The following is a 72,089-nucleotide window of genomic DNA, read 5'->3' as shown; positions in this document are numbered from 1 at the left end:
AAACAAGGATCATTTTGGTTCATCAGGCTATTTTGAATTTCACATATCTCTTTTTCTAAAACATATACAGTATATTTGAGCTTGTTTCTTATATGTGATAAAAATTGTTGACTAAAAAGTTTAATCTGAGCTTTCCCCACTTCCCACCACTGCAGGAGATTGTTAAAATCACTTTTTTGAGTTACCCAATAACTCCAAAATTGTTTAAAATTTTCGCAGAAGTCGTGATCTAAAAGAAGTTTGGTGTCAAACCTCCAAAAATAAAAACGAGGGGTTGTATGTGACAATAAAACATGTAAAGTGATCATATGGTGGTCTGAGATAACGTTTGGGATTATTTGTGTGTCCATTGCTCTATTATACATAGTTTTCTTCATATAAAATCTATCGAGACGAGCAGCACTAATTCTATATTGTTAGTAACTCTAATCCAGGTGTACTGTTTCACTCCTTCAATTCTTTCCTCTCCAAATATCAATGAGTTCTGATTGTTTTATAACATTTTTTAAGGATAGGGCAGATGATGGATGAGGTTCTTCACCATTCCTGTCAGTGATAAAATCTACAGTACAGTTCCAATCCTCACCCATAATTAAAAAATCATCTTGATCTAAATCATAAAGAACTTTCTTAAGTTTCTGAAATAGTTGAATTTGATCACTTCCTACTGTAGGAGCATAAATATTAATAAAAACAAAAACCTTACTGTTTATTTCTACTTTTAAAACAAGGAGCCTTCCTTTTTCTACTTCCTGTTTTGATAAAATATTGATCTTTGTTTTCACTGAGAAAAGTATTGCCACCCCTGCACTTACATTAGTGCCATGGCTTAAAACACACACTCACCATCCCACCTCAAACCCCAATCTGTTTCATTTGCTTCATCACTGTGTTTCTTGAAGAAACATCACATTAATCTCTTTAGGTCCAATACACTCTTTTAACAAAGCTAATTTATTTCCATCCCTGGCCCCATTTATGTTCAAAGATCCTACTCTCAGGATATCCATAGAAATAAAAGAGGGAAGGAGATCAAATAAAATCAGAAAAGTGAAGAGAAACCCGAAAGAGTTGTAGACACCCATGTGATCCTTATTTTAATTTACTTCTCTTATTTCAAACTTTCTTTGAACTTTGCCTAATTGCCGTTATGTGTTTCTTTAACCTAAATCTCTTTTGTTGGGACAGAACTTCATTGCTGCACTCACTACGAATTTTTATCACTGAATCAACAAACTTGTTTAAATCGGGGGAAAAACTCTGCAAGTTCAACACTTTTGCCTTTGGTTTCATCCAAGAAGTTGTTAATCTGTTCAACAGTATACAACTCTCCTTCATAAGCCTTATCCATATCCACATCAAAACAGGATTCATCATCTCTAATGCTTCCTTCAGTGACTTCAGACTGTCCATCCACCTCATCATCACTACTCTCCACACACCTCTTACTCAAAGCCTCTTCAGCATTAGCACCATCAGTACTCTGCTGAACACTTACAGCACTGACACTAGGCATTTGACTATCATTACCATTTCACCGCTTCACTTACCTCAGTGTTGATCACTTTGACCGTCTCTCTGCCTGTACACTGCCTTTCGTCGCTACAGTTTGTTGCTCATCTGTCCGCGGGCCCTGGTTCTCCTCGGCGCGTTGTTTATGTGGACAGACGAAGCGTTTGTGGCCGATATCCCCGCACTCAAAACAGCGTAAACTGTCTGTGCTCGCGTACAGCATGTATGAACTGTCTCCGTGAGACACACGGAAAGAGACATCGAGTGTTTTGTCCGGCGAAGTTTAAAAACATATACAGTTGTCTCCTAAAAGACAACACGTGTTTTAGCGATGCGTTCTTGCATCCGAGCTGAATCATTTTCACCCCTCCAGCAATTTTCCCGAATCTAGACAACTCCTTTACAATTGAATCACTGGAAATGAAAGGCGGTACATTTGAAACCGTGACTTTTGTAGCCGGGGCAGATAAGGGTGTGACGGGCACGTACGTTTTTCCTTAACCCAAATTCCGTTTTCAATCATCCTATTTACTAAGTGTTCGTTTTTTAGAAACACTACAACAGCTTTGTTCATCCTAGAGGCCGAGTTTATGTTTTCGTGGCCGATTTGGTCCGCGATGGCGAGGAGAACATCTTCTATGGTTGCGCCTGATTTCCGGCGCACACCTGAACGCATTCTTGAGAGAGAGAGGCGACGCTCCCCGCTCACTCAATCACACTGACTAACACTAATACAAAAGGAAAAAAGAAAAAGAAAAATAATGCCCAAAGAACTGGGGGAAAAAGAGGAAAAGAAAAAGACAAACAAAAAACAAAAAAAAAAACAAAAAACGGTTAAATCAGAAAAAATCTTGAAAAACCGTGCGCTCCCCCACATGCAACCCAAACGCCACACTCTCGCTACCCAGCATGCAACACACCGGAGAGAGAGAGAGAGCAGAGAGGAGCACAGGAGAGAGAGACAGAGGAGAGAAGAGAACAGGAGAGAGACAGAGGAGAGAAGAGCACAGGAGAGAGAGACAGAGGAGAGAAGAGCACAGGAGAGAGAGACAGAGGAGAGAAGAGCACAGGAGAGAGAGAGAGAGGAGAGAAAAGAAAAAGAGAGAGAGAGAAAAAAAAACAAAAGAGACAGAGAAAAAAAAAGCACAGGAGACATAGAGAGACAGAGGAGAGAAGAGAACAGGAGAGAGACAGAGGAGAGAAGAGCACAGGAGAGAGACAGAGGAGAGAAGAGCACAGGAGAGAGAGACAGAGGAGAGAAGAGCACAGGAGAGAGAGACAGAGGAGAGAAGAGCACAGGAGAGAGAAACAAAGGAGAGAAGAGCACAGAAGAGAGAGACAGAGGAGAGAAGAGCACAGGAGTGAGAGACAGAGGAGAGAAGAGCACAGGAGAGAGAGAGAGAGAAGAGCACAGAAGAGACTTTTTGACTTTTAACATCTCTTTAATCACCACAAAACATTAATCAGTGTTATTTCTTCCATAATCAAGACACACTGTACAAGTATAAAAAAAAAAATAGGTAAAGTCAAAAAATCTGAAAAACAGACAACCCACAGGAAACATTTTCGTATCAAAAAAACATTAAAAACATCATATAATCATTATCATACATAAATGTTCAGAGATCCATCACAGTCAACTTCACAAATACAGCTATTAATGCCCCATCTGTTTTTAAAGGTCTCTATATCCATTACATTAAATTGTAAAAAGCAAATTCAACCTTTAAACGTGATTTTATCAGTCTGCCCCATTCCAACAATCATGTTTTTATGTTACAGCCAAATAGCCAACTTTGCTTGGCCAAAAACAAAATTTACTAATATATGGATCTCCCTTGTGGAATGTTTGTATTTAGGACCATAGATAAAGAAAACTTTAGTAAAAACCTCCCCTAGTTTACGGCAGCATTCTTCCAAAAAACAAAACAGACGAACAAGCCTTTCACAATCAGAGAATAAATTAAAAACTGTTTCCGATTGTCCACAGAAAGGGCAACCCTATTCCCAACAGCCCTAAAATGTCCTGACTGGGGTGATGCAAAGGACAGGATGTTGCCTTTTACTTCTTGCCACTTGCCATTTTCCGCTGAAACCTCCAGGTCTGGGAAGGGTAATACTTCCTCCCCAACAGGTATAACCAGAGACACACTATAATTCTGTGGAAATCGTTCCTGCACTTTGGTCAGAAGTCTCTGAGCAAGTCGAACAGATCTTATGCCAAACTTAAGAGCCAATGTCTCTGCAGATAACCATCCATCCTTGGAGGCTAGATGTCCTACTTTAGTGATGTTTGTGGACAGAGCAGCATTTCTCAGAAAAGGGGATTTAAAAATATTCAACTCAAGTGCTGGGTTGAAAAACAAAGGTTCTTCCTTTAGCCACTGAAAATGAGTGTCACTTATCTCTCGAGAAATCCTGAAAAGTGTCCATGATTTTAACACTGACTTGTGAAAGGGTGTCAGACCACTTGAGTCCAGTTTATCACTATCAAATAAAATCAAGTGACGATCAAATCCCATCTTTCCTACTGCAACCCCGAACCAACTCACGTCCTTTCCATAAAGAAGACTTTGAGCTGTCTGGAGTCTGAAGGCCTTTATTTGTGACCTAGTGTCGATGAGCCCTTGACCCCCCCTCTTGCCTCGGCAGAAAGAGGACTGAGGCTTTCAGCCAGTGTTGTCCTGACCAGAAAAAGTCTATCAGTCGTCACTGAATGTCTCTTACCAAGTCTTCAGGGGGCTCCAGCACCATCATTCTGTGCCAAATTGTTACAGACCAGGACTCTTCCCCTGTAGGACAGCTGGGGTAGCAGCCAATGCCAGTGAGACAACCGAGCACACACTTTCTCCACTAGTCCCTCCCAGTTTTGCTTCATATATTCATCAGTTCCCAAAAACACACCTAAATATTTAAAACCTGCCCTTCCCCATTTCAACCCCCCTGGAATTAAGGGACCTTCACTATCTTTTCCACACCACAAAGCATCACTCTTGGCCCAGTTAACTTTCGCAGAGGAGGTTTTACCGTAACATTCTAAGCTTTCTTCTAGATGATGAATATCTCCAGTGCCTCCAATTAAAACCGTGACATCATCTGCATAAGCAGAAAGTTTAAGCGGCAGCTGGTGAGTCAGTGTATTAATTTGTAGACCCCTTAACTCTCTTCTTAGTTTACATAGTAAAGGTTCAATGACAATACTATACAGCTGCCCGGAAAGAGAATCTTATACTCAGAGCATAGAAGTGCCACCGGCCTCCAATTCTTTAATAAAGTTAAGTCTCCTTTTTTTGGAAGCAAAGTTAAAACCGCACGCTGCCAACTCTTAGGAAGACTTTCTTCAATAGTTGATTCCTGAAGAACTTTAAAAAGTCATTCCCGATGACAGTCCACAAGCTCCTGTAGAACTCAGTAGGAAGACCATCTATTCCGGGTGTGCGGCCTAAAGAGAGTTCCATCACCGAGGCAGTCAACGCATCAAAAGTAAGTCTCTTTTCCATAAATTCCTTCTGCTCTGATGTTAAAACAGGGAGATCCTGCAGAAGTTATTTTCTAGCATGTCCATCTGAGTTATCAGCAGCAAAAAGAGTAGAGTAAAAGTCTACAACCAGTCTGCGCATCTCCAATGGGTCAGAAGTGATACGCCCAGTACTGTCCTTTAGACTGTACATCTGTTTATCTTAAGCAGCTTTGCGTTCCAAATCTCTCACTGTTAAAAACCTGCTCCTTATAAAGTGCACCCTTTACTTTTTCATTTAAAATCAAACTTAAGCAAAGTTTCTTTTCAGTCCACTTTTCTTGTAAACCAACAACATTGTTAACAGTCATATTTCTCTCAATAGCAATAATTTCTTTTTCCAGCTGCTCCAAAGTCTTCTTTAAACACAAAGTGGAATAAGAAGCATAACGCTCTTGCGTTCCTACCCCCACTCCACAGACACCTCCTGATTGTTGACTCTGTCTGGGACCTGATCAAGGCTGTCTCCATGGCAACTTGCTGTGTATTGCTATCACAATCCTGCGGACTGAGGCACCTAGATTTGATGCCAGGAGTAGCAACTCTCCAGGCCTACATACAAGAACTTTTACATACATACACTCACACATACGCACATATATACAGATATGCATTCACCCCCCCACCCCCCATCCCTCGCCTTCGCCGCTTTGTACCGCCAGTCTGACAAGCGGGTCTGCGACCAGCGCCATAGGGCGGCAGGACCGGATGGCTGCTTGCCTGTGCTGGATTACCTTGACCCCCCTTTTCCCCTCCCCTGTTGCAAAGTTGTGTGTTATGCTGTATTGATTATGTGCTTTTGTTGCTGAGGTGTTTTTCCTGTTCTCACACTGTACTCCCAATGGAGAATAGTCTGGGTGTTGTTTTTTTTCTCCTCCCTTCCCTAATGTTATGCTGTATTTCTTTCCCTGTACTGCATTTCGTTGCCTTGTACCCACATGTGCAATGACAATAAAGTTGAATCTAATCTAAAAAAAAAAAAAATTGCTGACGAAACAATTTTATGTGTGCTTTCCCTACTTCCCACCACTGAATTATGCTATCAAAATGGGCCTTTTCAACTTTCTAACTTTCCCAAAATAACTTAAATTTCTCAATAAAAAGTTTATCTTCTAAAAGTTTTATATTGAAATGCCAATAATAGCTTTTGTGAGGCCTTATGTCCAAGACACAATCGACTGTGATAAGTTTGTGATCAGAGAAAGACATGGGGACAATAGTTGTATTTCTAACCCTATTTCTCATGTTTCCAGAAACATAAAAACGGTCCAACCGTGCAGCAGAAATCAGACCAGCGCTGACTTTCACCCAAGTGTACTGTCGTGTTGAAAGATTGTGCTCTCTCCGAACATCTAAAAAATTCAGGTTCTCAATCACACTGGCTAAACTGAGTGCTGACTGTGAATGCGGCTCCTCCCCATTTCTATCAAGTGTAAAGTCCACTGCGCAATCCCAACCCCCCCCAAAACAATAAAATCGCCATTCTGGTTTTGCCTTAAAAATAGTTTCAGCTTAATGAAAAGCTTAATTCTATCGGGGCCAGTATTAGGGGCGTAAATGTTCACAAACAAAAAGCAGAAACTATGTATTTCTGCCCTTACGATTAGCAGCCTTCCTGGTTCTAACTCATGTTTCAATAAAATTTTAGCTTTAACAGCAGGGGAAAAAAGCACAGCCACCCCTGCACTTAAATTAGTCCCATGACTAAGAACATGTTCTCCCTCCCACCATAACCTCCACTCAAATTCATTGCTTTGATTACTATGAGTCTCTTGAAGGAAAATAACATTCAACTCTTTCAAGTTAATTATTTCTGTTAAAAAAAATGATCCTTTCTTACATCCCTCATCCCATTCACATTAAGGGATCTCCACAATGACAAAAGGGGGAAAGAGAAGACAGTATAGAAAAGAAATACAGATACAAGTCAGCATGTTCATTTTGTTTTCCCTCTTGTTAGCCTCTCTTTTTATGTTGATTGCCTGATTGTCTAATTGCAGTTATATGTTTCTTCAGGCGAAACCGCTTTTGCTGTGAAATGTCTTTGTAACTACTCACTTTTCGTGCCTACATCACAGAAGATACAAACTTATTGAGGTCGGGGAAAAAATTACGGACTTCTACACTGCTTTACCTTTTATTTTATCAAGAAAGGAATTAATTTCCTCAACAGAGTACAAATCCTTCTCATATTCTCCTGCCATATCTGTGAAATCTGACCATTGTTCATCATCTTTAATGCTATCATCAGTTTTCTGAGATAAACTATCTAGTTCTTCAGCCAGACCATCCTCAGACCCTCCAGCTGTTGCTGCACCAGAGGATACACACATCTCTTCATCACCGCTAGTAACATCAACAACAGCATTAGTCCTATTCTCAATTCCTCCAGTAACAGAACTACAAGCAAGCTGCTCATTGCTCAAAGGTTTTCTAAAAACAGCTGCACTGAGAGTAACCTGCGGCTCCATCATGAAGCAACGTCAGGCAGCTCTGCACCTGTGGACTCAGTGAAGGAGCGCGCTCACACACCACCACCGTCACACAGGACACCAGCGACTCAGACCTCAGTGCTTCTTCTGACTCCCCTGGAAAGAACATTGAACCCAAGAAACTCTTCCCCAGACAGAGAGTCCTAGCGCTCCACTGCAGAAACACAGAACATGTTCATGAACTGCTCACTAATGATGATCTCGGCAGCCCCCAGTGTGTTATCATTCACACAGGTACAAATGACCTCCATAAGTTAAATGAAGGTACAGCTAAGGCAATACATGAGATGGCAGAGAAAGCCTCACAGACATTCCCCACTTCACGTGTACTGGTCTCCACCTTGCTCCCGCGGCTCGACGTCCCACCCTCTGTGATCGATCAGATCAACGAGGAGGTCCGTCACTCCTGTTCCAGTCTGCCCAACGTGCACTTAGTCCATCATAGCTCTGTAAGACCATGGCACCTGTATGACGGGCTCCACCTCAATCAGGATGGAGTCAGGATCTTCGCCAAAGCTATCAAAGATGTTGCTCTTGGATGCTTTCAAACAACCGACTATAGAGGAGCTAAAAGAAACATGAGAATGCAGCCGTTTGAGGCATCTGGACCTTCATCTCACTCAAGACCACCACGAGACTTTCACAGACAACCCAGGACTTCAGGATGGTCTCACAGACAGCAGGAGAGTCAGCTCTACACTGAAGGCCGATCCCAGCGCTGGACACCCAGCTATGCCCAGGTACTGTCCCATCATCCGCTCAGGAGCTACTCCCCATTAGTGATGTGGGAGAAATTAAACGACTGCTAAGCCTTCTCTGCAACAAAATGCAACACAATGATTATTATTATTTTTTATTATCAATTGTTGTTATTGTTATTACTATACTATTATTGTTATTATTTTTTAGTCATTATTCACAATGATTTATTTTAATCAGTTTGACTACCTTTTCTACTTGCTCTACTATTACTATTACTCAGTTATTTTATTTTATTTTCATATTTATTTTATTTTTATTTATAAAAGGTTTTGTTTTTGATTTTGCCTCCAGATAAACAGCAGTATTGCTTAATCGCTGATCATATCATAATGTTAAATTTTAGCTTTTGGAATATTTAGGGTTTGTGCTCTAAAACATTTGGATTAAAAAGCACAAACACAGAATTTTTAAATAGCATCACAAATGTTGACATCCTAATTCTAACAGAAACATGGTGTAGATCAGATGTGTCCACTCAGTGTCCTTCAAGTTACTCTGAAATCATAGTGCCCTCACTAAAACTCAACTCAGTACATTGTGGTAGAGATTCTGGAGGTTTAGTCATATGGATAAAAAATGACCTTTCCCCTTTTACATCACCAGTACAGCAAGGCAAAATTCACATTTGGTTAAAATTGGATAAAAGCTTTGGAATTCTAGATGACCTTTTTATCTGTGGAATTTATATTCCTCCATCAGATTCCCCATACTACGACGATGAAGTATTCCACGCTTTACAAAAAGAAATTAATCAATATCAAACTCTCTGGAAAATTTTATTATGTGGAAATTTAAATGCTCAAACTGGTTCAGAATTATACTATATTGATAATTCAGGAGATAAACATCTGTTCTTACATATACCCCAAGATCTCTTCAGTACTCTACCTAGAAGAAATAGCCAAGATACGGGAGTCAATAGGCACGGGAAAGAGGTATCCCACCTTTGTCAAACTTTAGGTCTTTATATCCTCAATGGTAGAATCAAAGGAGATTCCTGTGGACAATTTACATATAGCTCAGATCTCGGGAACAGTGTTGTAGATTATGCTATATCAAATATAAGCCCTTCCCATTTCAGTGCATTTACCGTCAAAGCTCAGTCACCCCTGTCTGATCACAGCCAGATCAATCTTTTCATTAAAGGGGAAAACAGCAAATCAAAGCAAATTCATAAAAAGCCAATTCATCTACATAAACTCAAAACAACATATAGATGGACTCGTAGTGCTGCTGAAACATATATTAAATAACTGAAGTCAAATTAAATTGTCAGTTCCATAACACTATTTAACAATTCAACATATGATAATAATTGGAAAGGAATAAATTTAGCAATTAAACATATTAATGACATTTTTGAAAATATAGCAAAAAAGGCTCATTTAAATGAAACTACCACATATAAACACAAAAATAGAGCTAAACAAATACCTTCTGAAAAGTGGTTTGACCATGAATGTAAAACAATAAGACAAGAGCTATGATTCATTTAAAATCAAAAACACAAAGATCCGGTCAACTTAGAATTACGCTTAAAACACTCAGTGAGTGTACAATACAAAAACACAGTGAGACAGAAGAAACTGGATTATTATAACAACACACTTCAGAAGATGGAAAACTCAATTGATCAGGGTCAGTTCTGGAGCATGTGGAACAGTCTGAACAAGACAAAGCCACAAGAGTTAGCCATACAAGATGGTCAGATTTGGAAAGATTATTTTGAGAAGCTCTATACACATCAAACTGACCCTCTAAATAATCCCAACCAGTTAAAAGTCCTAGAAAAACTGAATGCTCTTGAATCATGCATCAAAAACAACCAAAATCCACTAGATTATCCAATAACCCAACAAGAACTTGAAATCCCTCAAACGTAAGAAATCCTGTGGCCCTGACAACATAAAGAACGAGATGCTTAAAAACAGCTCTCCTGAATTGCAAACTGCATAACTCAAACTTTTTAATTTGATTTTGAGTTCAGGTGTTTTTCCTGAGGTCTGGAACACAGGACTCATCTCTCCTATCTTTAAAAGTGGAGACAAAACCAATCCTAATAACCTACAGAGGGATCTGTGTAACCAGTAATTTGGGAAAAGTATTTTGCTCTATAATCAACTCTCGGATTTCATCTTTCTTAAAGCAGCACAATGTCATCAGCAAATCTCAGATTGGCTTCCTCCCTAAACATCAAACCACTGACCATATTCACACACTACACACGCTAATAAATCAACATGTACACCAAAAGAAAGATGGAAAAATATTTGCATGCTTTATAGATTTTAAGAAGGTTTTTGACTCCATTTGGCATAATGGACTGTTTTATAAAATTATTCAAAGTGGCATAGGGGGTCAAATATATGACTTAATTAAAAACATGTATAACCAGAATAAATGTGCAGTAAAAATTGGACAGCAAAGGACAGACTATTTTCCTCAACAGCGAGGAGTGAGACAGGGCTGCTGCCTCAGCCCGACTTTATTTAACATGTATATCAATGAACTGGCAGATCTACTGGACCAATCAAACAGTCCAGGGCTACAATTATTCGACACAGAAGTCAAATATTTACTGTATGCAGACGACTTGCTAATTCTATCTAAAACACCAGAAGGTTCTCCAGAACAACCTTGACATTTTAACTAAATACTGCCAGGATTGGGCCTTAGACATCAACATCCCAAAAACTAAGATTATGATATTTCAGAAAGAAAAACAGAAATCTAGAACATAAACATTTATTTACTTTAAACAACACCGCACTTCAACATACTTTACAATATAATTATCTTGGTCTGGTTTTAACTCCCACTGGAAATTTCAAATTGGCAATTAAAACATTACTTATAAAAGCCCACAGGGCACTGCACGCTATACGAATTAAATTATTAAAAATAAACATCCCCATCAGAATTTGGACAAAGATCTTCGATAGTGTCATTCTGCCCATTGCCCTGTATGGAAGCGAGATCTGGGGCCCAGCGAGTAACTCCAGCCATAAAGACTGGCACAAACACCCTTTAGAAGCTCTGCATGTCGAGTTCTGCAGAAACATCGTGCATGTGCACAGAAACACTCCTAATAATGCCTGCAGAGCAGAGTTAAGCTGTCTCCCCCTAAATCTAATCATTAAAAAAAGAGTTTTAAAGTTTTGGATCCACTTAAACTCTAGTTCGGAAGATTCTCTTCATTTTAAATCACTAAAAACACAAAAAAAGTGTGCTCAAAAAAGTCATCTTTGTGTAATGGTGTCCGACCTGACTAACAAAGCACTCGATATCACCAATCCTGAAAAACATGGAAGAATCAAAGAAATTTTGAATGAAGAAAAGGAGACATACATACAGTATTGGAAAGAACAAACCAAAGACCAAAGTCGTCTCCAGTGTTATCTGAAACTTAACAGAGATATGTACAGTATGGCTGACTATCTGCTCTCAGTCAGAAATATAACACAGACATTTAGTGATGAAGTACAGACTGAGTGACCACCAGCTGGCCATAGAGAGAGGACGACATAGAACGACCTGGTTACCTAGAGAAGAGCGAGTCTGTAATGAATGTAGATCAGGATCAGTTGAGACGGAGGAGCACTTCCTCCTCCACTGTCACAAATACACACCGTTAAGAGACTCACTGTACAGTCAAATACAGCAGAACATTCCTGAGTTCCAGTCACTCCGTGAACATGACAAATTAAACATTTTACTTGGTGAAGGACCTGCTTCCTCCATGGTAGCACATTATATTTACAAATGCCACAAACTAAGAGTTAAAGAGTGAACACATCTGAATTAGTAGTACCATTAATGTTTTTATAAATATATATATATGGATGTATTTTACATGTATTTTTGTTTTATTTGTTTTATGGATATATATTATATGTGTTTTTGTTTTGTTTGTTTGACAAAGGAGAGAAGAGCACAGGAGAGAATGTTTTTGTATTTTAACCAAACATTTATTTCACAACTTTTACACTTTCAAAACAATTCTAATACAATAATGACTTAAACAAATTGACACTGGGATCAATCATTGTAACAAACAAGAAAAATATAAAAGTTCATCAACCACAGAGCAAATAGCATCATTGTAACACCAGTGAACCAAAAAGAACATTGTCTTTCATCATCTTATAAAATTTAAAATCAACCCACACTCTTGCTTTTATCCGATTTTTACAAATAGATACAACTTCACATCCTTCTGACCCTTCAATTTTATTCCTCCTGTTATATATACTTCCATTTTTGCTTCTCCCACAATAAAAGTTGACATTTTATCTTATTTTTTGCTGCATATTGATATCCAAGGATAAAACTCTGAACAGTAAAAATTTCATCTAACTTACCAAACAACTATTTAAGAAAATCAAATAAATAGCACAATATGGAACACTCTATAAAACAATTAAAAATTGTCTCTTTTTTTTCCACAGAAAGGACATAGATTACAAACATTACGATTTATAACATGCACAAAAGAATTAACAGCAACTGCACCGTGTAAAATTCTCCATTGGAGATCCCCCACCCTTTTTTCCAAAGGAGGTTTATAAAACACTCTCCAAACAGGTATATTCTGATTTAAATCTAATTTGTCTCTCCAGACAGTATCAACTCTTCCATTTAAAACTTTCAAGTTTAAAATTTTAACACAGCTTCTGTACATTTTTTTGCTGTTAGCCTCATTAATAGTTAGATCCTCTAAATTCTTTAACAATTCACCATCTGCACCTTTAAAATCAGGAATAATATATACTTCTGGAAAAGGATCCTTGTTATTTGGAACCACCTTTCCTTCACCACAATTTTTAAGGAGAGACTTTTCTTCTGCCGTAAACTTCTGTTTTAAAAGATCCAGTAATTTCCCTGCTAATCTTGTTGATCTAACTCCAATGCAAGAAGCAACCTTTTGTGAGTTATTTAACTCAGGACCCCCAGCAGCTATTATCTGACACAATTTAACTTTTTTTGCTCTACACATTGCATTTTCAAAATCCCATGCAGCTTCACTTGAAACATCATATCTAGCTCCAAACACAGTTGGTTCTTCTAATAACCAAAATAAAGACAAACCAAAAGCCCCTTTTCTTTTCTTGAATAAGCTCCATATTCTAAAGACCAGAGTCAGTCCATTCAGCTGAATTTTGCTAGAGTCCATTAAAAACAAAGCAGAGTCCAGTCCCAGGCCTCCAGCTTGACTCAAAACAAAGTTAGCAACATTCCTCCAAACAAGATCTTCAGGTCCGGTTAAAAAATTCTGAATAAATTGTAAACGAAAAGTTGCTCCTCTGCTGGCCAGATGTACTAGTCCTTGTCCCCCTTCCTCCTTAGGGAGATGTACTACACTCTGCGGCACCCAGTGAAGCTTAGTCCAAAAAAAGTCCACAATGACAGCTTGTAGTTTTGCAAGAAGTCCACTTGGTGGCTCAGTAAAAGCCAAGCGATCCCAGAATGTTGAAGCCACCAAATTATTGATGACTATTACACATCCTCTAAATGACATTTTGGGCCACAGCCATTTCAATTTTTCCAGTCATCCTTTTGTTTTTTTCTAAAACACCCTCCCAGTTTTTTTTTAACCCTCTGGAGTCGATTAACGCGTATACGCGTTTTGGGGTATTTTCTCCTGATAACCCCGAAAAGAACTTAAATTACACTTTCAGTTTTGATCGTACAGATAAGTGCAATACATCAATCGAATCTGTAAAGGGTCTACTTTTTTTTGTATACAGACATAATAACAACAAAACTTTGTGCACTTATAAAATAAAGATAACAAAACAAGGAGTGCTGTCTGCAGCCTTTGTCTGCGCTGATCTTCAGATACAAATGCGTCATTAAAATGAACTGTAACTCAGTGAATACTCAACGAAGAGACATGAGAGAGATATCTATAGAAAGCCTGACATGTCTACTTTTAAACTAAACAAGTGCTGCTGAAAACAAATATTCTGTGATAAAGTAATCCATATGAAAACAACGCGATGTCCGTTTTTCACGTCTCACTTCATTATCTTCTAATGCGACCACGCCCCCGCGCCGAGCGCGCTTTTGAGATTCAAATGTTACACTGAAGCGCGCGGCTTTTGAATACGCCCACACAACAGAAGACAACGCAGCGAGACTGTTCTTCAAGTTTTTATTATTTTACTGTTTGCTTCGCGATGAGAGGAATAAGACATAATTCACCCCCAAAAAGATGTGATGTGGTTGAGGATTTGAGATTTGGATTTCCTCAGAAAAAAGAACGAAGCACTTTTATTCAGCAGAGTTCATAAACATGAGTAAGTCTCTTTTTATTTATTTATATACTTGTACTAGTTTTCACATAACGTGTAAACATTTTACTAGTTAGACTTTTCCAAACTATAATTCCTGACTAAATGTATAATCAAGTGAAATATTATGAAGTTTCAATAACAATATACACTACTATACCATTCAAAAGCTTGATGTAAATAATATAAATGTAACAAAAAATGTAACTGTAACAAAATGTAACAATCATTGCTGTTCTTTCAATTTATCCCCCCTAAAAAACCTAAAAAAAAATATTCTCAGCTCTTTTCAACATTAATAATAATAATAATAATAATAATAATAATAATAATAATGATGATGATGATGATGATAATAATAACAATAAATGTTTTTTTGTAAAAAAATAAGATTGTTAAAAGGATTTCTGAAGGATTGTGTGACTGAAGTAATGATGCAAAAAAATTCAGTTTGAAAGTCAGCTTTGATTTTTCCTAATAAACTGTTTAACTGCACTCACAAGTGAATATTAAATTATGTTGTGGGATAATTAAATATATTCTAAATAAACTACAAACATAAAATTATATAGATTTATTTTGTCCTCACATTCTTTCTTGTAACTCATCCCTCTCAGTGACACAGCTGACTGAATGGCTCATTATGCAGCTCATTATGCAGGCCTTTGTCTTCTCAGGTGTGAATTCATGATAGTTGACGCCTACTCGCATATGACTTTTACCAACAAAAAGTGTCTTAGAAAATTTAAATCAATATATTGTTTTCTGTAAGTGAGTAAACAAGATGATTTTCACATCATTTAGAAAAAAAAAATTCTAGGCTACAAGCTCCAGTTCTCAAAATTCCTGGGAGCCAATTTTATATATGTGTTTTATTACCTTTTTCAAGTGATTTAACATTTTTAGTTTTTCACTAACCACGCATAACATTTTTTTTTCTCAAAAACACAATCATGTACATACATGCTGCTCACATATTATTATAGCCTAGTTTGTGCTGATTACAGTGAGATTAGACTTTAGCCATTTAGATATTTATAAGAAACTGAAAAAAGCACAAATGTCAGGGCATGACAAAACTTCTCCAGGCCCCAAAAATACCCTTAGACTCCAGAGGGTTAATACTGAATCATCTTCAAGATATACACCTAAATATTTAAAGCCATTTTTCTTCCATTCAAGTCCATCATCTAAATTAGGAAGGCATTTACCTTCCCACTTTCCACATACAATAGCTTCACTCTTAGTCCAGTTTACCTTAGCTGAAGACAGTTTCCCAAAATCATCAATTATTATTCTTAGACTATCTACCTCTTCTTGATTATTCACAAAAACAATAACATCATCAGCATAAGCCGACAACTTAATTTTAAAATCACATTGTGGTATACTCCAACCATCAATCTTTGCTCTTATTCTTACTAACAATGGTTCAATTGCTAAAGCATACAACATGCCTGACAAAGTGCATCCTCGCCTTATGCCCCTCGTGATCTTAAAAGGAGCACTCGGGCCACCATTTATTTTAAGTTCCTTCTCAATGTTCCTATACAACACCCCAATCATTTGAATAAAACTCGGACTGAAACCACACTCTCTTAGCGTCTGCCAGAGGTAGTTATGTTCAACCCGGTCAAAAGCTTTTTCTTGGTCCAAGAAAATGAGACCAACGTTTAAATCCAATCATCTAGAGATATCTATAATGTCTCTAATTAAATAAATATTATCAAAAATAGATCTATTAGGTACACAGTATGTCTGGTCCACATGGATGGGCCAACCAATTGCCTATTTTAATCTAATTGCCAAGGCTTTGGATAAATCTTAAAATCAGAACATAGGAGTGACACAGGTCGCCAGTTCTTTATGTTTTTGAGGTCACCTTTGTTTGGTAAAAGGGTGATCATTGCTCTTCTGCAGCTCATAGGCAGCAACCCTCTGGTCAAGCTGTCCTTGAGCATCTCTAGCAGATCATCCCCTAACACAGCCCAGAAAGACTTATAAAACTCATCAGGGATTCCATCAATCCCCGGAGCTTTCCCACACTCCATACTCTTTAGGGCCTCATACAATTCACATTTCATAAAAGGTTTTTCCAGTTCAGCATTTGCTCCTTCTGGAACTTTAGGTAGACCCTCATAAAAGCAACTGGCTATCTCTTCCACCTCTGTGTATTCACTCCTGTACAGCACTGAATAAAATGACACTGCTCTTTTCCTAATTTCTAGTTTTTGAAACCTTGATCATACCAGAGCACCCTGTGCCCTAATACCTAGCAAATCATCTAGAACTTTCTTTTTATATTTGAGAACCTTAACACGTTCTTGGTCTCCCACAGATGCCAAAGAAGTTTGTAATTCTAATATTTCTCTCTCTAGATCTTCCAACAATTGGGAAATGTTTCTAGAAGCATTGAGAGTATACATACGGCACAGTTACTGTATCTGTATTTTTCCATTATCCCACCATTTCTGCAGAGAATCAAAAGACGACTTCCTATTATTAAAATTTTCCCCTAAAAAATTAAAGACATCACAAAAAGAATTATCTTGCAATAGACCAGTATTAAAATGCCAATAAGTACTTTTTGGCTTAACATTATTAATAAAAACATTACAACTGACCAAACAATGATCTGAAAAGCCTACAGGTGAAACTGCACAAAATTTTATAGAATTAAAATGATGTTTAAAACAATACCACCTGTCTAGTCTAGCCATTGTTACATGATATTCTCTCACTTGTGTCCATGTATACTGCCTCTGTGTTCTATTCAACACTCTCCAAATATCATACAAATCATGTTCTTTTGTAATTTGTCTCAAAACATGTTGTGATTCCATATGAGGTTCTGTCACAAACCAGGATGCAAGCAGAGGGTTTAGTAAAACCTGATTTTAAAAAGTTTATTAACAGGTTGCAGTGTGACAATGAAATGGTAAGTAGATGAATGGATAAATCCCTCTTTACTTGGTACACGGATGGTTGGTCGAGGATCTCCGGAGGAGGGGGTTCCTGAGGTACCAGGGCATCTGGAGTGGCAGGAGAGAAGGGTTTCAGTAGGGACATGTGGAAAGAGGGGTGAATGCGGTACCTGGGGGGTAGGTGTAGCCTGTAGGTGACCTCGTTGATCTGCCTCTCAAGGTGGATGTGAGCTGAGTCCCACACTCTCTCGCAGCTGGAACGTCCGAAGGTTCACCTGTCCAGGGAAACAATGGAGGTTGACAGCCGAGCATGCACTGGAAGGGGGTGAGGCCGGTGGTACTCTGTCGAAGGGAGTTCTGTGCATACTCGGCCCAGGGTAAGGAAACGGTTCCAGCTATGCTGATCTCCTTGGCAGTATGCCCGGAGGTATCGTCCGAGTTCTTGGATCTTCCACTCAGTTTGGCCATTAGTCTGGGGATGGTACCCAGAAGACAAGTTCACTGTGACCCCTAGTAGGTGAAAGAAAGCCTTCCATACCCGTGAAATGAAGTGGGGACCCCGGTCTGACATGATATCCTCAGGTAGTCCAAAGTTTCGGAAGACATAGGTAAATAGGTGTTCAGCCGTTTCCAGGGCAGTTGGTAATCCTGGCAGGGGCGATAAATTTACAGGCTTTAGAGAATCAATCCACAACCACCAAGATACATGTGTTACCTTCTGAATCGGGCAGGTCAGTCATGAAGTCAATCACCAGATGGGACCAGGGCCTCTGTGGAACAGGTAAGGGTACGAGTTTGCCTGCCAGGAGCTGACATGGAGTGGAGTGTCAGGGGAGTGCAGACGAGAGAGAGCATCAGCCTTGCAGTTCCGGTTCCGGTTCCGGCCCAACGGGCCTGCCGGGGATTCAGTCATCGGGCTTCACGTAGGAATTGGACATTTTTATGATCTGTAATGACAGTAAATGGGTGGTTAGCTTCCTCCAGCCAATGTCTCCATTCATCAAGAGCGAGCTTGATAGCCAACAACTCCCTGTTACCAATGTCGTAATTTTGCTCCGCTGGGGTCAGTTTCCTGGAGAAGTAAGCGCAAGGCTTGAGGCATGGAGGCTCTCCAAACTGCTGGGAGAGCACGGCTCCGACGCCGGAGGCGTCCACTTAGACCACAAATGGAGACTTTGGATTCGGGTGGCGAAGGATGGGAGCCGTGCTGAAGGCTTCTTTAAGAGCTTGAAAGGCTTCATGGCAGTGGCAGTCCAGGACAGGGACTTGGGCCTACCTTGAAGGAGGGAGGTCAGTGGAGCAGTAAGTAGACTGAAATCTTGAATAAAGCATTGATAGAAGTTCGCAAATCCCAAGAACCTCTGAAGTACCTTCACAGACTGCGGAACTGGCCACTCCGTGATGGCGGTTACCTTCCCCTGGTCCATCTGGATACCTTCTGGGCTGATGTTATAGCCGAGGAACTGTACCGTGGAGCGGTGGAACTCACATTTATCTAGCCTCAGGAATAGATGGGGTTGTCGTAACTTCTGTAGGACCTGCATCGCGTGATAGCAATGTTCGGCCAGGTTCCAGGAATATATTAGGATATCGTCAATATACACAATGACTGACTTGTGGAGGAATTCCCAGAACACCTCGTTCATGAACCCTTGAAAGACAGAGGGGGCGTTGGCGAGTCCATACGGCATAACACAGTACTCGTAGTGTCCAGAAAGGGTAATAAAGGCTGTCTTCCATTCATCACCTTTGCGTATGCAAATGAGGTTATAGGCGCTCGCAGGTCCAGCTTGGAGAAGATGTGGGCTCCACGGAGTTGCTCGAGGGCGGCAAGGACCAGGGGAAGTGGATAAGTGAGTTTCACCGTCTGAGAGTTCAGGGCTCTGTAATCGATACATGGCCCCATCCTTCTTGCCCACAAGGAAGAAGGTGGAGGCAGCCGGTAAGCTAGATGGTCAAATTAATTCCTGCTTGAGAGCCTCCTGGATGTATTCCTCCATAGCCTTGTGCTCCGGGATGGACAATGGATATACTGGACCCTTGGGGAGTTTAGCATCAGGCAGCAGGTCGATGGCACAGTCCCATGGCCTGTGAGGTGGTAAGTGGGTGGCTGCCTGCTTACCTGGAACGCCACAATCAGCCACAAAAACAGAAGCGACAGCAGGATCAACGCTATCCACAAGGCTCTAAACCACTTTGGACACCACTTAGCACTCTGGGGAATGAATTACGGGACGTGGAAGAGCAGTGAGACAATGTTGATGGCAGAACTGGCTCCAACGAACTACCTCACTGGAGTCCCATCTGATTTCCGGTGAATGTAATGCGAGCCAGGGGCATCCCAGGATGATTACAAGGTTCTGTTGAATTGTACTCACCAAAGGACGTGGCGGCTTGACGGGGCAGGCACAGATGACATGATCCGGTGCGGCACAATAAAGGCAGAGTCCTTCCGCAAGCCTTTGTTTATGTTCCTCTGAGGATAGTCGAGTCGACTCAATTTGCATGGGCTCTGGTACTGGAGGGCTATTTGCGGGAGAGCCAGACTGGTGGGCGGCTTCGACGTTTTGGGCAGCCAGCCAGGTGTTGTGAGATGTGATTGGCTTTTAACATGAAGTTCTCCATCTCAGATGGAATCCTCGTAGATCGCCATTTGAGCACGGATCCGGGGATTAAGACCTTGGTGATAAGTACTCAAGAGAGCTGCTTCGTTCCATCCACAAGCCGCCGCCAAAGTTTGAAACTGAATGGTATATTCACTTGTCGTTGTCTCACCCTGACACAACCGCAGTAGTTGATCGGCGGTGGATATTTCATCCGTAGAGGAGCCGAATATTTCCTTGAAGTGAGTGGTAAAAGCTTCATAAGAGTTATTCATGACACTATTAGCATCCCATATGGCCTTTGCCCATTGCAGGGTGTGCCCAGACAGTAGAGAAATTAAGAATGCTACCTTAGAACCATCGGTGGAGAATTTCTGCAGTTGTGCCTCAATGTATAACGAGACTTGTAATAGAAAGCCGTCACATCCAGCTGGTTCCCCCGCATATGACGCAGGCAGCGCCATGGGACTGGTGGAGGCAGATTGGGGAATGGATGTAGCTGTGAGTGCTGCCCGGAGAAGGTTGCCCAGCTCCTGGTCTGCAGGAGTGGGTGACTGGGGATCCATATAGTTGTTTTGTATGGTCCGGTCTTCTGTCACAAACCATAATGCAAGCAGATGTTTCATGTTCTTCATTCTCTGGACAACCACAAACAAGATGACCTTCCTGATGGCACTTAAAACATTTCATTGTTTTTGATGTAGCATAAATAACATAGTCAAAATCATCAATCTTAAACTTCAGTGCAAGATTCAACTCCTGTCCATTATGTAAATGCATGTACACTTGTCTACGGAAAGTAACAACGTGCTTAAATTGTGCAGATTTACAGTTTAATGTAATCTTTCTAATCTGCGATACAACTTTCCCATGCCTTGCCAATTCTCTTTCAATAACTTCATCTTTGATATATGGTGGCACATTTGACAATAGTATCTTTTTCGCAGGTTGCATTAAAGGCATTACCACTGTATAAGCCTCATTTAGGACGACTGCACTCACAACGATCTCATTAACTTTATTCACATCATCTAAGGACAAAACAATTGCGCTGTTCATTCTTGATGCTGACAGAATGCTTCTGTGGCCAACAACCTGTGCGACTGCTAAAATACACTCTTCCACAGAACAGCGTTCCGCAGGGACAACTTTAATGCCATGCTGCCGCATTAGCTGATCAAGCGTCACACTTCCAGACGCTGCCATTTCAGTCAGCACACGCTGATCAACACCACCTTACTTTCCTTAACTGTACCAAAACTCTGAAACAATCACCAAGTACGCTACCCAAATATAATGAAAGAACAGAAAGAATGGAAAACCTCATTCAACTTGCAGGCAAACGCTCTCACTCCACACACATCCAGCTCCACCCACTCACTCCCAGCATGCACTCAGATAGAGAGAGACAGAGGAGAGAAGAGAACAGCCGAGCAAGTGTCCTGGGACAGGTAAGGGAGTGAGTGGAAGCTGGTGTAGCTACTCAGAGAGGACATAAAACTCCAGAGAGAGAGAGGAGAGAAGAGCACAGGAGAGAGAGACAGAGGAGAGAAGAGAACAGGAGAGCAAGTGTCCTGGGACAGGTGAGGGAGTGAGTGGAAGCTGGTGGAGCTGCTCAGAGAGGACATGAAACTCCAAAGAGAGACAGAGGAGAGAAGAGCACAGGAGAGAATGGAGAGACTGTTTTCTCTTCTTGAGAGAATGCTTAACAAATACATTATTTAATAGCCATTCTCTATTAGCCAAGAGACCGCAGTGGAAAAAATGGGTAACGTTACATTACAATTTTTAAATATCTTTTTTTAAATGTCACTTTGTCAATGAAACAACCTAATTTCTGTAGTTTATTTTTGTGATGTAAGTTAAGAATGAAATGAATAATTTGTATGCATTATTAATTTTTGTAGTGTAATTTATTTGTAAATGAGCCTGAGTACTTTCTGTACATTTTGTATTTTTGTTTTGCATATTCATGTGTAAATAAAAGAAAAGTAATGATGTACATTATTTTTTAATGCAGCTTATAATTTTTTCACAAAAAATTATTCTATATGTTTATTTTTTTGTCCTTTACATTTTTTTTTACACATTAAAACAAATTGTTCTATACATTGCTGTAAGTACTTTTTTTTTTTTTTTTACAACTATTTACAACATAGCTTCGGTTTAACATCAGAAAAACATCAGTTTGAGCCCGGCCCTGCCTCCATGTGTTCTGGGGTCTTCAGGAGGTGAATCTCTTGGTGAATGGCCAGCACCTCCTCAGCGACTTGGAGGACGGTGCGGTGACAGTGGAACGAGGCACATGCCAAACACTCTGAAGACCATCTGTATGATGTACCACTGGCAGACAGAAGAGAAACACCAGGGTCTGTAGCACTTCTCAGAAGATCCAGCAGCACTGTCAGGGCCTCACTGCTCAGCCAAAAACCATTAAAACCTGTCCAGCGCTGCCACATTCAGCTTTATCCTGCAGTACAGGGGTCTGGTCTGATTTAGGAAAAGAAGGAAGAGAGAAATTGTTTAGAGCTATGACAACGTAATTAGCAGAAGAAATATTGAAATACTTTAGTAAACTACTTTTAGTAACTACTAATACCACATTGGGGAAAAACTACTAGTCATATTTAAAAACTTACCTAAAGGGATAGTTCACCCAAAAATAAAAATTCCAAGTCTGAAACAACTTGAGGGTGAGTAAATGATTACAATATCATTTTTGGCTGAACTATCATTTAAGTAAAAGTGTTATCTTGCATACTCTAATATAGGTATTGAGAGTAAAAGAAAAGGTATACAGTATTGTTCTGTATTTAATATTACTGCTGCACTACTGTGTATGTTGCATTTTACTTCTGAATATGTGCTATTACATTTAAAGCTGCCTACTAAATATACTGTTGGGTAGTTTAATCTGCAACAATGCATCATGTTGTAAAAGAACATATTTTTGTAGTGTTGCTTTCTGTGAGGAAAAAAAAGAAAAGAAAACTTAGTACTTCATATTTGTAAGAGTATAATGTACTTCCTTACAATCCACTTCTGATTATTTTGAAAATGAAAGTAACAACATTTATTGTCAGAATATTAACAAATTCTTGCTAACTATATCAACGGCTGCATTTGAAGGACTCGGACCGGTCACACAGAGCACTGTTCAGCTGTGACAGCTGCTGCTGAACATGAGCAGTGCTACACTCTTTTTTTTAATTCAGTGTTATTTTTATGCTTAACCCTCTGGAGCCTGAGGGTGTTTTGGGGGCCTAGAGAAGTTTTGACATGCCCTGATATTTGTGTTTTTTTTTTCAGTTGCTTATAAACATAAAAATAGCTAAAGTCTAATTACACTGTAATCAGCACAGACTGGGCTTCAATAATATGTGAGCAGAATGTATGTACAGGTGCTGGTCATATAATTAGAATATCATCAAAAAATTGATTTCACTAATTCCATTCAAAAAGTGAAATTTGTATATTATATTCATTCATTACACACAGATTGAGATATTTCAAATGTTTGTTTCTTTTAATTTTGATGATTATAACTGACAACTAAGGAAAATCCCAAATTCAGTATCTCAGAAAATTAGAATATTGTGAAAAGGTTCAATATTGAAGACACCTGGTGCCACACACTAATCAGCTCATTAACTCAAAACACCTGCAAAGGCCTTTAAATTGTCTCTCAGTACTTTGCTTTACATTTATTGAGATTAAAATATTTGTCCTCCCTTACTTTAGCATAGATCTTAAAGATGAACAGTAAAGCAGATATTAAAAAATAAATTTATTTGAAATAAAAATCTAACTTTTATTTCACAGGACATCGGCACACATACTGACACAACATCAGAAGACAGTAAAAGAGGTCATAACCATTTTAGTGGTGTTGTCCTTAATTGGCAGGACAATTGAATCATTGACAATGAAAATCATTGTTATATTGCCAAGCATTTGTGGTGTTCTTGCATAGAACAAATGGTTTTTAAATACTTTAGATTGTTTACTTGACTCATTCAAAATCTGTGAGAAAAGTTGAAAATTAATGTCTGGAAATGTACATACTGTACTTACCTGAACCTTTTTTTTCTTGCAATTCCCCCCAAAACTACCGACTGTCAATGCATGTATTTGGCCTGTTGACATCTGCAGCTACATCGGTTGAAATGGAAGACATTCTATTTATCATGGCAGTTGTCTTCTCAAGCCCCCAGTGCGGTGAGAATGTGGAGAAACATTTTCTCAATCTTCAGACCAAGATGCTAAACATAGGCATTTATGGTGACCTGTAAGAAGGTACAGAGGAGGACTTGGAGGTATTTATGTCATACGTTAGTTAATAAATCATTATTGTCTTCTTAAATGTGAATTTTGTCATTTCTGTGGAAGTATCAGCACAAAGGGAGACATTGTTTAATACTTAATGAATAAACAGAAATATTTAGATTTTTTTTTAACATTACATATTTCAAAAACATACCCAACACCATGCATGGGAGTGTATGTTAAGATTTATTTTGTAAAGCTTTGTATGAATATTTGACTTGCATAGTGCATAATACACATAATACAGTAATACTGAAAAATGGCACACATCCAATTTTTATAAAAGAATAATGTGATAAATTGTCAGCTCGACATGGGACCTACACCTTTTCAGAGGCACTTCGAGTACATCATTGCCAAGGTACTTGTGCAGGATGAGGGGTAGCCAAATGAATGACCCCAAAACCCCAAAGAACTAGTTAGTTATAGACTGATCTCAAATTTCCCTTTTCTGGCCAAGATACTAGAAAAGGTAGTATCCTCACAATTATATTCCTTCTTAGAGAAAAATTGTATCTGTGAGGATTTCCAGTCAGGATTTAGACCGTATCATAGTAGAGACTGCTCTCCTTAGAGTTACAAATGACCTGCTCTTATCATCTGATCATGGTTGTATCTCTCTATCAGTGCTATTGGATCTTAGTGCTGCGTTCGACACTATTGACCACAACATTCTTTTGTATAGACTAGAACACTTTGTTGGCATTAATGGAAGTGCATTAGCATTGTTTAAATCGTACTTACATGACCGCCATCAATTTGTAGCAGTGAATGAAGAGGTATCATATCGATCACAAATGCACTATGGAGTACCTCAAGGCTCAGTACTAGGGCCGTTACTCTTCACGCTTTACATGTTACCCTTGGGAGATATCATCAGGAAACACGGTGTTAGCTTTCACAGTTATGCTGATGATACTCAGCTCTATATTTCTTCACAGCCCGGCGAAACATACCAATTTGAAAAACCAACGGAATGCATAGTCGATATAAAAAACTGGATGACGAGTAATTTCTTACTGCTAAATTCTGAAAAAACAGAGGTGTTAATTATAGCACCTAAAAGCTCTGCATGTAATAACCTAGAACACTGTCTAAGACTTGATGGCTGCTCTGTCAGTTCTTCGTCATCAGTTAGGAACCTAGGTGTGCTATTTAATAGCAATTTTTCCTTTGAAAGCCACATTTCTAGCATTTGTAAAACTGCATTTTTCCATCTCAAAAATATAGCTAAATTATGGCCTATGCTCCCAATGTCAAATGTTGAAATGTTAATCCATGCGTTTATGACCTCAAGGTTAGATTATTGTAATGCTTTATTGGGTGGTTGTTCTGCATGCTTAATAAACAAACTCCAGCTAGTCCAAAATGCAGCAGCTAGAGTTCTTACTAGAACCAGGAAGTATGACCATATTAGCCCGGTTCTGTCAACACTGCATTGGCTCCCTATTAAACATCGTATAGATTTTAAAATCTCATTAGAAGAATGGCATCTACGCTAATATTAGTCTGTTTCTCTCTTATTCCGAGGTCACCGTAGCCACCAGATCCAGTCTGTATCCAAGTCAGAGGGTCACTGCAGTCACCCGCATCCAGTACGTATCCAGCCCAGATCGTGGATCAGCACCTAGAAAGGACCTCTACAGCCCTGAAAGACACATTCAATGTATTATATTCATAATCATAAATGTAAGTATTTACACAATTATACTGTCTTTCAGGAGATTTGAGCCGCCATGGAAAGGGCCCTGCCTACCAAACTCTGTCAAAGAAATTTGAGAAATTTGTGCTTCAGTGCTTTAGAAAAGCATCTGTTCTTTCAAACTTTATGTGTATGTTTTACACATTGTGAGAATTTATTTTATTTTATTTCTTTTAGAATTATACCAATGACAATAAAACACAAGGTATCCTGGAGAAAAGCCAGTGGGACCTGAAGCATGTGCGCTTTTAAAGACGTCGCTTCACAAGGCTGGACGATTTTGTCCATATTTATCAAAAAACACATAGTGCCTTGCTGAAGGAGTTTTCAGATTCTATCTGCAAAAAAAAAAAAAAAAAAAAAAGGATTAATTTCTCTTGTAAATACTATGATTGCCTTGAAATATTACATAATTGTGTATTCAATAGTGCCTCTAAACTTTTCTCTGGAGAGACACAAGGTGGACATCGAGCGCTGGAGACAAAGAAGGCAGTCCAGGAAAGGCATTTATGTATCACCATTACTAAAGGTTTTTCCTTTCAAGAAAACGTAGGATGATGTTAATATACCTCAGTTTTTTGATACAGTCCATACCAAAGAACAGCAATTCTAAATGTTCTAAATATGCGTAATTTACTTATTTTTTTATGCAGCCCAGACTGCTGACAAAGACAACTGGATCATGGGCAACAAATGAAGTAGAAATCTGTGAGCAAAACTTGGTAAGAACCATACACTATCAGAACATAAAATATTTGTGTATGAATTCAACCAGTTATTTGTTCATTCTACAAATGACAGTGAATGGTGACAGTGAAAGCCTTTTATGTTTTCCGAGTTGCATTAATTTGTGCTGAAATGCAAAAACTATTATCATACTCCATTTTACATTTATCTATACTGTAGTATAATTTAATATAATAACTTTCATTTACACATTATTATTCCTTTTTGTGAGTCGCATATCATAGTTCATGAATTTAGTCATATTATTGTTTTAGTCATATTATAGTCTTTTAAATTGTTTTAGTTTTAGTCTAGTTTTAGTTGACTAAAATTGACTGAGTTCAATACATTGTTATACATTAAGCATTTTAGAATCACAAAACTGTTGCTTGAATACTGTACATGACTAAACTGACATTTTTACAGAATTGTGTGTGCTTTTTGACAAATCAAATGCAAAAAGACACAAAATAGAGCTCAATTCTGTGCTCAACAAACAGCCCCCAACGCATCATTTTTATGGTTTTAGTTAACTATAATAATCCTGAGAGTAAAATCTATTTATTGAATAATATGTCAAGTAATGTCCTTTGTCTCATTTTTAATTGTCGACAAAAATGGCATCAATGTAGATTACTACAGAACTCCACAAATGTGTTGTTCACAAGCAAGTGTTCCTTTATTTAATTTTTCTTCTCAGTAAGATACAATTCACGTTTCAAAATGCAGGTGAACTCTTTAATGTCAATCATCCCCCCATTTCAAGTTTTGTCACATACATTTTTTTATTCAATATATTTAGACTTTCATTGCATATACTGTATTAAAACTTCCATTCAATATATTCAAACTTTCACTACTACATTACTACAGAATACTTATTTTGATTTCAAAGATGTATGTACAAAGATGTAACACAGTAAGTATTTTTATCATTAACAAAAGTGTTAACTAATACATCCTGCTTCATATCCTTAATTCCTGCCTTTTCTTATAGTCATCAAAAGCTTCTACTTGGCAGCCCAAGTCCAAACAAATAAAAATAAAAATAAAAAAACAAGAGGGTAATGGCAGAGTAGAGTATAACACTTCACAGGTAAGACTAGGTGAAGTTGTGTCAAATTTAAGGGTATGATAACATTACATTACACACAGACTCCTACATTACTAGTTTGTCACAATGTGTTGATTCCCTGTTTGCCCTCAAATCAAAAGGTTCAGTTGGATAGCCCAAGTCCAGAAAAGAAGAAAAGGACAGTGTCACTGAAGCCACAAGTCACATCCCAAATGATGACACTGTGCAGGTAAGTAATAATAATAATAATAATAATAATAATAATAATAATAATAATAATAATAATTAGACATACAAAATATTGTTGTTACAAAAAACTGTTTTATATCATGTTTATAAAAAAGAAAGGGAGGAAACATATGTCCTTTTTTATCATCTGTTGTGCAATGACTGTTAAATGCAGGACATAATATGGCCATTATTGATTCTTTTCCCACCAATGCCATTTTTTGAAGGCCCTCTGGAATTTGAAGGACACTGAAGTGTTGGTTGCAGTGATTCAGTCGATTGACAGGGATAGGACATTTACACTGCACCACAAAGACTTCCAAACCCTGAAACCACACAACTGGTTAATTGAGGAGGTAATCATACTTATCACTTTGTTTAAAATTGTGTTATTAGTTAGATATTTAAGGAGTGAAAGACAGACCACTGTAAATGACACACAGAATTCTTAGGATACTTTTGAATACATTTTATAATTATTTTTTATGTATATACAAAATTGTTAAATGATCAGTTTCTCAGCTGGAAGCCTGATGAGTGAATATACTATTTCACGAGGTCTCCTCAAATATAGTCCTGGAGGCCCGGTGTTCTGCTGAATTTAGCTTCAGCTTGCCACAACAGACCTGCCTGGAAGTTTGTAGTATGCCTACTGGGAGCTTGATTAGCTAGTTCAGGTGCATTACTTTGGAGTTGGAACTAAACTCTACACAGGCCCTCCAGGACCAGATTCGAGGAGCCCTGCATTTGACAAATTGTTATTTATTTGCTTATTTATTAATGGTAAAGCATTTTAAGGGCATAATCGTAATTGTCTTGAATGATTGCAGACAATTGAATGCTACTTTCAAACACTCTTGAATTCAAAAGGCTATGGACAAAAAAAAATTATATTCAACCACTAATCTTCCGGTGGTGTTGTATTTGGGGAGAGGTCTGCATTGTCAAATCACAGTTTAGGAAAGGGGAGACTGATAAAGAAGAAAATATCAGAAGGACTTGTAACATTGATTTGTAACATTTAACTATTTTGCAGGTCAACTTTGAAGACTACGATGCTCTCAATGGATTCATTAATGTACACGGAAACCACTGGAAATTTCTGGTGTGTAAAACCATTGTCAAGTTGCAGACACTGTAGTTGATTAATTATGGAAATGGATAAATGACCAATGACATGCTTTTACTAGGATCTCAGCAGGAATTTGCAGAAAGTGTTTGTTGTGGATCCCCAAGGGAATGAAGAAGAGTAAGATTCTCAACTTGCTGCCAAAAGATTCAGGTGTTGTATTTAGGGGCCAAGCACCAAAGGTGTTTAGGCACCTATTGTATCCATTAGGATTCCTATTATTATTATTATTCTTCCGCTTCCGCCGCAAGTCTATGGCAGCCCATAGAACCGCTTGCGGGAAAGTTGTGAAATTTGGCACACCTTGATAGAGGACAGTCTCTAACTCCAACTCTCTAGCCACCACTTGTCCAAATTTTCAATATCTTTAAGCTAATAACTTTTGAACCATAAGGTACAGAAGGAAAGTTATATTTTTCTCTGAATCCTTGGCTCATGCCAAGTCGAATGGAAACCAAAATTCAAAAATCGTAAGGTTTAGTTTTTTCGCTATATTTTATTGTTCGTAAATCCTACTTTTTCGAACTCGTCCTAGACGGTTTGTCTGATTTTCACCAAAATTGGCTCAGATCATCTTCAGACCATGCTGGCAAAAAGTTATGGAATTCAAGTTGATTCGTCCAACCTTTCTCGAATGACACGTGAACAAATTTGACGAAAAGCACGCAAAAATGCATGTGAGGCTATATCTCCGCAATGGTTTGGCGTATCGAGACCAAACCTGGTGTTTGTTATAACAAGCATGACCTGAGACTAGCTGCAGTGTCTCGGCGCAGTGCCACCTAGTGTTCAGGAGATAAGAAAAATGCACATTTTTGCTTATAACTTCTGAATGGTTTTGCCAAAAATCACACAACTGGTCTCTTGAGATTCAGTGGGTCATGTCGAGTCGAATGATATCAAATTTTCCTGTGTCAGCCATTTTAGGCGTCGGCCCATTTTGAATTAAGTTTTAAAATGCTGTATTTTTTTAACGCATTATCGTATCGTTACGAAAATAATTACAAAAATGTTTGACTCCATGCCCTGATGGTACTTAAAAAGTTTGGTGGCAGCGCCACCTTGTGGTCAAAAGTTGTAATATCTAAAAAATGCTAATAACTTTTGAATAAATTAGACTATTGAAACGAATGCCAAAATACATCTGAGGCTGTATCTCTGCAAAGCTTTTACATATTTGCATCAAACTTTGTATGTGCCATTGTCACCTCACACTGACCACGCCACATCAATTTGGTAACAGCGCCACCTATTGTTCAAGAGAAATAAACCATTCATTAACCATTAATAATTACACTTTTAAAAATGTGAATTACTTTTTATTGCATTAACCTATTGCAATGAAACTGGTCTCAAAATATTCCTTGGGTCATGCCGACAACACACATATCAATTATGTCATAATAAGCCGAACTTTTTGTCGGCCATTTTGATTTATGTTGAAAACCTACTTTTTTGCTCTCCTCATCAACCTTTGGTCCGATTTTCACCAAATCGAGTACAATCATCTTCAGACTGTGCTGACAAAAAGTTATGGATTTCGTGTCGATAGACGCAACCGTTTTCGTACAGCGCCACTATAAACTTTAAGCACTGTGTCAAAATGACTCTAAGGCTATATCTCTTCAAAGCTTTGACATACTGACACCAAATTTTGTATGTGCAATAGTCACCTCACACTGACCATTCCACACTAATTTGGTAACAGCGCCACCTACTGGTCAAACGTGATAAGCCAATAAATCCTATTACGAGTTGTTGTCTTTATCGTTTTCAAGCCATTTTGCCTAAAATAATCTTAAAACGGTTTTACTTACTCATTCCAGCTGTTCGTCTGCTTATAACTTCTGAATTGCTTTGCCAAAAAACACAAAACTGCACCCATATTTTTTTTATTATTATTATTATGCAGCCACAGAACCCCAAATATGATCACCCTTGTGAGAGACCCGCATCCTGGAATTTAAAAGGCATCTGTCTTTTATAAACACCTAATAAACTGAATAACATTAAAAATTTTAAATCCAAAATGAGTGTGAATTGAGTTTCATTATTATGAACACTTTCGTACTCACTACAGCAAAATACTGCTAAATGTATTATTAGTTTATTTTAATGTTTATGTATATTTATATAGCAATTAATGTAATAGCTGGATAACTGAAATGTCAATCACACTGTAATATAACTGATATGTCAATTCACTAATTTATTTTATTTACTTAGAAGCATAAGTAATTTTATCTGATTAATTACCTTTTAATGTTTTTTTTCTTAGTTTTCTCTAGGTTTGAATCTTTGCATTTATACAGTTTTCTGTTGCACAGATTTTCAAAATTTAAATCTTACTATTTTTTTTTTTTTAGTTTTATCTAGATTTTAATCTTATTTGTTGTCTTCTTAACGTAAATATTATGTAGGGAATACTCCAAAATCAATCAAAATGAAATCATTACATAAATGTTGACATATTTAAATAAATCATTACATACATAAATAATTGTATTAACAAACTGCTCTAAATTAATTTGTTACATAATATAATAATATTTTTATTATTATATTATGGAACATTAAAAAAATACATGAAGACACGCACATCATCAATAAGATAATAAAATATTTAAATGCAGTATTAAATGTAGAAATAGTTCATTAAAATAGCAAATTACTCAATTAAACATAAATAAATGTTAAAAACTGCTTTTGTTATTTATTGAATCAAACAAATAAATGCATATACTCCTTTTCATTTTAACATTTGATTGAATTAATTTTAGAAATATGGGTTGTTTTTTCATTAAAGCAAATTATATTATTGAATGGTATATTAAAGGATTTATAACATCTATTATATTAATATTAGTAAAATATTACATATTTCAAAAAATATTTTTTGGTTATATTTTGAGAAATTGTATTAATTAATTAAATAATATATGGCCCCTGTTGAGTCCATGAACCTCAGTTTGAAACTCCTCATATAGTCTCATTCACACAACTTTGATGACATTTTCTTTTGATTCAGCATCAGCTGATTGTGAATTCTACACTATGCTTTTCTCACATACATGTAGACAATACTTCAAAATGGGTCAGATAGTGCATGCTAAGACAGACTGGGTGGATGTGAAATGGACACATGGTGTTTTGAAGCACACTAACCAAGAAGACGGTTACAGCTGCGGCATTTATGTCATGCAGGTAACCAAGCAATTTTCAGCAGCGGCTTGTGGGTTCTAAAATAGAAGAGGCACACTAATTGTATTGGTCTGGGGATCCCTGCCGATTATTATTATTTGCTTAACCACTTTAAAATGGCTTTTTGGTTGCTTTTAGTCAGAAAACGTAAAGAATACGACACACACAGCAGGATAATATAATTAAAAAGCAAACATCCATCCCTTCTTAAAGTCTGTGTTAAAACAGAGCTGTCTGTAGTGCTGTTTAATCAAGCGACTGCTGTAGCCTATATCCAGCATAGGCTTGTTCTCCTTTATTTTTAATTTGTATATATACTGTTTGAATGACAGCTTGGTAAATCTGTTGGCGATCAAATATTCAATATCGCTGCTCATCATAAGTACTTGGAACATTATCAGCTCAGCGCGAGACATTCAAACTAATATCACGTTATTCACGTCTCTGTGATGATTGGTTGATATCAGAAGGAAAGCCAGCCTCCTCTACGAGGTTTCTTTTCTCAACACTCATCAGTGCTGAAAGTGAACACTAGATGCTGATTGGCTAATTTTTTTTCCAACAGAGGGGCACTTTCCGACTTCCTTAACATTTTATGGTATTACAGGTGTAAAATTACAAACAAAAAATACACATTCTGAGACATGAACTTAAGGAATTGTGAATTTTATTAATATTAAATTAAATCATCCTCCTCCAATTTGCACCTCAAAATTTTGGGGAAGCTGTGCCTCCCCTGACGAGCCGCCACTGGCAATTTATGAAACATTTCAACAACAATCATTTTTGCACAGCCTCAGTAGTGTAATATTTACTTTTATTATTCTGCTATAGCTAATGTGTTTTGCATTTATATTTGATTTATGTGTTTCAAAAGATGGCTAAGGAAGCAGTGGAGGCTTTTCCTCAGATAGGATCAGATTTTTTTAACTTAATTTTATACATTTTATTTTATTCACTGACTGTTTGTTGTTGAAATGGAGACACAACATTGCTTTCCTTTTTGTAACAACATATACATTTTAATCAGATGCTTCATTCGTTCATTCTTTCTGTTTGCATAAACATGAGTTGTATCCACATGACTGTAGATCTGAAATTTATTTAGATGGGCTCCTGGAAAAAATTCAAAACAACTGGGAAATTTTGAACAGGTACATTTTATTGAACTAAATGAAAGTGGCAAATGAAAGGTTGTGAAAAATGATGAAATAAAAGAAATGAGCAACATTAGTTTTGAACATACAATTCTCTATGCACACAGGTAGAAATGGAGAAAAGAGAGGTTGTGAAATATGTTGTTTCTGTTTTGCTGAAATTAGACATATTACAAAAAGACAGTTATTTTTTTGGACATGCAGGTCCCTTTTAAACCAGTAGGGGTTAAAGTAAAAGTTGTGAAATTTGCGCACTGTCTTCTGCTTCAAAATAACACTGTTTTTATGTCTCCATCTCCACGATGGAAAAAGTTATTACAAAAACAATGATAATTTTGGCCATGCAATTGAGAAATGTAAAGTTGTGAAAGTTGCACACTGTCCTTCCCATACCTAAATACCCTGTTTTTATGTCTCTGTCTCCCTGATGGAAAAAGCTATTAAAAAAAGAATGGTAGTTCTGGACATAAAATTCCCTTTTCCACCAGTAACCATCCCAGTAACCATCCCAACTAACCATTGTTTTTTTCTACTTATTAGAAATGGGATCTTTATACTCCTCTAAAGTTTGATAATGTCCCTTTTCTTAAAAATGCTGCAGTAAAATGGTTTGATATGAGGTGTGCTTATAGTTTGGGACGTCCCTTATAAGAACTGACCATTCTTTTCTTCTACTTATTAGAAAAAGTGTCTTAATTCCCCTCTAAATCGATTAATGTCCCATATCTCATTTTCTACAAATCGTCTCAGGTTACGCATGTAACTATGGTCCCCTGAGAATAGGGAACGAGACGCTGCGTCCTCTAGAGGGCGCTAGGGGAACGCCTCAGCATGATCCGTGTCTGAAGCATGAATGAAAAAACGACAATGAACTTGACATTGGCAGGTGGCAGCCCATGACGTAAACAATAATGCGACTGCGGGTATAAAAAGGGCACCGTGGAACACATCATCCACTTCTTTGTCTGAAGGAAGCGGGAGTGTCCGAAGCATGGCCGAGAGACGCAATGTCTCGTTCCCTATTTCTCAGGGAACCATGGTTACATGCGTAACCTGAGACGTTCCCTTTCGAAAGGAAACTCCATGCTGCGTCCTCTAGAGGGCGCTAGGGGAACGATATCTCAACGCCGCCATGCTGAGGGATGAGCTCAAACAACTGGATTCCCTGAGTCATGACTCAAAGGAACGTCATCCCTGCCCCCCAAATTGCTGGGCCAGCATGGGCTGGAAACCTCCAACAACCTTGCCAACGTCAAAGACTAGCTCACCCACCATAGTCTGGAGCTCCAGAGTGGAGGTCAAGCAAACAACTCTCGGAACGAGAGGAGGCCTGGCTACACTCAACACTAGACAATTAGTGAGGCTCAGAGGAAAGAGTCTGCACCTTTATACTGCCTACGCAGAGCTCTGGAGAGTGGAGGCTTCAGCAGAACAACTCTCTTACATGAGAGGAGGCCAAACCTACTCAACATAAGACTGTTTATCAAGGCGGCCTCACAGAGGGCCGAACACTTGATTCCAAGTCTAGCTGGAGCTCTGGAGAGTGGCGGCCTCAACAGAATGACTCTCTAAGCGAGAGGAGACCAAACCTACTCAACATAAGACTGTTTATCAAGGCGGCATCACAGAGGGCCGAACACTTGATTCCAAGTCTAGCTGGAGCTCAGGAGAGTGGCGGCCTCAGCAGAATGACTCTCTTAAGCGAGAAGAGGCCAAACCTACTCAACATAAGACTGTTTATCAAGGCGGCCTCAAAGAGGGCCGAACACTTGATTCCAAGTCTAGCTGGAGCTCAGGTGAGCGGCGGCCTCAGCAGAATGACTCTCTAAGCGAGAGGAGGCCAAACCTACTCAACATAAGACTGTTTATCAAGGCGGCTCCACAGAGAGCCGAACACTTGATTACACAAACTAGAGCTGAGATGAGCGGAGGCCTCAGCAGAATGACTCTCTTAAACCGCATAAACACATTGCATTACACCAAATACACAAAATAATGTTCTTTTTAGCAGCATCATATGACCCCTTTAAAATGTGATTTTCTCAGCTTTTCGCTCAAAATTATACATTTTTATGAAACCTACCTATATAATGAAGTGTTGATAAAAAAGAATGCTTTAAGCTAGAATAAAAAATTTTTTTGTTTAAAAGTAGAGGCTTTGATCTTTATTTTGTTGTATTGCATATTCATATAGCAAAATATACTGTAGGCCAGGGATAGGCAACTTCGGTCCTGGAGTGTCACTGTCCTGCAGAGTTTATCTCCAAGCCTAATTAAACACACCTGAACAAGGCAATCAGTGTTTTCGGGATTACTAGATAGATACAGGCAGGTGAGTTTTTATGAGGGCTGAAGCTAAACTCTGCAGGATAGTGGCCCTCCAGGACCGGAGTTGCCTATCCCTACTGTAGGCCATAAAATTTTAGTGAAAATCAAAATCGCTGGTGGTGGCTGGCAACTTTTTTCAAAAATGCTGGCGGGGAAAGAGTTAAGAGCTACCTCATTAATATACGCTAATGAAACTGGAATTACCATGGCTGCTGGCACCAGACATGACCTCCAACGGGTCCTCGCCCATGGGTATAGGTATGCTCATTTCAATTACAAAGCCTTGAAAGAGATCTGTATTGTTATTTTTTTGTCAATACCTCACCCGAGTCAGAAATTGGTAATTTACACGCCTACTGCCCTCCCTTGATGTTGTTGTTGTTTTTCAGGCTCCCTCTCCAGAACTGAATCCTGATTCCCCATCACCATGGTAAGCACCTAAAGTACCATCATTAGTTGACAGGGAAGACATTCGAAAGAATCATCACCGCCACAGAGAGTGTGTAATCAGCCTGATGTTATCTAGAATCACCAAAGGGACTGGGGCAAGGATTGGTTTCCTGCACCGTTTTGGCTTTGTAACTGATAAATGCAGGGAGGGAGGGAGGGTCTTTGCTCATTTGCATGTATTAGCTCTGGAATTGCTCCACCCAGTACTTGGATAACTGTGGCAATAAATGCGACCATAACTGGTTTAATGAGCTGTTCACAGTTTATATATGGGCCATGTGTCATTGTACTGTATCCGAGACTGTCATTGCTCCCGAGATCGACACTGTAGAGTCCTGCGCGGGACGGATTTTTCAGCTTCTGCCCACTCCCGCAAGATTCTGTCCCACGCACACCCGCTACCGCAGAAATATATCTTATCTGGTCCCGCTCCCGCCCACGACATTCATGTTTTGTCCCGCTCCCGTCGGCAAAAGCCAGCATAACAGTAGGCCTATATAGATTTTTTTCCGTACATTTGAAGAAATTTACATGAAATTGTTCTGTAACATCTCCTAAACTTCCCAGCGTAAAAACTCCCGATAAAATATTTTGTTATTTAGGCTAAGCATCAACATTCACAAACCACTGTTATTTTTAACAGAAAAGCAAGCATGGATTGCTGCATGCATGGTTTGTCATGGCAGAGCAGCGCTTCCTTTATTATCACTAAAAGCTGTCATCTCAGTTAATCGCGATCTCATAAATAAATATATCCACAATGAATCTTTCACAAAGTCTACACTTTATATGTTAAAATGAGAGGATTCGTGAGCACGCAATTTCAGCACTGCGGTGAGTAGATTCTAACTTAATCACCTCTGACTGGCCAGAAATCAACAGCTGAGTCTGTGATTGGCTACACTGCGCAACCCTTTAAACAAGTGTTATAAATAGAAACTATGCCTAGCTTGTACATGTCAATCATTTTATTGTTAATATTAGCTGTTCTTTTTGCTTTTGTGCAACAGATAAATAATTTATATATTTTAGACACTTTATGTTCAGACAATTTCTATTTTGCGGTAGTCATGCACATCATTTTATTCTCCCGCATCCCGCACACACACTGGGCTCTTCCCGCCCGCGGCCGCACTCTCCCATCAAGAGTTGTCCCGCGCCGCACCCTGTTGCGTTGGGTCCCGCAGTACTCCCGTGGGAGTGCAGGTCTCTATGACACTCTCATTGCTCCTGAGATCGACACAGTCTCTGAGGTGGTCATTACTCCTGAGACTGCCTTTGAGACTGACTCTGCCTCTGCCTCTTGGACTTTCTCTGTCTCTCAGACTGACAGGGACTCTGAAACTGGCATTGCCTCTCAGACGGACACTGACTTCATTCTGAGAGGCAGTGTTAGCTTGACGGGCAGTGTTCAGAATGGGTTATTTTTTCATGCTTCTATCTCCTCCCAAAATTCCATAGATGCCAGACAGGATGACCAACATACACTTCAGCGGTTGATAGAGCACATATGTCTGGATGTCTATAAAAAAAAAGCAAGCCTCTATAATCAGACAGGTATGTTGTTGACTTATCTATTTATTGTATTTACATGACTCGCGAATCTCTTGACTGGATTTTGTTTCATCTGTTTGGAAATTATAGATAGCAACAAGATTCGACAACTGCAGCGGTGGAAATTGGGGATGAGAAAAGAAAACTCTTTAAAGTGATCAAACAATACAATGAGCAAGTGCCAGAGGAGGAGGGTATGAATGAGGAGATGGTGGAGAGCCGATTGTCTGTGGTGGGCTATGACAGTGGGGAGAACAGTCTAATATGGCCATGGGAGGTTCACAGCACTGATATGGAACAACTTCTGTGAGGGAGAGGGATAACACTGAGTAAACAGATGTTGACACAACTTAATGGGCATGTATGTTATACAACTGTATTGCAGCTTACAGGTAAATCCTGTTGAATGGCTCAATTGTATGACTTTAGAATCCACAAACATCCTCACTAAGAAGAAGATCTTCAATGCATACATGTCAAAGAAGCAGCTGCAAGAAAAGAAGATCCCAATTCTTAGGGAGGTGAGACAGCACTGCACCTACCTCAGAGGGCTGGCTGACTGCATTAGGAAGCTGATCGCAGAAATGTCTGGAGGAAACCGTGGTAAGAGCATGGGATAACACTATGGAAGTGCCATGTTTATAATACTGTTATAATGCTGTTCAGAGATGGAAATGTATGGCAGCTATCTTAACTGGGTCTGGGTTTAGATGGGTAAGAATTTATGTGTTCCATTAATGTGTGCAAAGAGACAGTTTGCAAACTGACCGAAATTGATATTTTGTTTTGTAAATGGAGATCAAATAATGAAATAAAACAACAATAACAGTATAATATAACATTATAACATCCTTAAGAATTAGAAAATTAATTTAAAATTCATTTTTAGAGAGTTAAATTTCAAAACATGTGATAGCCATAGGCTGCAGCCTAACACATCAAAATTTTTAATTTTAAACAGTCATTATGAAAACCATAAAAACTACACAATTTTCTTATGTTGTATTAAGGGGCTGTTATTTCAATCTAAGTTTTTGAATGAAAAACCCTGAGCTTGGTCGTTGGTCCTCTGTCGGCTACTAGGCTGCACGTTCATGACATCTATTCTTGCTATATACTCTGACTCACACCATAAGAATAAAATAATAAAATAAGTTGTGAGAAATCAAGATTAATAGTCTAAAACTGCTGCATGAAAAACACCTAGAAATAGTATTAACTTGGAATGTTTAGATTACATTTAAGGAGGTGTGCATTATGCCATAAAAAATGTGGCTTACTGATGAGTGTTATATGCTAGGCCTAGTTCTAGCACATATTTTGGCACATTAATGCCACAAATTATGAAAATCTTGAAACTTACATTTAATAATTTGCTGATGTATTTCAGCAGGTCACACATAATTATTCGTTATCTGGCCTTTTTTAACATGTTTAATTAACGTATACAGAGCCCATGACATGTAGAAAATTATGTTCATGAATTAAGAAATTGATAACTTTTTATCATTCCTTTGTATTAATTAAAACATGTATAAATAATATTTAAAAATAATTTTATATTATTTTATTTACCTTTATTTTACCAGGGAAGAAGTTGTTGAAGCAATTTACCATCTCGGTTCTATCAGTTATTTGCCTTTCATTTATTGTTAATTGGTTCGGGAAACCATTAGATGATTGAGTGGGGGACAACGACTTGATGGTTTTCCAAAACTTAGTTGGATTATTTAGATTTCTTGTTGTTTCATTAAGATAAAACTCAGATTTTGCCCTGCGAACCAGTGCTGTGTATCTATTTCTCAGGGCTCTAAATGCCACCCAGTCCTTTTGTTGGCCAGTTTTTCTAGCTCTGGCCCAAGCTGAATTCCTTTCACGAAAAAGCTCAGACAGTTCATCAGTGAAGGGTTATCGCGGCCCTTCACTCTAAATTTCTTGATAGGTGCATGCTTATTTATGACCTTTAAAAGTAACGTATGGAAATACTGCCATGCAGAGTTCACAATCAGGTATTAAAACAAGTTTATCCCAGTCACATGCAAACAAATCATGCAAAAAACCTTGAATATCAAAGTTCCTAAAACACCTTTTTTTATAATTCTAGGTTTTACTTTTAAAATCTTACAGTTTCGTATAGCTGCTACAGCACAGTGATCACTAACATTGTCTGGAAAAATTCCTATATGAGTGAATTTATGGGGTTTATTTGTTAAAATGACATCGATTAGAGTGGATTTGTTGGGGTTCTTAAGATTAGTTCTTGTGGGTGTATTTATGATTTGAGTTATATTCACTGAATCACGAAATTCCTTAAACTGGTTTGACACTGATGACAACCAATCCCAGTTTAAATCACCCAGCAGTAAAAATTAATTTCCTAGTAACTCAACTAACACTGATGACAGTGAGGTCAGAGTGTTATTTACAGCTGAGGGTGGTCTATAACAGCCAACAATATTCAGATGACAATTATTTCCATAGTGTAAGTCAATAGCTAATAGCTCAAATTGTTTTGGGATGGACAATGACTTTATAACTGTTGCATGGAATTGTGATTTTATATAGATTGCCACACCACCTCCCTTACTTTTCCTATCGGACCGAAAAACATTGTATTTTTTGAGCCAGGTCTCAGACAAGACCAAAATGTCAGTTTTGGTCATCTTAGCCCAGATTTTTACATGGTCTACTTTAGGCAATAAACTACGAACATTTAAATGTAGGACACCAAGGCCAGATCTATCTGAAAATTCCAGAGGGGTTGAAAGACAATTTCCCACTGGACCAGGATTTGGATTTATATTACCAGCCATCAAAAAGCAGCTTTGTCTGATAATGTTGATGCTTAAGTTTTTTAGTGGGAGATTGTAAACAGATTGTCCATTTTTAAAATCCAAACATAATTCTTTCGCAGAGCATAATACGTTCTGCAGAGTGAGAAGGAAAACGATAGTAAGATTTGTCCTTGATTCCATTACAACTGTAATTGGAATCGCTTGAAAAGATAGTTCCGTGCTTGTGTGTTTTGATGGTCGATGCAGGAGAAAACGTTCAGGGTTACACTCATTTTTGCCTTCGGCACAGCCTGGCCTGAGGCTTAGATCGAACATGCAGAAAGCTGCCCATATTAACAGCACAACTCTCATGTTGTCAACAATGTATGGAAAATACACCAACAACAAGTAGCCTAACTCATGGACTTCAGTTCGAGGACAACACCTCCGTAGATTAATATCAGGGAATAGAGGCCAGAGCCAGAAAGTACACCCCACTGATTATTTAGGCGAGAAAACTCCACCGACCTCAAAGTTGATTCCCTCCACATCCGACGTGCAGCAAACTCCTCCAATTTGTTCAACAACCAGGACCACGATAGGCTTCCAGGAGAGTATGGCAATGAGCCACTATTGCCAATGGGGCAGGTGAGTTTCCCAAGTTTAGCAAGTGCAAAAGGTAGGCTCCACTTCAAGCAATGCATAGGCTATGCTGCTAAAAGTCCGTCTTTTAGTAATTTGTTCCAACAATGGATAAAGTGCAAGTTAATCCTTTGAACTGTGTGATTTAGTTTAAAAAACACACGTTTAACACAAATGACAGGTCAAAACATAAAATCAAACACAAACGCACATAGAGCTGCCATCTTGGATTGTGACACAATGTGACACAATAGATACATTTTAGCATACAGATTTTGAGCTTGCAAGAGATTGGGGGAATCTGTGAAATGTAAACAAAAAAAGCAAAAAAATTATTTAGACAACAAAATACAACTTAAGTTTTTTCTCAATTAGAAAGCAGCCTCTGATTCACAACATTAATTTCCAAATGCATAAATCTGGTACAGACCTGGGGTGCGTTTCCCAAAACCATAGTTGCTAACTAAGTTAGCAACTTTGTTGGTTGCAATGCAATTTCCCATTGCCAACCAACTAAGTTGCATAACACCTTATAAAAAATTAGTTTGGGAAACGCACCCCAGCACGGGCCTCAAACCTAGGCCCTATAGCAGCCCTTGGCCGACAGCTTACCAGTGTCCTCGGCTTGAGTCTGACTGGAGCCCGTGTCTTTTTTCTCTTTTTTTATTGCTTCCTATAATCACACTGCTGTTGCAGCCATTAAAATAGGACAGTTTTATTTTTAATTGCAAAGTTATTTTTGCTTATTGTTTCATAATATTTGGAACATTTTTGTTTGTTAAATTCAGGTTGTTGTTGTTGTTTTAAGTAATGCTGCATTACAGGCAGGTTTTTGAGTCTGTAAATCACAACTTCAAACCATGACTCACGACTTCGTAGCGTTCCAGGCAAGTCAAGGCAAACTTCCTGAGCGCTAGGAATTGTAGCTAGATTATTAATTTTATTGTAGTGTTATATTGTTCTAAAATCTATTTTTCAACGTGTACCACCTGCATAAACACTGCATCCGTAGGCAATATTATCCATAGGGGCTGCCATTGTTGTTTCCCGGGCTATGTGACGTCAGAGCTCGGAAATGGGAGTACATCGATCTAGTACGAGTTCACGGGTGGGAAGTCACGGGTTTGACTACCGTTCCAGTTTACTTTCACGGGTATAAGGTTGGAAAAACACAGGTTACGGGTTGCCTGGAACCCAAGCAGATAACAGCAGACAGTTGAGTTGATCACGTTTGATCAATTTAGCATTCTCAAATCATCACAACTTGCTTAAAATAAAATCTGTAGATATTAAACACTTAAAGCAAAGTATTGGAAAAGTTTGGTTTTGGCCCAAAATTTATATCCTGCTCCAATTACTGTATTCTAACCCTAAAGTATCTGTTATAACAAATAAAATATGTTCACAATTTTTCCCAATACTAAGGGGCACAAGACAGGGTTGCCCTTTAAGCCCTCTTCTTTTTGCATTACCAATAGAGCCACTTTCCATTATGCTTAAATCCTCGCAGTCTATACAGGGCATTGACCGAATGGGGATGGAACACAAGGTCTCTTTATATGCGGATGACCTTTTGTTATACATTTCAAATCCAGTAGAAAACGTCCCAAAAATAGTGCAGAAACTATCAATTTTTGGCAGCTTTTCAGGATACAAACTTAACCTTTCTAAAAGTGAATGTTTCCCGATTAACCCTCTTGCTTTACAAATTAAAGCTGCATCCCTCCCATTTCACATCTCTCAATTTGGTTTTAAATATTTGGGAGTTCATATTACTCGTACTTTCTCAGGTTTATATGCAAAAAAATTTTTACCACTCATTAGTAATATTAAGTCTGATCTTCAGAGATGGGATGCATTGCACTTGTCTCTAGCAGGCAGAGTAAATTGTATAAAAATGAATATATTACCTAGATTCTTATACTTATTTCAGTCACTTCCAGTTTTTCTCCCAAAAACATTTTTCCGTTCCATAAATAAACCCATACTATCAGTCTTGTGGGGGGGGAAGAACCCTAGAATTCGTAAGGAGCTTCTCGAAAGGCAAAGGCCCCAGGGAGGCTTAGCTCTTCCTAATTTTATGGGCTACTACTGGGCTGCAAATCTTCAAAAAATTATTTGTTGGTATAATTCCCATGAGGTTGATTGGTGTAAGGCGGAGGCAAATACTTGTATTTCTACATCGCTTTCTGCTCTAATAACAATGAAGCTACCATTCTCTCCCTCTAAATACTCATCGAGCCCAGTTGTACGTTCCACACTTAAAATATGGTCACAGTTTAGACAAAGGCATAAACTCAGCAACTCTTCTATGCTAAGCCCTCTCTGTAATAACCATTTGTTTCCAGCTGGTAAAATAGATCACACATATGCACAATGGCAGAGGATAGGCTTGACCAGGTGTAGTGATTTTTATATAAACAACACATTTGCCAGTTTTAATGACCTCTCAGAGAAATTCCAACTGTTACAGTCCAACCTATTCCGTTACTTTCAAGTCCGACATTTCATTCAATCTCAGAGCTCAACTTTTTTCTGACTTGCCACCTACTTCACTATTGGATAAAATTCTACAATCTCCTACTTCTCTTAAAGGTCAAATTGCAGCAATATATAAGACGATTATGTCCTCAAATGATTTTTTAATTGACAGAATAAGAGGTGAGTGGGTAAAGGACATAGGAAGTGATATACCTGACGAAATTTGGTATGAGGCTCATAATAGAGTAAATGGATCAACCTCTTGTGCACGCTTCAGCCTTATACAACTTAAAGTCCTCCATCGTGCCTACTACACAAAATGTAGACTTTCAAAAATTTACCCAAATGTTGACGATTTGTGTGATCGATGTAAAGGTGACAAGGTAGACCATTTTCATATGTTTTGGGCTTGTGAAAAGTTGAGTGACTATTGGACATGCATATTCAAAACATTAAATGAGGCCTTTAGTTTGAATATAAAACCCAGTGTTGAAGTTGCTATTTTTGGAGTGCCAGAACACGGAGTATTACTGACAAATAAAGTAAAAAATGTTATTGTTTTTGCCACCTTATTAGCGAGAAGAAGAATATTATTGGAGTGGAAGTCAACAAGCTCGCCTAAAGCCTCAATGTGGTTATGTGATCTAGTATCATACTTAAAATTAGAGAAAAATTAAATATTTAATGAAAGGATCTGTCCAAAATTTTTATAAGACATGGCAACCCATGATTACATATTTTGAGAAGATGAAGACTCTCCCACTTATTGATCAATGTTAAATATTCTCATCAATTGGTTTTGTTTTATTTTATAATTGTGTACGGACCACGAACATGTCAGGAAACTTTTATTATTGGCTATGTATTTGTGTATATTTTTATTTATTTGATTATTTTTTTATTTATTTTTTTATTTATTTCTATTGTTATTATTAGTATTATTATTGTGTTAACCTTTATGTAATGTATGGTTAATAACGTTTGCGGAAAGGGCTATAAAGGGGGGAAAAGCTAAAACTGAAACTGTATCAAACTTTTTGTTAATGCTTTGAAAAAGTTTATAAATAAATGTAAAAAAAAAAAAAAGATAAGCGGAATATAGTTTATTTGAATTCTGGTGTTCTCTCGTGATGGCTCGTGACAAGCGCTCTGACGCACCTGTCATCTGATGGAGGCGGAACTTAGCGATCGGTTATTATTATTTTATTTTTTTTCAAAAATTTTTATGTGTGAGTGTGTTTTATGGGGAAATGTGGCTGTATTACCATCTGTTTGAGCGCAAATCAGCTCGCTATTACTGTGTAATCACAGCTATCAATGTGAACGCCGTCTATATGAATAGAGTGTGATTATTGACTTTATGGCGCATCTGTATGATTACCATCTCTATAACTGGTCATCAGCACATCAACACGTGATAATTGACTGTATGAGCAGAAATCAGTGTAAATGCTGTATTTCTAGCAATCTCAGGATGTACTGTAATTGGCATACATAGTTAAATCTTTTTTATTTTTCTTATTTTTATTACTCAAATTATTCTTGTATTTTTCTAGTGCTCAAATTAATCAATTATATGATGTCTAAGATTCTGTCTATTGTTTTATAATTGAAAAACTATGCAGCGGTATGTTTAATGACTAAAATAGTTTGTAGAACTCTTCAATACAGTTGGTAAATATTTTTTATATTTGGGGGGGTGGGGGGGGACTAGACATAGTATCAGAAAAATGTTTGCAAGAATTTCATTTTTCATGATATCCTTCTTCAAATTTGAAATAGAAACTCATAAAAATACATGAAATCATTCCTGGAGCAATCTAGAAAAGTAATGGGTTAAAAGTCACGTCTTATATCAAATAAAAAAAAAAATTCAGTGTGGTACATTTTTTTTCAAGGCACTTCAGTGTCTATAACTTTAAACCTTTTTAGCATTATCATCTCTGGATGATGAAAAGTAAAGCCCCAAAGGGTCTTCTTTCCAAAGACGCCAAAATTATGTGTGTAACACACTGAAGTAAGGAACTGTTGCAATTTTAAGTTAAGTAGAGCACTTTCAGCTGTGAGTCCCATAATAGGGGTGGGGGGGGTCTGGTTAACAGGTTAAAGCACCACTCAGCAGTCAAATGCTGCAAATGCACTTTGCAGACACAGCGGCGGCGGCAAAAAGCTCATTTTGGTTGGCCACCTACTGTATATTAAATTTAAACTGCATTCCAACAAAATTCCAGTCAGCATAATCATGTCGAACATTTACAGTAGGCTATTATTTACAAAAATATTCAGAAGGTTAAATTAAGACATCAAAATGAAGGGAAAAAATAATACAAATATGACGGGAAAAAAGAAGATCAGTTAATGGACTTATAAGACTGTAGGATGGATAATTTTTTTTCTTGTAGGCCTATTTTATATTATGCACTTTATGTAACATTTATTCATGATACTTCATTGATATTGATGAACTTCACTTGAATGCTGACTATTGCATGTAATAAAGTCTGGTAGCCAAGGTCTATGGTTAATATAATTATTTAATAACATAATAATTTCTATGATAAATAATATAACATTTCTTAATTCAAAATAAAATATTAATGAATCCATCTCTGATAATCCCGGGATGCTATGGTCATGCAAGTTTGTTTACACATTAAACTCGTGGCCACGAGAAATGGATGTCGTTTTCTCAACATTGCATCTCGATGCCACGACATGTTGTTACATCAACAAAATGATCTTGTGGCCACGACATATGACGTTCCCATGAGTAAATATGATGTTCCCACAAATTAATATCTCGTGACCATGACATATTATCATGTTCCCTCGAGTTACTATGTGGCCACGACAAAACTAAGTGAACCAACCATATCATGGCACCGTACAATTGGCAACAAAAATAAAATAAATTAATAAAAAAATTAAAGCATTTCAATGGCAACAGAAGTCCTGGAAGGTCTTCACTCATGCATAACAAAATGGTATGTGCACTTAAAAATAAATGCATAATAATAGTTAAAAATTAGAGCAGACATTCAAGAAAGCCTTTATATGAAGAACAGCACATTGCCAAAATGCTCTCAAACTGTAGGTTAATAGTAAAAAATCATTCAACCATTTCGGTCTTCATCAAGTAGACAAAAACGTTATAACTACAGAGTCTTTAAATACATAAACCTGAGTAGGTGGGGACAAAAATCTAGACTGCAGTTAACCAGTGAACACACTTTATTTTCCAATATGATTCAATAAACAATAAACCAAAAAAGACATGAAACAACAAATATACCAAAATAATTAAAATTTATTCTCAAAAGGACTTTCGGAATTATTTTAAGTGAGTTTAAGCAATTCTTTGTAAAAGTTTGTCAACATGTATTAATGTTGCCAAGAAAATAAGCTCATTAGACAGGTTTTTATTAACAAATTTCTCAATTAAAACGTGATGACTGATGTTATGGCAGCAAAACACCCACAAACCTGCTTATCTGATTAATGATAATAGATATTATGACCTAATCTATTCCTATATGATTTTTCATAAAATGTTTTACACTTTAAATTTGACTTTGAATAATATATATGTGACCTTGTGTGTGTGATCTTTTCCTTTAAGATTTCTAATTACAATGATGTTGATGAGCAAAATACTACATTAAAGTCTGTGTAAAGACAATTCATAGAATTGTTTCTAAACATTATAAATATTAGAAATGCACTGCTGAAACTTTACAAAGCCTGTGAACTAGTACTGAACTATGTAGTAATTGAAGCAGCGCTGCGCAGACCGATCAGTCTTTGACATCAAAATGTAGCGAGACCGTTGGTCACTTAGAGTGTTAAATAGTTTTTCACCATTTTTTTTAATTTTCAGGATGTTTTAGGCGGGCCTGAAATCTCGTCTTGATGATGGACTGGAGCCACTGAGAATGGCCCCTCTAACACTATAAAAGGTGTGTTGGACTTGAAGCAGCGCTGCAGACCGATCGTTGTATGACATCAAAGCACCATGAGAGCTATAGAGAGCAGACGGTTTCTAATGCTTTTGAAAGGGGCTGTAATGTTGGCTATCATTAAAAGTATATGAATGGTGGCAATACTGGTGTATTTAAGAAGAATAGTGTAAGCAGCACTACACACCCACATGAAAACACCGGCACAACTGCTGTTTATCATAGTAAAGGCAACGTATCATATTAATTCCGTGAGCGGAGGACGAGAGCGCCGGAGTTTATGCGCTTAGAAGAAATCTCTGGCATTACTCCTGATGGCTTGTCTTGAAAAACTAAGACAGTTTGACGTTTTTCGTTGAAAAAGTCACACTGCAGGACTGTGCAACAAATCTTTTGACACTGCCAGAAGTTCGTTGGAGGATCGCAACGACCATTAATCGGCTGTCAGTGAACATGCCAAACCAGCGATCAAAGACTACAGATTTTAGCCCAGGATTAAATGAATCTTTTAGGATTTTCAAAATTTGTTTCAGACAAACAAATCATGGCCAAAATCACACAGTGTGAGCCGGGCTTTAGTCAACTGTCATTGCCGTTAGTTATTACTGCCTACAGTTTGCTAGCTAGCTATGCCTTCACCACGTAAATGCATAATACCTGGTTGCTTTGATTTACAAAACAACAGTCTCTTTATTTAAATTAAGCTGCTAGAACGAGCATCTATTCAGGTTGTAGTTGTATATGACAGTTGAGAGAGACGGCAGCTTTTCCGTGAGTGGCTGTGGTTTCAGCACAGACAGCAGACACGCCCCCAGCATTTGAGAGCAGAGAATACTGCTTATTTATTCAAGCTTTTGATACCTTATTCTATTTACTTGGGTTTTTTTATCATTCAAATTTGGCTGGGTGGTTAATACATTTTTCTGTGGTGTGATAAACTGAGAACACAAATTTAATATTGTTTTACATGGACTTTAAGAATACTGAACTGAAAAACTGCAGCATGTGTAGCAGTAACCTCTTTTGCTCTGAAAACGAAGAGCACCAAATACAACAGAACCATAAGCTGTCATTAACTCAAGTTAATTTTAAACAGATACGTATTTTCTGGTGCCATTTTAAATTGCTGAGCCATTTGAAACTCTTTCCACATACAGAACAAGAATAGGGTCTCACATCTGCATGACTTTTCAGGTGTATCTGTAAATGTGATGGTAAAATAAATTTTTTATTGCACTGATCACAATTAAATAATCTTACACCAGAGTGAATCTGAATGTGGTTTTTAAAATGGCGCCTTTTTCTAAATCTTTTACCACATTCAGAACTCTTTCCAGAATGAGCTTGCAAATTACGTTTCAGATCTCGATATGTGAAACTCTTCTCAAGCTGAAGGCATGTGAAAGGCTTTCCTCCGGTGTGAATTCTCATGTGGACTTTCAGAGTTTGTTTATGCATAAAACTCCTTCCACATTGAGGGCACAAGTAAGGATTTTCTCCAGTGTGAATTTTCATGTGGGAATTAAGGTTGCTTTTTTTGTTAAAACTTTTTCCGCACTGTTGGCAGGTGAAAGAGCTTCCTTCAGTGTGATTTGTCATGTGGATTTTAAGGTGTCCTTTTTGAGTGAAGCTCTTTCCACACAGTTTGCAGGTGTAAGGCTTCTCTCCGGTGTGAATTCTAATGTGGACGTTAAAAGTCTGTTTATGTGTAAAATTCTTTCCACATTGAGGGCATGTGTAAGGCTTTTCTCCGGTATGAATTCTCATGTGGTGATTAAGGTTTCCTTTTCGAATGAAACATTTTCCACACAGTTTGCAGGTAAAACGGTTTTCTCCAGTGTGAGTTCTCATGTGCCTGTTAAGGTTTCCTATTTGGTTGAAGCTTATTCCACATTGAGGGCATATGTAAGGCTTTTCTCCGGTGTGAATTTTCATGTGTGAGTTAAGGTTTTTTTTTCTGTTAAAACTTTTCCCACACTGTTGGCAGGTAAAAGAGCTTCCTTCAGAGTGATCTGTCATGTGGACTTCAAGGTCTTCTTTTCTGTTAAAACTTTTCCCACACGGATGGCAGATGAAAGAGCTTCCTTCAGTGTGATTTGTCATGTGGACTTTAAGGTGTCCTTTTTGAGTGAAGCTCTTTCCACACAGTTTGCAGGTGTAAGGCTTCTCTCCAGTGTGAAGTATCATGTGCCTGTTAAAGCTTCCTTGCTGTGTGAAACTGTTTCCACACTGTTGGCATGTGTAAGGCTTCTCTCTGGTGTGAACATTCATGTGGCTTTTAAGGGTTGCTTTTTGAGTGAAACACTTTCCACACTGTTGACATGTATAAGGCTTCTCACCAGTGTGAACTCTCATGTGGACCTTAAAGTTTCCATGTTGTTTGAAACTCTTTCCACAGTGTTGGCAGGTAACTTGACTTCTAGTTCCAGTCTTCTGAGCACTTTTTTGTGAGGATGACTTTTCAGTCTCTGAGCAACTAATTGATTTTTGTCCAGTTATGAAATCATGTTTCTTATACGGATCTTTATCTTGAATTTCATCTAGTACTTCACTCTCCTTTTTCAGCGCCATCAGGTCTAGGGCAAAGAGAGACAAATATAAGTTAACTCCTGTTTAAAAGCAATTGTAGAACAGAAAGCAACAATGTCCCCAAATCTGCCATTTTTCCTGGAGAGCCACAGTCCTGGAGTTTAGCTCCAACACACCTGAATCAAGGTCTTAAAGATTACTTGAAAAATAAAGGTAGGTTTGATGGAGCAGTTTTGAGATCAACTCTGCAGGACTGTTGCCCTCCAGGAACTGAGTTTGACATCCCTTGTCTAAAATATTAGAAAAACATTGTCATTTTAAATAATGTTAAATTTTGCAGAGAAACTTTATTTGTGAACAATATCAGTCAGGATTTAAACACCACTATAACACAGATAACTCCCTGTTTTAGAGCTATCAGATCTCCCAAAAGAGAGACCAAAACATTCTCTAAGATAGCCTTTGAATTATGTATATTGGCATTTGTGGACAAGCATTAGCATGGTTTAGCTCCTATCAGTATGATAGCTGCCATTGTCTGTGTAAATGAAAAGATGTCTCATCAAAGTATGGAGTACCACAGGGCTCAATATTAGGTCCTTTACTTTTATCCTTCTATATGAGTCACCTGAGAAACATAAAATTTCACTGTTATGCCCATGCTACTCAGCTCTATAGTTCCTCACAACCTGGCAAAACTTCACAACAATTTAAGCAGTGTGTATTAATGATATAAATGAGATGGCTAGTAATTTTCTTGTGTTAAATTCTGCTAAAACAGAAGCATTATTGAATCAAAAACGTCTTAACATGCTAGTTATGCACATTTTTTTTTATAGTTAAGAAGTCGGGTGTTGTGTTTTGTTTGCCCTTTGATAATCACAATTCTAGCATGTGTCGAAAAGCTTTCTTCCGAAAAGTTGCAATGTCGAAATGAGTCAATAAATAAGCTGTAGTTGCTTCAAAATCCAGTGGCTTAAGAGCTTACTAGATAGTATCTATTTCTAGCATATCTACTTTAATATGATCATATCTGAATGTAGAATTACAATTCTAATGTCTCATTTCTTTGCTTCCAAACATTACACCACAAAAAAAAAAAAAAACTTTTTTTTTTTAGTCAAAAACCATAGAGAGACCTTAAAGCTTCTCTTTTTTTGACAACAGATTTATACATGATTCTCAATACAAATTTGGACAGATCAGAGGAGCAAAACTCAGGGCCACAGCCCAGCAAAATTTAGTTTCAAGTTATTGTCTATGTAAACTACAAAAACGTGAATTTGTGAAAATGCTGATATGACGCGTGTAGTGTTTCTACAAACTACTGGCCTAGCATAAATAATACAGCATTTATAGTGTTTTCCCAGATCCGTGTGAACGGGGATCATTTTGACAGTGTTGTTGTCTGCATGGGAAACTTTTTAAAAAATGCAAAGGAAAAACTTTTCCATTTTTAGCATATTGTTATCGTGTAAACATACTCAGAGATTTGCAGCCCTGGGGTAGAGGTTGCATTTTCAAATGCACATTCAGAGATGGAGTTCATGTGCAGCAGTATTTACTGCCAACAAACCACTATGAAGCACTGAAAACACTGGATCATTTACACAAGAAACAACTTCTGTGTACATGAACACAGTAACACACTTCACTCTGAAACAAGCAGCGCATTAAACTTTTTATTTATATAATTACAGCCTTTTTAACTTGATTGCACTCGGCCATACCTCGCTTAGTGTAATGGTTAGAATCTGTTGGAATTGTTAGGAAAAATTGCCAAATAGCCATTAACACAGTTTATATACTCACAAGAGTTAATTTTAAAGACATTCTATCAGGAGCAATCCACACATAATATAAAAATACACCCCCACACCAATTACATATAATAAAATTGTACAAATAACAAAATATTCGGATAGTATTCTATAACCAACAACAATTGGAACACTTTGATATTGCTAGTTTTATGTTTGTTTTTTGTTTACATTGTAATGCTTATAATACTCAATTATATTTTTCATTGAGACCAAATTAAATTTCTAAATGATCTTAATTAAAAGTGTGTTACAGATATTGTTACAGATACAGATACAGAAAAATTGGATAACCAATAATTTTCTTACATTAAATTCTGATTTAAAAATAAGAGGAGACAATACTTATTGGGCCAAAAACCTGAACACAAAAGCTTTCAGAATACAATTTGCAACTAGAAGGTTGTACTGTTACTTCTTTCTCGACACTCAAGAACTTGACTTTGTCACAAGTTACAAAAACAGGCTTCTTCCACCTTAGAAACAATTCCAGCATGCAGAATATGTTATTTGTTTCTGATGCAGAAAAGCTAGTTCATGTGTTCATGACCTGTAGACTGGACTATTGTAATGTGCTTGTCTTGCATTTTCAATACACAAGCTACAATTAGTCCAAAATTCAGCTTCTAGATTTCTCATCAGGTTGAGAATATATGATCATATCACCTTAATTTTTTAGGGTTATTAGGGTTATTATTAGGGTTTCCAACCATTCTGTAACATACAAAATCGTCCCGCATGTTAGAAGCATTCCGTATGACCAACTAGACCACACAAATAGCAAAATCTAAACAGAGAATTAATCTTTCTTTTTGGACAAATCATTGTTTGATTTGGGAACATGGCCTTTAAGACCAAGCAGAATCCTTTTTCACCATTCGCTTTTAATTTCAGTCTTGGCACACACATCATTTTTGTCCTGCACTTTTACCGCACAGGGCTCTTCTTTTTTAATAAAGTGGACCTGCCACCCATTATCGGGCAAGTTACCAGCCTTGAAGGAACAGCAGGTATTAGACTGGTCCTTTGGTTGGTAAAGACCCAAGTTCTGCCGCTTAAATTCTTCAGAGAAAACCTGCCTTGACAAAGGTCTCAGCATCTTGTCCTCGGCAACACGATGGTAGACTTTATACAGCTCAGTCATGGACTGAAAGCCAGGCTCCAGGTACTGTTTTGATGCTGATGACTTACAGTAGCAGGAAGTCACCTTAGGGAGATCCTGTAGAAAACTCATCATGAACTCACGTCTCTGGCATGATGCTGAATTCTGCTTTGAATTTCCTGTGTCTTGCACCCAGTTAACAGCACACCAATCCCCTATTCCAAGCGTTGCCAAAAACAAACTCTTGCATACCCTCCTTCTCTGTCCATCAACATTTAAAAAGTAAACAAGAGTAGATAACCTTCTTGAATTATCACTCCCCCTTCTCCTCTTTATGGGGACGACATCTACCAAACCACGCACATACATTTTTTTCTCTTCCCAGTCCATGTTCTCCCAAAAACATTTAAAAATATTCTCCCTGTCGGCTTCTCCAATTGTACTACATTGATGCTTGGAGGACTTCAGACATGCAGCTGACTGACATCTTGGTCCCAGCACCCGGGGCTCCATGTTAACTTTTTCGTTCCTCCTCATCCCAACGTAGGGTTGTCCCATCATTCTTCTCCTTTTATTAGCACATGTCTTCCGATTGTTTTCATCCTTTCTCTTTCTTCCTCCAACTGTATCATCCTCAGTGCCATCACAGGAATCTTTAAAAAAAATTCAACAACAAAAAACATTAGTGTATATGTATATATGTGTACTACTGCTGTGAAATGTGCCATTTATCACCAATAACCAATTCCTATATATTTCATGATTCATTAAAGGGGTCCTATTATGCTCTTTTACAAGGTCTTGATTTTGTTTTGGGGGTGTACTAGAACAGGCTCTCATATTCGGTTGTTCGAAAAACACATTATTTTTTACATACTTAACATTATTACAACACCTCTCTCCCCAGTCTGCATGAACGGCTCGAATAGTTCCTGTATCAAATGAAGGCCCATCTTCTGAAATACGAAATGTGCTGTGATTGGTTAGCCGGGCCAGTGTGTAGTGTGATTGGTTAGCTGGGCCAGTGTGTAGTGTGATTGGTTAGCTGGGCCAGTGTGTGTTGTGATTGGTTAGCTGGGCCAGTGTGTGTGCTGTGATTGGTCAGCTGGGCCAGTGTGTGCTGTGATTGGTCAGCTGGGCCAGTGTGTGTTGTGATTGGTCAGCTGGGTCAGTGTGTGCTGTGATTGGTCAGCTGGGTCAGTGTGCGCTATGATTGGTTAGCTGGGCCAGTGTGTGCGCTGTGATTGGTCAGCTGGGCCAGTGTGTGCCGTGATTGGTCAGCTGGGCCAGTGTGTGCTGTGATTGGCAGCACTCAGTGCCTGGTCAGGAAATGTCACACTCCTTATCATAGCCGCCTGCTGTGAGCTTCATTGTAAATATTGCATCAAAATCAAATCAATATGAGCACGATTTAAACCCGGATGATTGTAACCACTCTAAGCTCGTCTCTCTTGGAAAAGCTAGTGTGTCTCTGACATAGTGATAACACTCATTACCTTCTCTAGTGCAGCTCATCCAGGTCTCGTCCCATTCGTCAATCTTTGTGACATCACAAATCCCAGAAAATATGCATAGTAGTCCAAATGAGTCATTTGTTTTAGTTTTTGAAAAGTAATTTCTGTTAAATAAAATATCTCCTTTTAAACTGGACTTTGAGCTTTATAACTTTGCAGATCTTTTTTTAAACATCAACATTACAGACTAACTAAAGTTGAGAAAGTGAAAAAGCATAATAGCACCCCTTTTACACATCGTTCACTGTACCTGCTTCCATTTTAAATGCCTCTCTCACTACACTCTCTAGTGTCGTTTGTTCTTGCTCTCTCCATCTGTGCTGTCACTATCTGTATCTATAACTAGCTTTCTTGCCTCCTCATGTGACACACTGTCCATCACACACATCTTCCAGGGACACAGACATTGCTAATGTATAAAAAACAGCAGTAATATAGCCTTAGCTTGCTTAAATAAGTCATGTTGAGGTAGGAAATTGTTAATCAAGCTTAACAGAATCCTGTCATTTGTACAATGCAACACTGATATTACAAAATGTTACTTCTGCTGAAGACAATAGAAGTAGCAATAAAACAAACCATAGACTATAAACATTAGACTGATAATTTCTTGTCTCACTGCACTCCTACACTAGTCTTCTCAGCAAACTATTCCATCTATAATTACAATGTTATCATCAGAGCTACATTTTTGGGCTAATTTGAAAACTCTTTAAATACAAACTGGTAAAACCTCAAAAGAAAGATCGCTGCTTACCTTCAAATTGCTCAGCTCGTGGCACTTCAATTCAAGATGGCTGGGTGGAGTTACAAGGTTTTACCAACAGCTTGAGAATCCAACGGAGTTATGACGTTTAGTCACAAGGTCTTTTTAAAGGGATACTCCACCCCAAAATGAAAATTTTGTCATTAAGATTATTTTGGATGAAAACCGTGAGTCTATAGCGGAGTCACCTAGCGACGAGAATACTTTTTATACGAGAAGAAAACAAAAAGAATGACTTTATTCCGAGTCAGCTGACAGAGAAGAGCATATGCAGTTTGCGTTCAGCAGGTGTTTTCCAAAATGGCGCTACGGTGATGTGAGGAGACAGAGGAGATGACTTGTTGAATAAAGTTAATTTTTGTTTTATTCGCATACATAAAGTATTCTCGTCCCTTTATAACGTTATGTTTGAATCACAGATGGCAGATGGAGTATTCTGACGAAGCTTTTCATATTTTCCTGGACCTCGACACTTTTATTTATTTGGCAGTCTATGGGACAGTCACAAGCCTCCCGGTTTTCATCCAAAATATCTTAAATTGTGTTCTGAAGACGAACAAAGCTTTTACGGGTTTGGAACGACATGGAGGTAAGTGATAATGACTAATTTTTTGGGATGGAATAACCTTCTAATGCTTTCATTGTTAAATATTTATAAAACCCACAGAGAGATGTTTAAGGTGACAGATAGCACTGATTTATTAAAAAAAAAAAATGGAGATACAAAGTTTTCGCACAACATGATGTATATGTCCGTTATTGTCCTAAAAATAACCACGATTGTCCCTTCTTTTCCTTTTCTGAAGTTGTCAACCCTGTTACTTGTAAGGCCCTAAATGGTTTAACTCCTGGGTACCTAACTAGTCTTCTACCACGCTACAATTATCACGCTCTGGAAGCAAACTTTTGGACTTTTGGTAGTATCTATGAAAGCAAAGTCCACTAAAGGAGGTAGAGCTTTTTCAAATCTGGCTCCGAAACTCCGGAATAGCCTTCCTGATAATGTTCGGGGTTCAGACACACTCTCTCTGTTTAAATCTAGATTAAAAACACACCTCTTTAGCCAATCATTCATACAATGAATCTCATAACCTTGTATTCCAGTTATACTTGATCAAATGCACTTTATTATTCTTTAGCTTGAAATGTTACGAACAGCAGCTATGCTAATTACTCTCCGTTTGCTTTTCTGTTTCCAGCTCTGGATGGGCAGCTAGAGATGATGCCAGCCTCAGACTGGATCCAGCCTCTTTCAAAGATCTGAGATGAGCGGAGAAGAGCCTGCGAGGACTTAAGATGACACCCATCCTGAATCAATATACAAAACTACCAAATCTCCCTTATAATGTAATAATGTTTTAATAGTGTTCATCGTTTCTGCGTAAATACCATCAATAGCTGACTGCATGATTTGTGTAACAGTACAATTCAGAACTGTACAATTCTGCCGTCTGGACAGTAGTTTGACAAGTCAACTCCGATAAGTAGGTTTACAGAAAATGCATGTTGTGAAAAGAGTTGTGAAAAAAACGTAAACTGAATTAATCTGATGACTTTGCCGTATGAATTAGTTTTTTTTTCACGCTGATTTTTCTCTCCCATTTTGTCTCGATTGTTTTGAGTGTATTACTGTAATAATGACTACTTTACATATAGTTTTATTGCTGTCAATTATAAAAATGTATTACTCACCTTTTTGCTTAAGAAATTTTTGTTGTTGTTGGATACTGTTGCACAAACTGTTATAAATAAATGGTTTACATTGTTTTTAAATAAAGCAGATGTTGTTCAATGTTACACATTTTTTTGTTTAGGCTACTTAGAGATTATTTTTCCAAATTCTGCGCGTCACGCCATAATAGCAAACAAAAGTAGGATCTCAGCGGCACTTGATTATCTCAACATGTCTGTCCACACGAGGCTCCATGTCAAATAAAACCGCTTAAATTAGGACACTCATAAGACATTCTTCAAAAATATCATTCAATTCTGCAGAGCTGGAAGTTTTAATTAGGATCAAATGAGTGAGTTCAGCTTTGAGAAAGAAAACCAACCTGTTTGTTCCTCAGGTTCTTCTTGTTTGACTCTGAATACTTCTTCAATCTTCAGCTCTTCACTCTCCACTTTGATAAACGCCATCTTTATAAAAGTGTGTCACGTGCTTCAGCAGGAGTTTCTCTGTGTGTTTGGACACGCTGTAAAGTTTAAGATGAGAGAAAATAAACAGAAAGAAAATAAACCCAAACTAAGTCTTTGTGTGCATCTCCATCAGCTCCCTAGTTCAGTATCAGTGCACTGCTGTGTCATATTTAAATCGTATATTTGGTATTTAATCAACTGTAGATTACATGTAATAGATTGCACTTTTAATGAAACGTTTGTAGTTGATTAGTAGGAGTTATCCTTGCATGCACACTGTTTGGAGCAGCAGGTCTCCTCAGCGCGCGCTGATCCGAAACAGTGAATCATTCGCAAAGCATTTGATTCAATTGACTCGAAGTTTCGGAAAGCTCCATTTCTCTCGTCACTACTGTCCAGTGATTGAATTCGTGTTTACTATGAACTGATTCACGACATAAGGAGCGAAACGAGACGCAGCATGTTTGATAATCGTGCAGATGTGCTTCACTCACAAAAAATAACATTCATAATTGTTAGGTGAAACATTGCGACGTTACGTTCAATGACTAACTATAACAATGCCTTGACCGTTTTATCGTTTTAAAGACTTTAAAAACACACAAACCTTTCCTCTGCCGAATCACAGACGAGCAGCGCAGCGCCGCCTTGTGACGTCACACCACCACGCCAGAATAAAGGTCTTGTACATATTTACACGCAGAAAACACATAAATAACATCAGGTTTATATGTAAATACACGGTGTCCAGTCAGGTGCTGAAAAAGCCAAAAGAGCACCCAAGTCATGAGAGATCGACCGATCAACGCCTTTACCTGGAAACTACTTACACAAGCATTTTGTTATGATTATTACAAAAATAATGATTTAATGGAAAAGTAATAGTAATAACATAACTGTAGATACAGGTAATTGCTAAAGTTTTAATACATTAACTTAATACATGTATTAACTAATTTGACTGTACAATAAAAGCCATTCTTTTAATTTTACTGTTTTTTATTTACATTTTTTGGGGGGACGTTTTCTTTACAAAATAATGCTTAATTTTTATTGTAGTTATTATGGTTTTACTTCAAAAACAATATTTGGTCACTGTAGTAAAACCATGGTTAATTTTCATAAGGGCGTCTGTGAAAGACTGTATTTCTGTACTGTGTAAAAACAATCACATTTTTTACATTTTCAAAATAATGGCTAAATGTTGTGTTTGTGGTTTGAGTCACTAATCGATGCTGAGAGAGCGTATGAGGTGAATGTACACAACAGAATTCTGGACACAGGCCTTTCTCAGAAGGTTTATAGCTCATGGCACTCTCTTTGCTGGGCTGGCTTGGCTGTTTTATCAAAAGGTGTGACTTATGCTCCGATACATACAGCTAACGAGTTCCAGAATGAAGTGCACTTATTTAAGTTTCATCAGAGTCTCCCATTAAAAGTCCGGTGCTATACATCTGAAGCAGCGACCCGTATTTGAGAAAACAAGTTCACATCTTTTAAGCCCAAGTCAACATTTATGTCATGTGTCTCCAACCCAACGTGGAAACTGACAAGAATTTTGTTGGAAGAATCTGTGACCAGGAAAAGGATTTTGACATCAAAAACCCAGGATGTGATCCAAAGATTTAAAAGGCAAATAATAAAGTGAAAAATATCAGCAGTTATTAGTACAAAAATGAAAATTATAAAATTTTGTGACAGTACAGTATAGGATTAAGAAAATTATAAAAAAAAATATTTGGGAAATTATGAAGAGTGATCCTCATCTTATTGGAAGGAGATTAACGCAAGATTTCTCTGTGTTTCGGAAATCACCTACAATTAAAGTTCAACATGTTTGCTAACGAAATAAACCAATTAAAAACCATGAACACAAAAGCCACATCACACAAATGGCTAAGTGCCAGTCTAATTTAGCATGCAGTTTATAGGAGACGTTTACTAGCCTTGGTCTTTCATTAATATTAATTTGTGCGCAGCCTACATTACACACTGTTCTGGTTGAAGTGTAGCCTTAATGCATTTGGTCAAATCTGTGTTGTTTTGAGGGATTTAGTTCATATTCATGGTGTCTCAAAATAGCACAGTTGAGTACACTTGGATGCTCTTAAAATTACCTTAAGGAGTATTATTTTGTATATTAAGTACAAAATTAGTGTGCGAAAATAGAGCGCTTTAAGTACAGTAATTGAAGAGTAAATTTTTTCCACCTGGGTCTCCAACCTTTTTTACACCACGGACCGGTTATATTTAGAAAATATTCTAGCAGACTGTCTGGAACGGGGTGGGGTCTACATACACACATATATATGGTTCAACAGATCATATTGTGGTTTTTGAGTCAACCTCTGTCTGTGTGTGTGTGTGTGTGTGCTTCGGGAGTATGTGGCTGCTGCGCACAATGAAAACAGTGCAAGTAACGAACCAAGTTCTCTTTCACTTCTTCTACTTGTCGTTTAAAATCGCCTGAACATTTTAAATTGGAAAATTAATCTGTGAATCACATGCATGTCAAACTACGGGGTCTGGTCTCTACATATCACGGATGAACTGCGATCCGTTTAACTCATAATATATGACATTCATTTACTAATTGAACATTTAATTTACATGAAATCGTCAAATTGCTACTCTATAGCAATCGCATACAACAAACGAAAATACAGTATAATTAGAGCAATCACTAACCACGATAAATAACAGAGTGTCATATCTATTCACATTTTCCCAGAATGTTCTTGTGACCCGGTAGCAACTCTTCCAACAGTCCGTACTGGGTTGCGACCCGGTAGTTGGGGACCTCTGCCCTACACGTTTTCAATACGATATAAAACACATATAACCAGAAATGTTAACAATATCTTATTGCCGTATACTAACTTTAAAATAAAAAACAATTTGAAGAACTCAAGAATGCAAGGGAAATGAGCTCCCCTCACAGACTTGAACGCTGCCCCCCGTCACTCTCTTCAGTGTTCAATGTGTCCTGCCTCCAGACATTTTGCTTCATACACTAGTTTGAGAATTTGGAACTTTAACTCCCCAATGACAGCGTCCTGGAGTTAACATTAACATTCATTTTAGTCCAATCAGTTTACTTGATGTGTCCGTTTGCCAAATTGGCAGCCGCTTCGCACCATCTATTTTTGTTGTGAAGTTGCTTGGTTCATCTACTTTTATTTTTTTGTGAACATTTTCATCTTCACTTATCTATAACCGGACTGAATCCATAATCAAAGTTTTTGAACTGTCCTCGTTTGGATTTTAATTAGGTTTGCTTGTACCACAATGGTTTGCTTGTACCGCTTGACAGTATCAGTGAGCGAGTCTCCACTTTCCCATTGATTCGTCATGCTTGGTATTGATTATCATTTGTTTCGGGTTTGGCTAATGTGGTGCTGTGCAGCCACTCTTCACAGCCCTTGACGAGCCCTCAGTCCAGATCTAACTCTGTGTTCATTCTGGGCACTGCAGATGAGGGGGTTCCCACCTTCGTGCCGTGCTCTGCCCTATGTAACACTGTCTGGCCTGGTTAACGTGGATCAGTGTCAAATAAACACTGTTTGGCCCGTTTTGACAGGGAGCTATATAGCTGACAAGCTTCTCACCACAATGCCTCCCACACTTTATGATCATGAATAGTTTTGTCAAAGTGTTTTTGAAATTTTGGATCTCCCTACATTGATATTAAAGTTAGTGTTTATTTGCGTGTCCAGTGTCGCTTTGTTGTCACCATGTTGAACATCTGACTGAGCACATCAATGATCATGTGACTGAATACGTAAGACACGCAGTTCCGGGTTCATAGGATTACAAACTCAAGACGTCCACCACAAATTTATCTTCATTCGAAAGCATGTGTTTAATTACTGAGGAGCTATGGAGATTTATTTTTTACAGATGTCCTCATGAGAAACAAGTACTGTCCAAATAGGGCTTAAGAACACATGAAAAGACCAGAGTAGACTCTGTGCTTAACGAGAGGGTGCTGCGCTGTGGTAATTTTGCCCTACTCAACTCTCAGTCATTAACTGGGAAAGGAACGTTTCTCCAGGACCTCCTTTCTGGCAATAACTGTGATATACTCACAGGAAACAACTTTGTTGAACTTCTTTCTCCTCCTGGTTTAAAGGGTTACTCCACCCCAAAATGAAAATTTGGTCATTAATCACTTACCTCCATGTCGTTCCCAACCTGTAAAAGATTTGTTCATCTTCAGAACACAATTTAAGATATTTTGGATGAAAACGGGGGCTTGAGACTGTCCCATAGACTGCCAAATAAATAACAGTGTCAAGGTCCAGGAAAGTATGAAAAGCATCATCAGAATACTCCATCTACCATCAGTGATTCAACCGTGACATTATGAAGCAACGAGAATATTTTTTGTACACGAAGAAAACAAAATAACAACTTTATTCAACAATTCCTCTCTGTCTCTCTCCAAATCAGCGTAGTGCCATTTTGGAAATTCTGAGCAGCACGCAGATGCGTACGCTCTTCTGTGTCAGCCGCACCACAAGGACATTTTTACGTGTATTAATGCTTTGGTTTTTAAAGCAAACTACGCATCTGCGCAGTGCGGCTGACACAGAAGAGTGCACGCCATCTACGCACTGCTTTTCATTATTAAATTTACATGTGAGGCGATCAAAATTGGACAAGGGTTATAAATTCTTTTCTGAGCAATTCATTTTTGATTATCATGGTATGTATTATGTTAGACAGCTGCCATGATAGCTAATTTCCTAATTATCAATCTTGTTTTTATGGTTGAATTTAAAAAGTGGTTTAATAATAATAATAAAAACGTCCCGTTAATAACTGTGTTTGGACACTTCAGTCTTAAACATTATTTTAGGGAAAGTGGTAATTAGGGCCAGGTGCTATAGGTCTTTAAGAAAGCGTGAGGAACCACATCAGCTTGAGGTAAATGCATTCAGTATTTAGCTAAGGACTGTTTATAATGCATTACTTGTCTCAGTATCAATATCAAACATAGTTTTGAAGTCTAGCAGTAACAGCATCATCTGCAGTTAGGATTAAGTTAGCATAGCATGTGGTACTGCACATAGTACTGCATACATACGTAAGTGTGTGTGTGTGTGTGTGTGTGTGTGTGTGTATGTGTGTGTATATGAATGAATTTATATACACATACACACACACACATTATACATATGAATATAATATATGTACATATATGATACATGTAATAAACAATAACTTAAACAATAGCTGTTCCAAACATACAATACACAAACCTAGGTAAACACTAAAATGTTAAATATGTGAAGTACATGAAAGCCTTTGTATCACTTTCTTTAGATCACACTTGAAACCAGCACCCCACCTCAACTGAATGCATTTACATGCTTGTGTGCTGCTGGAAGGAGTTTGTGCAACCTTCTGGTTGCATTACTGTACCAGACAGCACATTTTAGTACGCTAGGCACCAAGAATGTTCCAGCTGCCCTTGCAGGTTACAGTCCCATACAATATATATATAAATGTTTTGTTAGGGCATAACTCCAGAACCAGTGGATGAGCTTGTGCTGCGCAAGCCAAAAGCCTCTGGTTTGAGCAGTCAACTCTATACAAAGCATATGGAGGTACTCTCCAAATACTAATAAAATACATTTTTGAAATAGTTAACAATTAACACAGTGTGACAAACATTTTGTTTTGACCATTGCCTGATAATGATGTGATTGCTGGAGCAGCATCCCTCATTTCCCTTCGACCTCAACCACTAATCGCAAAGATTGTTGATGGGATGTCTGCTATAACCATGGTTTCATCAAAATTTGGAGAGGTCCCAAAAAATTTGCTGCTTTCTTACCAGTGTCCTGTTGTGCTTCCAACGGATGTGCTTATCCATCCAAATCCGCCAGAATCCCCCCCATTACCTGTCCCACAATACACACTTCCACAATATCATTTTGTCCTGGCAGCTGGGCTGAACTCATGCACATGCAGAGCCTGGAGGTGGACACCTGAAATGTCAGGGATCATTGAGAAGGGAACACGGGATCAATCCAAAAGCCCACTCTGGTTTAGCATGAGTCTCCCCAATTGTTCCACGAAAACCTGGAAGGCACAGCCTGCGGTGTAAGATATTTATGTCCGGACTGTGGATGGACGCAGACTTCATCCTCCGTGAAGTGCATAGCACACACAAAAGTGCTACCCTTTGTAAATGCCGTGCCCTCATCTCTTCGTATAGCCCAAATCCAACGCTTTTTCATACTTTCATCATTGGGAAAGCTATGAAACGATAAGTACGGTTGTTTCTTCTTTGAGTTGAAACACAAAGGTATGCAACAAGATTGACTACTCTTAGTCTCCGCCATTGTTCTGGGAGCATTTTTTTTCCCCCTGCTTCCGGCTCGCTGACGTCACGCTTTGAAATAGGCCAATATTCATGTTAATACCAATTCTGTTCATGCCTGTGAGTTCATGTCTGTTCTGGACTGTTTTAATCTGCAGCAACATATTGATTTTCAAACTCATGTACATGGCCATACACTGGATTTGGCCTGCCTTACTGGTATCAAGATTGATGCCTTAAAAGGCTCTGACATAGGTATCTCAGATCATAAACTGATTGAATTTTCTTAATTCCTCTACTAATCTTCTTGACCCTGCACCTACCTCTTTACTGAAGAAATGCTTGTGTGCTTTGTCACTAGTTATTTATTTTTTTGTTTGTTTGTTTAAATAAAATAATACATAAAATAAAGTGTGATAATACTATTATATTTTAAAATAAAAAGGGAGTATTAAATACAAATACAATTATTTTATAGTAAACTTAAAAATAAAATGCTAATATTTACTTTTTTTTTTTCAATGTAATCATTTTCAACCTTAAAATCAACAGGCTTTTGTTTTGGCGGGTTGCCAGCAAGTATGTATATGCGTTTCCGGGTGTAGCGCTGCCAATCGAAGAGCGTCAGTGAATGAAATGTCACAGTATTGCATTGTGTTTTGAAAAGGGGATGGGTTAGCCCAGATTTATGCTTTCAATTTGAATAGAAATCTTATAAAGTACAGTTTGTCAATCTAAAATGGTAATTGTGCATTAACAGCTGTCATCTATGTCAGTACGCAAATGCGCTGTCAGAGCTTATTTATACAGTGCATTTTTTACTTTGGTCGCGCATGCGGACCTGCGGACAAGAATTTCAGATATTGCCATCTTTGTGGGGACATTTTAAATACACATACACACACACTAGGGCTGTGCGATATGGACAAAAAAAACCTAGCGCGATTTCTTTGATCAATTTTGCAATTTCGATTTTAATCACGATTTTGACACACAGACATGCTTTACAGTCATAAATGCATTCAGTGTGAATTTTAAACATATTTCCAAAAGAAAACCAATTAGAGCTTTATCAATAAGTTGTAACATGTCTCTAGAACAGACATAAGGCAAAATAATCACTAAGTAAAGGTGTGACAAAATGTCTAGACAAAATGTCTAAAAATCCTGTGTCCAGTGAATTGTTTTTTTTTTTTTGCCATGCATTGATAATAGAGCTCATTGTAGCGGTGCCTCAGGTGTTGAAATAGATTTGTTGCACCAGGTTCACACGTAGGCTACTCCGTCTGCAGTGCGCTACTCACTGTTTATTGAGTATATTGAGTTTAAACGTGAATATGTTTTGTTGCCACCAGTTATTCGTTGTTTATCTAAAAGTGCACTTTTCCTTGTTTTAAATCTAGCCAAAAAGCCATGTGTTGACTGTGAAACAGTAGACATTAATTATATGCATTTATTGTGTAATTGCTACATTTCTTTGTCAGTCCATGATAATTTTCCCGCAAAAAATTTGCTGTCACTTTAATTCAGCATGTGCAGCACAGCAGAAATAGACTCCGTGCGGAAACAATCGCTGCACGACTACTGCAGATGCATTGCTCCTGGAGTTCACTGCCGGACTGCAACCGCGTGCAGAGTGAACGATCTGATCCGTTAATATGGGCGCGGAAAAAATACACACCGCATACGCACCACAGACGGAGTGTGTGAACCTGGCGTTACGTCTGTATGCCTGGTCTGTTCTGTTCTTGCGCTCCATTTAGGCGTGCATTTATTTGATCAAAAAATACAGAAAAAAATGATAGTGTGAAATATGATTACAATTTAAAATAAAGGATTTCTATTTTATTGTATTTTAAAATATCAACTATTTCTACTTTTTACCAGTAGTGTGTGTGTGTGTGTAGATAGATTGATTCCAGGTGGTTGTTGTTTTAGTTTTTTTGTTTTGATACTGAGACAAAAATTAAACGGATCAAAAGTTTACATAAACTTAATTTTTTATAAAAGGGTTATCTGAATGTTCCACAACTGTTTTTTGTTGAACCTCTCAAAACAAAAGCCAGAATTAAAATACTCTTTCCTCTTATTTACCTAACACAAGTACTGTTTTTGCCCTTATTGATAAAACAGTACTATTATATTGCAAACTATGTATATTATATATTTTTTTCATTTATTGGCATGCTACAGTTAAATTATTCAGATTACCTGTTTCTGGATAGGAGTATTCTAAATGCTGAAATTAGTTTGCTTTAACATAATAGAAAGTCTGATGTGTGAGCTGTGTTTAGAGGAGCCTGTCCTCCAACAAAAAACGACCATATAGGTCGTTTGTGCAAGCACCTTATTACGACCTATATTTACGTTTTAAAGTTAAGGGGCCTCTAGCGGGCGTAAAAATAATGACAGTATCGCGTTGCGTCTGTCGTCATGAAATGATGTATAACGTCATTACCAATCAAAACGCACGTTTATTTAAATGCAATGTGTGGTCTTTTTACACCGATCTCACGGTAATTCGTACATATTTTACTAGGTGGCTTATTCGTTCGAATGACCACACCTAACCCCCACCCCTAAACCTAACCCTCACAGAAATCATGCTAAATTATGATTTATTGAGCATATACATTTTACGTGCACGTCCGTTCTCTGGGATCGAACACATGATAGCTTGATTGCATATCAAGGTATAACGCAATAATCTACCAACTGAGCTACACGAAACACAAATCACAGTGCAAATAAAAGAGTACAAAACATTAATATGAAAACGACCTTTTGCCGATAGGGGCGCAATTGTAGTATACGCTCTGATGGGTCGTATTTCAGGGATTTGGACAAACGACCTATACGAGCGTATTAGTTGGAGGACAGGTTGGTTTAGAGCAGTCACATGCCGCTTCCACAGTGTGCTGGAGGGGGATCTTCTACTTGACCTGCCCAGTAGTGTTCATCTCTTCTGCTGCCATCATGTTTTTATTCCCCGCCTGCAAGCCCAGCTTGATTTAATCAGAGATGGCTGGGACAATCACCCACTTTCAATTGAGAGAAATCTCACTGCTAATCAAATGTGGCACATGGGTCTGCAGCACAGCTCTGAAGAGTACAATGATGAGATACATATTTATGAATTATAGTTGAAAAAGCATACATTTGTGGCAGGAAAAATAATGATTATTTAGCTTACAGGATTTGCACATCCCTTTGATTGACTGGGAAAGGAGTGGTCTTAAACCCTGTGATCCCAACTGTGGTGTCCATGTCCCTGAGACTGACTGCCCTTTGAGACCCGATGACCTGGCTGTACTTACTGCTGATGCAGACCCAGTGGGACACTCAACATGCATGGAAGTAGACAGATATTTAGCTGCACTGTACTATATGCACAGCATTGGCTATGTATAGGGTTATATGTATGAACTCTAATTATCCATGCAATCACAAACACACCTTAAGTTTGTTTGTTTTGTTTTTTAATCAAGTTTATTGTAAATAGATGTGTTTCAACTGTTCAAACTCTAAACCATTTTGATAAAAGCTAACATTTCTACATCTGGAAACAAACAATAATTCAACAATATTTAGAATTTTTTAATTAAGTTACAATTCAATGGAAAACATAATTTTTTAAAATAACTTGTGAATTCAGAACTTTCCATTTTCTACAACAATCCAAATCCACTGTCATTTGTGGCAATACAGTTCCCTTTCGATCGTTCTCTCATTTTGTGTATGGGGAAACTCCTGTCTACACCATTACTGAAGCCTGATTTGTTCGGGTTTGTATAGCTGCACAAACTAATGGCACTCTAGCCCGCCAGAATGGGGATCAAGGATCATCTCTTTACTGACACTGGACTACGCAGCCAAAGAATAAGAAAGAAGGAAGAAACTCTGTTTTAGAAGCCTCTACACCAGTGCTTCCCAAACCTGTCCTGTATGTCTCCCTTATCCAACACACCTTAATCCACACATCAGCTCACAATCTTCTTCTTCTTCTTCTGTTGAGTTTTATGGCAGTTTACAAACAAAGTGTATTACCGCCATCTGCTGGACTGAGGTGCAGTTCATTTTGGGTTTTTAAAGAAACTAAATAAAGCAAAAAAAAAAAAAAAAAAAAATATTCTAAATCCTACATGCTAACTGTGTATCTTTGATGAATGCTACTATAGAGCTATTTATGCTTCCTGACCTGGGCTCTGCCAATAATGTTTCCAAGGAGAATACTTTCTTAGCTGTATTAACTTCCCTTTTCAGTATTTCTCGTTCCCTATTAAACCTTCTACATCTTAAAAAGAACATGCTCCACATCTTCTCTCTCTCCACAAACCTCACAATTCCCAGATGGATGTTTCTTTATGATAAATAAATTGCTATTTAAACCAGTGTGTCCTATTCGTAATCTGTTAAACCAAACCTCCTCCTGTCTATTTGTGTGTAACTGGTCCTTTTCCTTGATTTTTCTTGTTGTAATTTATATAAATGTCTACCCCTTCTCTCCTGATCCCACTCAGACTGCCACATTGCATTCACTTTTTGTTTGATTATTACCTTTATCTCTGACTTACTAAGTAGAACATTTATTTGAATTTCCTCTTCTTTTGTTGCCTCTTTTGCAAGTTTGTCAGCTTGTTCATTCCCTTCTATACCTTTGTGTGCGGGGACCCATACAAACTGCACTATTGTTCCCTGTTGATTAATTGTAAACATGATTTGATTGATTTCATTCAGGAGGTCCTGTCTACACCCTGATTCACCATTCTGAATAGATGTTAATGATGACATAGAATCAGAGCAGATAACAGCTTTAGGGAGCCTAGCCTCTTCTAGCCATTGCAATGCAATGATAATGGCTACCATCTCCGCAGTATAGATAGATAAATGATCAGTAGTTCGCTTTTTGATATATATCTCTGATTCAGGAATATACACCCCAATTCCAGTCCTACCCTCAGAATCCTTTGATGCGTCTGTATATATTTTTGCAGTATTGTAACACATATTCTCAATATACTCCCCTACCATATCTTTTGTTTCTATGATTCCCCTGGGAGAACAAAACAACCAAGGTGGGGTTATTGCCAGAGGCAAGGTCTTGCTACAATGTATATCCTCTATCTTTAACTGATTTGCTAATCTGTTGGCATCCCACCCAAAGCTACATATCTGCGATCTCCCATACTCCCAACACTCACTTAGGACTTCCTTAGTAGGTTGTGATGCATTATGTCCTTTTAAATTGATCCAATAAGCCATACACAATTTCAGGCGCCGGAGGTTTAAATGGCATTTCTTCTGTCTCTACTTGTAGCGCTGGTACAGGAGATGTTCTAAACGCCCCACTACATATTCTTAGACTTTTAGCCTGCATTCTGTCCAGTTCTTTGATTTGTGTCTTTGATGCAGATTGGTACACAATACATCCATAATCAAATACTGATCTAATCAAAGCAATATAAATTCTTTTAAGGGATGTTCCTGAAGCTCCCCATTTGTACCCTGTTAAACATTTCAATACATTATTTCCCTTTTTACATTTTTCCAACATTTTTTGGATATGTTCCTTAAACGTTAATTTTACATCAAGCCACACTCCCAGGTACCTAATAGTATTAACTTGCTTTAATAGTTGTCCATATAGCTTTAGTTCTACATTAGGGTTATTTCTTTTCTTTGAAAAACAGATAACTTGTGTCTTTTCCACTGATAAATGAAAACCCCATTCAAATGCCCATTTTTTCAACCTTGTTAATAGCTAGTTGCAGCTCAACCATAATGTTTTCTATATTACGCCCTCTTACCCACAAAGCTCCATCATCAGCATATAATGCTCTGTTTATTCTCATATCTTCTATTGACTCAAATATGTCATTAATCATTAGGTTGAAAAACACTGGACTACACACACTGCCCTGATGTGTCCCATTTTCTATAGAATATGTCTTGGAAACATTAACCCCAACTCTGACTTCAATTGTTCTGTCTTTTAAAAAGTCCCTAATCCAATTGAACATCTTCCCACCTATGTTCATCCTATCCAGCTTGATCAATAATCCCTCCTTCCATAGCATATCATATGCTTTTTCTATATCAAAAAAGTAGCCAGAACTACTTCTTTATTATTTTGTGCTTTCCTTATCAGATTCTCCAAACAAACTACAGGGTCCATTGTTGTTCGACCACTGCGGAACCCGCTCTGATGTTTAGAGAGTAGATCTTTCTTTTCAACCTCATACATTAACCTCCTAACCACCATTCTTTCCATTAGTTTACATAAATTCAACGTCAATGCAATTGGTCTATAGCTTTTAACTTCAGTCCTGTTCTTTCCTGGTTTCCCAATAGGAACCACTACAGAGTGTTTCCAACACAAAGGTAATTTACCTTGCTCCCAGATCTTGTTATAAAGTTTTAGAATTACACATTTAGCTACATCATCTATCTCCTTAATCATCTTGTAGCATATACCATCCTTCCCTGGTGAAGTATTCTTGACCCCATTTAATGCTCTCTTAAGCTCAAATAAAGTAAACTCGTTATCAAGTACGCTCTCACTATCTACCTTTTTCCCTAGTAATCCTTTATTTTCCTCCATTACTTTAACCCTCCATGATACTTCTCCATCTGTTAAGTTTTTTTGAGCTATGAACCTTGACAAACCCTTTAGCAAGCATCTCAGCTTTCTCCTGATTAGTCACTGCCTCAACTTCATTATTTTTAATCACAGGTATAGAGAATTCCCTTCTCATTCCTCCCATTTTTCTAATCATGCTCCAAACATCACCCACTTTAACTTCTGCCCCAATCTTACCACAAAATTCACACCAATATTTCCTTTTTGCCTCTCTTACAACTTGTTTAACCTTTGCCTGTGCTCTTTTAAAATTCTATTAAATTTGTATATGAATGGTTTGACTTTACATTTCTGAAGGCTTTATTTCTGAATTTTACTGCTTCCTTGCATTCATCTGACCACCAAGGTACCATTTTCCTTTTCCTCATTCCAGAAGATTTACCAATAACCTCCTCCGCTGCCTCACACAATACATTTGTTATTTTTGAGTTTAATTCATCAACATCACAACTCCTATCTGATATTATCTCCATCATCTTACCATTCACTTTATAACTATACAACCCCCAATTTGCTTCTCTCATTTTCCATCTTGAAAACCAGTTATCTTCTAGACACAATTTTTGATTCCCAACACTTAACCAGATAACATAATGATCGCTGCCAAGAAAGCTTTCCTTAACCTCCCACTGACTAACCCCTGCTATCTGATCAGATACTATCGTAAGATCTAACGCAGATTCTGTCCCATGATATGCATCAAATCTAGTACATCTTCCATCATTTAAACATATTAATTTATTGTCATCCATAAATTCCTCAATAGTACTTCCATTTTCATACACTTTTGTTCCTCCCCACAGAGTGTTGTGAGCATTAAAATCTCCACATAATATTACCTTTCCATTTTCGCCCTCATACATCCCATCTAGCATTTCTCTCACGATTTTTTTACAAGGATTATAAAAGTTGATGATTTTAATCTTAGTTCTACCTATCCATATATCCACCAGGACTACTTCTACATCTACCAGCACATTCAATTCAATATTTCTATAATTTATCCCCTGTTGAATAAATGTAGCCACTCCACCTCCTGTAGTATCCCTGTCTTTGCGCACTACTGTATATCCATATATAATGAAATCTAGTGTTGGTTTTAACCATGTCTCCTGTATACAAATAATATTGGGTTTGATTTCTAATTCCTCAATAAAATTCTTTAGCTCCTGACCATTAGCAATTATGCTTCTGGCATTCCACTGAAGAATGGACAGAGTCATAATGTTTGTGACTCCTCTCGTCCAACTTCGGCTAGTAGTAAATCATTGATGCTATCTATAGTTATTTCCCCCACACCAATGTATTTCTGCGCTGCTTTTATTATGATTTTGATTTTCTCAGTTTTGCTTGTTGTTTGAGCAGAGCAATTGATAACTTCTGCTATGAAGGCTATAAACTTTACATTGTCCACTG

At 37.9% G+C, this 72,089-nt stretch overlaps 1 protein-coding gene across 4 annotated transcripts; it reads right to left on the bottom strand.

Moving 5' to 3' along the window:
• Positions 1-46,497: 46,497 nt before the first annotated feature.
• On the bottom strand, positions 46,498-58,398 carry LOC109094235 (gastrula zinc finger protein XlCGF57.1-like). 4 transcript variants are annotated; one of them, XM_042754878.1, is made up of 3 exons: positions 58,310-58,398; positions 57,618-57,758; positions 46,498-50,408 (listed from the first exon to the last, which is right to left on the bottom strand). In XM_042754878.1, exons 2-3 carry the CDS (start codon positions 57,700-57,702, stop codon positions 48,910-48,912), a joined length of 1,584 nt encoding a protein of 527 aa, XP_042610812.1. In that variant the 5' UTR covers positions 57,703-57,758; positions 58,310-58,398; the 3' UTR covers positions 46,498-48,909. The 4 variants fall into 4 exon arrangements, with proteins under 4 accessions (XP_042610812.1, XP_042610814.1, XP_042610811.1 ...); XM_042754880.1 differs by lacking the exon at positions 58,310-58,398 and adding an exon at positions 58,197-58,281; XM_042754877.1 differs by lacking the exon at positions 58,310-58,398 and having other exon boundaries at positions 57,618-58,186.
• Between the last annotated feature and the right edge of the window lie 13,691 nt (positions 58,399-72,089).

The sequence above is a fragment of the Cyprinus carpio genome, unplaced genomic scaffold (genome assembly GCF_018340385.1).
Source record: "Cyprinus carpio isolate SPL01 unplaced genomic scaffold, ASM1834038v1 S000006610, whole genome shotgun sequence".
Lineage (NCBI taxonomy): Eukaryota > Metazoa > Chordata > Actinopteri > Cypriniformes > Cyprinidae > Cyprinus > Cyprinus carpio.
The sequence above is the reverse complement of the archived record's forward strand: the minus strand, read 5'-3'. Positions and strand labels throughout refer to the sequence as shown.

Coding starts and splice junctions, on each gene's coding strand:
- LOC109094235 (XM_042754878.1), bottom strand. CDS start 57,702: ATGGCGTTTATCAAAGTGGAGAGTGAAGAGCTGAAGATTGAAGAAGTA. Junction 50,409..57,617: donor AGAACCTGAGGAACAAACAG/GTTGGTTTTCTT, acceptor TCTTTGCCCTAG/ACCTGATGGCGCTGAAAAAG.